This window comes from Poromitra crassiceps (assembly GCF_964638095.1).
Source record: "Poromitra crassiceps genome assembly, chromosome: 17".
NCBI classification, from domain to species: Eukaryota; Metazoa; Chordata; class Actinopteri; order Beryciformes; family Melamphaidae; genus Poromitra; species Poromitra crassiceps.
Window position 1 is genome coordinate 22147205 of NC_139635.1, and position 72089 is coordinate 22219293.

Here is a 72089-nt window from a genome sequence, read left to right on the forward strand (position 1 = left end):
GTTGATAAACATAGCTATCAGAATACCTCCCATTTCATGCACTGGTAAAACTTTTGACACAGCCAGTTCCGATTGAATTTGAAGTCATATTTACACGAGAAGTTTTTTTGTTTAATGAAAAGCTAGTGACATTTTCAAATGAAATTTGGTTTCGGAGAAAACCGACAATGATTCATTGAAAGTCAGATTTGAAGGATATACTTTCCAAGGATATGTTCACGTTCATTCATAGTCATGAAAGAAAATTGTCATTGTCACAATATCACCCACCCGAACTCATCCCACCCCACCGTCACAATTACTAGACATTGGTATTGGAGTTAAGAAGTCCCATCTTTGTCCACTAGCTGCAGAGTTCAATGGAGCAGAGAGAGTCTTAACATCAAGCTTTGATACTAAGATGCCTCGGAGAGGAAACACAGAAAGCAGTCAGAACATAAGAACGTGAGCAGGAGGAAAGAGCAGGAAGAAGGGAAGGATGAGGAGAACAACATCGCATGACTTTTCATTATGACCATTTTTTATATATAAATATTGACATTTTGAGCGGCTTTGAGAACTGTGGAGGGAAAGGTTAAGAGCGTTATGAAAGTCTAAAAAGGCAAAATTCGGGGTTCCCACAGGTCCTTGAAAGTTTGAATTTGGGGGGCGGGGGTGATCATGGCCTTGAAAGTTTTGAAAATAGACATGGATCATTGAAAGTGCTTGAATTTATATATTTTGTGCAAGAATAGAAATCGAAGTTCTTTTGATACATTTTTTTTTTACTTAAACTTATTGTGTAACAGCACAGTTGAGAAGTGTTCACACATTCAAGCCTCTCTTTTGAATTGTCTGTGAGCTTCTGTAAAGCTGCTAGTTCTCATTATCAAAATGCTCAGTGTTGTAACAGTAGGCTAATTAACTAGGCTGTGATGGGTCCTTGAATTTTAGGGGATTGGGCCTGTCATGAAAGTCATTGAAAAGTCCTTGCATGTGATGTTAAGAAGGTGTGGGAACCCTGTAATTTATAATGAGCAGAAATGTATGAAGGTTGATTAGTTTTACAGACAGATTAGGCCTGACTATAAGCCTAAAACACAATTTAGGGTTAATTTGTCACTGAAACACCGTCAACACCCTCTGAGAGTGAAATCGGAATGATGTGTTGCAGACGCTTATGTGATGATAATTATCCCTCTGCACAAACCGAAATAGCACGAACCGGACGCGCTATATTTTCACCTGTTCGTCGCGTGAAAACATTAGCTAATGTTTACGTTTAGGCTAGTAAAACAGCTTTGGTTAATGTAAGGCTTAAGGTTTTTGGTCATGGCTATGAGTTATAACGTGAAGATGATCTTCTCCTGCCACAAAACAGAACTGGACACAGCGTTTTTCATGTGTTCACTACGTGAAAAGATTAGCTAATGGTTACGTTTTGGCTAGTAAAACCGCTTTAGTTAAGGTTAAGAAAGTAAAACAATGTGGTTAAGGTAGGGGTTTAGGTTTATGTAAGGGGTACTTGCTGAAAATAGAACACTTTAGTCTACTCCCAGTAGGAAACTTGTCATGAGTGGGGAATTGAACCCGGGTTGTCAAGAGTTGAAGGTAAATGTATCCACACGCACCCCCACCCTTCTTCCACCATGCCATACTTCAATGTCAAACTACTGCCTGTGTCTAGCCTTGTCTCCTCCATGTAACCCCCTTAGCGAAACCTATTTCTCTCATATTTCGTGCGCAGATCACGTCATTTGGATTTTATTTCTTGGAATTTCATTGGACCATGCTGTCGGTGTACGACCAGGTTTAAGCGGAATCTGTGAAGCGAGCGTTGACATTTCTCTTTGCTGCAAGTCGAGGTGGAGGCCTTAAAGGAACCAGCGCCCATATTTATATTTATTTTATATTCAACTGTAAAGCCTTTTCTACTAATAATACCTAATGTGCCATCAATGTTTTTGCCCCCAAAACGACACGCTGTTGCTGGCAGAAAGAATAGTGACAATCTTTACCTTTTCTTTATCTTTTTTTGTGTGTATAGGATTTCTATGTCATTGTACATTGTGTATGGTTTTTAAAGCCTTTTCACGGAGCAAAAGTATTTTGAAGAGCATATTTTTCTAAAAAGGTTCACCAGTGGAAAGTTGGCTTGGTTGCTAAATTTCATTGATCATTTAGCCTCATAGCTGTTAGAATTTGGTAATGTTCCTTGACTGTTTCTGGTACTAACAATGCACACATTGTTTTCCTAATTATTTTATGTTCAGACCACAATGGCTGTTGTATATTTTTTATTTTTCTTGTTGTTTTTGGCAGTTGTTTCCATGGAGATCAATAAAAAAGTGGGTTTACATTAATCTCCTCTGTGTCTCATTTGTCCTCTGCCTTTTCGTTTCTCACGGCTTTCTTTTTTTAAACGAGACACTCGTTAACAATGAGTGCGAGCTAAACCCGCTATCCCTGTAGTACTAATTGCCATGCTAAAATGTTGATTTCCAACTCAATACATGTATCATTTTGCACTAGCAACCACATGTAACCCGTTGAGATCATCGTGTTACAGGTTGCGTTGGTCGGTGCAGGGAGCCAACGGCGGAGAGGAACGGAGGGGAATTCCCTGTTGCTTAAGTTGATCTGCCCCCACAGCGGCGGCCATACTATTCCATTAGAGACGCTGTAAGTCTGAAGTGTGAAAGTTGGCTGCAGGTCTCTGGGATAGCTGCAGTTATCCTACCACCAAAATAGTCCCAATGACCGACAGCTGCCGGGCCTGCCTGGAGACTGCGGCACAAGACTGAACCCTGAAGTTTGGGGGATGGGGGGGGGGACACGGGGGGGGGGGGGGGGGGGGGGGAGTGCTCTTCAGCACTGAAAGTTCACCTAAATTTATTTTGACGAGGGACATTGAAGGGGCGTGCCGTTGTATGAAGCGGGCTAGCCTTGTGATCTTTCTCATCCCTCACATCCACTTTTTAGGGAGTTCCTTCTTCCTCAGTAGTGAACAGTGTTGGGGGTAACTCATTACAAAAGTAACATATTACAGTACATGTAACATATTACTTTTAGCAGTAACTCAGTAATATAACTTATTACTTATAGGATTTCAGTAATATTATACCAGTTACTTTGTCAAGTAACTCAAGTTACAAATTGAGTTACTTTTTTTTTTTTTTATCAAAGCACATATTTAAAAAAGATATAATTTCCTATTCAAACTGTTTTTATGCAAATAACCACTATAGATGACAATAACAAAGGAAAATAATAACATTTAGAATTTTGGATTGTTTACACTGACTTCAAGGCGGTTGAAATTATTTTTCAGGATGGTTCCGGGGTGGCGATGTCATTCTGCTGCTGCTGTTGTTTTAGTGAAAGTAATGCAAAAGTAGTGTAATAAGTAATGAGTTACTCTACACAGACAGTTATATTGTAAAGTAACATATTACTTTCAAATGAAAGTAACTAGTAATATGTAGTATATTACATTTTGAAAGTAACTTGCCCAACACTGGTAGTGAAGTGTAGGAATCACCGACACTGAAACGTTTTTAATGTTTTTTTGTAAACAAAACAAGTTTGAGGTCTCACAGAAAGAGAGATCTTGAGTGTTTTTTTTGTTGAATTTTGCCAATCCCCTAAAAGCAAACCGTTCAAATTAACGAACCATCCAACCTTGGACCTGCTACAAGTTCCCATCTTCTCACATCAAAATAATGGTAGTTGGCAATGAATAATAATCACATATTAGTAAGGTGACCAATTATTGACATACATGCAGTCAGATGTGAATGTAAGAAATTGCATACAGTAAAGCTGAAAATGAAATGTTTTTTTTTTTGTTTTTTTTTAATATATAGTAACTAGTGCTATATGGTATTCATTTTCCTGTGGTATTTAGATTAATTATCCCCTGAAATAGCCAAAGACTGCTTGCCAGCCAGGTTATCACTAGCTCAATTCCTACATAGGGTTGGGTACCATTCACATTTGAACCAATACCGGTTCCGGGACCTGGAAATCGGTACCGGTAGGCTACCCAATGGTAGCTTATTTCGGTACTTTACTCTCTCCGTAATTACAAACATGTAATTTCTGTTGTATCGTTATTTATTTAGAACATTTTAACACACATATGCGCTCTCAGCAGGTACGGAATTGGGTACCGATAGATTTTACTTGAATCGGTACTCAGTAGTATACCAATGTAATTATCCGTTCGGTACCCTTAAAAGTACCCATTTCGGTACCTAACCCTATTGCTAACATTCGAGGCAGTTGAGGAAACATTCTCCAATTGTTTTGCAAAAGAGATATTCCTGACTGAAAAAATTATGACCTGACATCTTGAATGCAAGAGGGACACTTTGAGATATTGTGGAGGGTAAACCCACTACCCACCTTTTTCTGTAGAACACTTCACCTTTTTAGGCTGACATAAATCACGATAACATAAATTCATAGCATACAATATAGAATGTAGTATCATGTAAGTTATTATAGGAAGATAGCATCTTGAAAAACCATTTCAAACAGCTTTTCGTCTTGAGGCAGGAAGCTTCCTTTTTTTGGCTTTATTGTTTACTATAACAAGCAGCAATTTCCACCCAAATGTGCTTTAAAAAGAGCTTTTAGATGCAATCATACAGTTTATTGAGCTGGACCTCTGTAAGACACAAAGTTAAAAATAAAGAGAGAAAATAATCAGCACCATGAAGTAACTGGGGCCTGATGTAACAGGAGTTCCCCTCTGTAATAAACTGTACTCTGTACTGTTTATATTGGTGTGTATGTGGGGGGGGGGGGGGGGATTGTGTGTGTGTGTGGGGGGGGGGGAGGCAGTGTGTGTGTGTGAGACTGGAAAATATGGAAGGAAATGAATTGGGTTGAGAGATCCTTACAGGCAATAACAATTCAAATAGCAATGAGTCGACCAATGGACCTGGTACAATCTACCAAACAAGCGCAAATACCTTGAAACCCACGGCGCAACGGTGTGGCCGTTCAGCCTTATGGCACTTTCGGCAATGTTTTGGCGTACCTCAATAACACAGGTTATCATTTTCAACATGGAAATGGTCCTACCCAGAGCCGTATAGATAGAAGAGTCCCGACATCTCCATTCACTCCAATGGACCAGTTTTTTTACTCTCAAGAGTTCCACGAAGTAAGGTCCTGGATTAAGCAGCACTGTCGAGTTGCAGCAAAATGGACAGTTTGTGTTGTACTCTGAAAGGGTTTCCCCTGCCTTGAATCAAATTGTACATTATCAGCTTTATTTTAGCGTGCAAAAGTAGCGCGAGACCCATTCCTGGCTGTTCATTGGCTAATGAGTCTCGCATTTTGGTCCTCCGCTGACGCCACTCTCTCTCTAGAGGACACTAGAGGTATCCCTAGCTATGGCCTTTTTCTCCTAGCCTCGCCCCTTTCATTACCACGCCACCACCCACATACCCCTAGCCCAGGGGTTCCCAAATTTAAGAATGCCGTGGCCCAGTTTGAAATCTGAAAATCACATGACCCTTTGATAACAACTGAACCCAATTTCATTAGACATCTTGAAGGTGAAAGGTCAAGGGACCCCTTTGGAAAAAAAAAATCCTCACCATGGGCCGCGGCCCACACTTTAAGAATCACTGCCCAAGCCACTCCCCCCCTACACACCCCTTGAACCCCGACTCTCTATGACCTTCCTGTCCTTACCTAAGGCCCCTATTCTCTAGCCCTGCCCCCTTAACGAAACATCCATGAGTGAGTGACTGGTGAGTGAGTGTCCTGACTTTGGGATCTTCTGACCCTGGCCTGCTGCCAGCGCCGTGGGAAGAACTCACTGTATCGCTACATGCTGAGTGGTCAGAAAGATCAAATACCTGATACTACTGTAGCATTAAAAACCAACCAATCAAGGGGGGCATGGCGGTGCAGTGGTAAGCGCTGTCGCCTCACAGCTAGAAGGTCCTGGGTTCGATTCCCACCTGGGACGCTGTGGGCGCTGAAGGAGTGCGTGCCCGTCCGCATGTCCTCGAGTGCCCACCGCCTGGGTCGGGTCGTCAAAAGGGCCTTTCTGTGTGGTGTTTGCATGTTCTCCCCGTGCCCCCTGGGGGTTTCCTTCATATAGGAACCCCTTCACCAAAAACATGCAATATCCTGGTCGCTGATGTGGTGCCTCCTCTGGTTGTTAGGGGCGCCTGTTCGGAGGGAGGGGAACTCGTTGGAATAGCGTGATCCTCCCACGTGCTATGTCCTACCGGTGAAGCTTCCGCTGTCAGGTGAAAAGAAGCGGCTGGCTACTGCCCATGTCTCGGAGGAAGCATGGAGCCAGTTTTGGCTCTCCCCAGATTGGCAGAGGGTGGAGCAGCAACCAGGATAAATAAATAAATTAGAATTAGCACTAACGGGGGATAAAAATGGGATAAGAAATTGGGGGGGGAAACAACAACAACAACAACAAAACAACAACCACCAATCAGTTATGGCCTATTGACACAGTGCGGTGATTACAGTGCACACTAGTTTCATTGAGGCAATTTGGGATTAAGTGCCTTGCTCAATGGCACGTAGACATTCGAAGAGAGTATTACTCGATCACGTCCCACACCCAGACTTTCCTTGCTTTCTTGGCTCCCCCTCCTTCCTATACCATGATTCTCCTGGTTAGTCTGTCATGTCAGGAGGGGATTAGGGTAAACTTAGTCCACACTACACCGTTTGGGAGGTATTTCAGTGTGAGAATCGCCAAGGTCAAACGGCGTCGGTTTCAGGCTACTGCCGGCATGCGAACGAGAGACAGCGTCAAACCTCAAACATGTCCCGATCCACACACACACACACACACACACACACACACACACACACACACACACACACACACACTCTCCTATTTCACAGGTCATCACTTCTCCACCGTGGGATACCACACACGTTTCCGTTTGATTTGCTTTTCTCCAGGCAAAGTGCAAGTCGGCCAGCCTCCTATAGAGGACAGCTCAGCAGAGGAAGGTCTGATGTATAAGTCTGATGTATAAGTCTGATGTATAAGTCTGATGTATAAGCCTGATGTATAAGCCTGATGTATAAGTCTGATGTATAAGTCTGATGTATAAGCCTGATGTATAAGACTGATGTATAAGCCTGATGTATAAGTCTGATGTATAAGTCTGATGTATAAGCATGATGTATAAGTCTGATGTATAAGTCTGATGTATAAGCCTGATGTATAAGTCTGATATATAAGTCTGATGTATACGTCTGATGTATAAGCCTGATGTATAAGTCTGATATATAAGTCTGATGTATAAGCCTGATGTATAAGCCTGATGTATAAGTCTGATGTATACGTCTGATGTATAAGCCTGATGTATAAGTCTGATGTATAAGTCTGATGTATAAGCCTGATGTATAAGCCTGATGTATAAGTGATGTATAAGTGATGTATAAGCCTGATGCATAAGCCTGATGTATAAGCCTGATGTATAAGTCTGATGTATAAGCCTGATGTATAAGCCTGATGTATAAGTCTGATGTATAAGCCTGATGTATAAGTCTGATATATGAGCCTGATGTATAAGCCTGATTTATAAGTCTGATGTATAAGCCTGATGTATAAGTCTGATGTATGAGCCTGATGTATAAGCCTGATGTATAAGTCTGATGTATAAGCCTGATGTATAAGTCTGATGTATAAGCCTGATGTATAAGTCTGATGTATAAGCCTGATGTATAAGTCTGATGTATAAGCCTGATGTATAAGTCTGATGTATAAGCCTGATGTATAAGCATGTTGGGGGAGGGAGAGGGAACTCAGCTCATCCACCACTGATGTGTAGCACCCACCTGGGTGATGCACGGCAGCCAGTTTGGTTACAGGTACTAGGCAGCCATCTTGCCTGCTCAGAATGTTGTCCTCGAAATGAAGATTGATTGTCAGCTGTCATGTCGTGATATGATTGGTTGAAATGGGGTAGACATTTGATAGTACTGACTGACGTCAGCAAACTGTAGATTACAGTTATGAATGAAATCCAGAAAAATGAACACATGTAAAAATGTGTGAAAAACGTAAGCAATTCGATTTTTGTGATTTTTTTTGGGGCGGGGGGGGAGTAATTTTTCATTTCAGCTCAACTTTAAGTGTTTAACATGAAGCCTACCGGTAAAAAGTCTACCGCGAGGGAACACATGGATGTTTTTGGTATGTTCTCATCACTTGACTTGAAGGCCTATTGGATATTGCAGAAACACTATAATAGGCAGCTTCAATCAGTCAAACTCTAAATAATAGATCCATAAAAATGACCTGCGAAATTAGTTGATGACTCATTCCCGCAACACACAATGTTCCCTCGATATAAATAAAGGTTTAAAAAAAAAACAGAAAACAAAAAAAGAACAAATATACAAAAAGCACACACACACATAATGCTGACGCACACTTGCCATTAGAACTAGATGGATAGTTCCTCTGGGTCAGGGCTTTGAGGTCAATGCAACACGAGACACCTGCTGCCCTGCGTCACCAACGGCAACACACACACACGCGCGCACGCACGCACACACACACACACACACACACACACACACACACACACACACACACACACACACACACACACACACACACAGCAGACCAAACAATGTGGTAGAATTGGAGGGGGAAATCAGATAGTAGCCTATGTATGGAATTAGTTTGTTGCAGCAGCAAATATGATGTAGGGTATATATTATGTTAATATGGGGCCATGCATGCAAAATAACAGCAGCTGATGTTATTATAATGATTTATAATATTAAAATAAAAAAAGTGTGTTAAAACATGTTTTTGTTTAAATGTATATATGCAAATGAAACAAATGAGAGAAATGTGAGAATATGAAATAAAATTTGAATTTACAAAATAAACATTGTGCAAGATGTCTGTATATGTCACCAACACAACACACGCACGCACGCACGCGCACACACACACACACACACACACACACACACACACACACAATCTACCTGCCTACTACATTGAAGTTTTTTTCACGTTTTAACCTTCGCGCGGCCGACTCGGGGTCGAATCCGGCATGTCTTCTGTATAAGTCTGTTCAATTTTGTTTATTGGTTGTCTTTAGTTAGATCTAGCTAGACTCTGTCAAGTCCATTGAGACATACTTGTGAATTAGGGCTATATAAATAAACAAACTTGACTACCTTTGAGACACATACTGTACACACATGTAAAGGTTGACACCCACCCACCCACACACACCCCCCCCCCCCACACACACACACACACACACACATACACACACCCTCCCACCCACACACACACACCTCGTCTTGCTCCCTCTGAGAAGGGGAGTAATCAGATCTTGAGCTCAAGCGGCCCTTAATGAATGACAGCACTGAGCAGCTGATTATGTACCTCCACACCACCCATAATAACTTTATTTATATAGCGCTTTTCAAACAGAGAACACAGAGTGCTTCACCCATAATAACTTTATTTATATAGCGCTTTTCAAACAGAGAGCACAGAGTGCTTCACCAAAATAGATCAACCACCATCCCTTTATTCACCTATGTATTTCTCCAGCCATTCATCATTTAATAGCTAAGTCTGAATATCCGGAATGAACATGAAAGATATCAACAACATCATTGGGACTCGTCATAATTACATTGTGACTAGTCAGAACTTTTTCATTCAACATATCTTTAATGTCATTCTTCCTATAGGACAAATGACATCACTTTTGCCTCATCTATAGGCTTTCTCATTACAGATATAATTCAGTTGCAAATATATGGAATTCCAGTCAAGTCATTCTGACCATAATTTAAGATAGCTGTAATGAGAAATGCCATACACATGAATGGCAAAAGTGATGTCATTTGTCTTAGGAAGATTGTATTTGTGGATATCTGAAATTTTCTTTTTGACTAGGAAGAGTTGAATTACAGATATCTGCAATACATATCCAGTCTAGCTATCAAATATTTAATCTGAGCCCCCGGAGTCTGTTAATCTTGTTACAGTAGTTGTCAGACTGAGACAAGCGGCGCCCCAGGTGTCGCCATCGCCCAATCACAACACTGCATGAGCAGGCCCCAGGTGTCGCTGCTCGCCCAATCACAACACTGCATGAGCAGGCCTCAGGTGTCGCCACTCGCCCAATCACAACACTGCATGAGCAAGCCTCAGGTATCGCCGCAGTGTCAAACCTTATAACCCCCCCATGCCTAACCTTAAGGCCATGTTCACACTAGGAGGCCAAATCCCATTTGTGAACTTTAAGACCTATTAATGATTCTATCCAGATTGGTTTTATGAGTCTGGACGCTCCAAATCTGATTTGTGTCACTTGTCCCAAACCACATATGGAGGTAGTTTCAAATCTGCTTTCGACTGATGTGTCTTCAGTGTGGATGCGCTGATCACCCAAATCAGATTTGAGAGAGTCTTTTGCATGGGGCGGGGAATTGAAGAGCAGAGAGCAGACATGCAAACACTGCCAGAAACACATGTGCACCTAGCAAACTTCGTTCATAATGGAGCTACTTCATAGATAGAAACAAACATTTACTGAAAATAGTAAATAATGTGTACCTTCTTCTTTATCAACATTTATTTTTCACAACTACCTCTCACCTCGAGTAAGCGGTGTCAAACCACCCGGAGTTAAATACACCACTTCTGGTCATAAATTTCAAAATAAAATCCCTGTCTTTCCCAGGCTGCAGCTGCTGCACTGCCAAACGTCGAGGAGTTCAGCACTGTGATTTTTTTTAAACATTCATGTAAGCATTTTATGGAATTAATTGAGTTGCCTCGTGTCTGGAGGCTCTGCATGTTCAGTGTTACACAGTAACAATTACACAGGGTATTCTTTTATTTTGAAGACTATAAACGGAAGTAGTTGTGTTCAGTGCATACACTTGACGCTATGTGTGCCTCGGAGCAGAAAATAAACCTGGCACCTGCCTCGCTCGGTTACATTATACAGGGGGAGTCTCACTGAGAGCAATTCTGTCTTTTTCAGGAGCATGATTGTTTGGATGGTGAGAGATGATGGTAATTTCTTGTGCTTCTGCATTGGAAAGCACCTTCAGAGTTAGCCGTTTACTGACCCCTATGTCATTACCATAGCAAACCATGCAGATAGGCCTGTTGTGTCTGGACACACAGATCCGACTTGAACACTTGCCCAAATCAGATTTGTGGCAGTGCGGACACTCCAAAACCAATCAAGATAATGACTTTAGCAGCAAATCAGATTTGCCTGTAGTGTGAACATGGCCTAAGAGACACCCTACCCAATGCCTAAACCCAACCTGTGACCTTGACCTTTGTCTGACCCCACCAGGTGCAGGGTGCTTGTTTAATGGTCCACCTGTGGGCAAACATTATTTGCGCACAAGGGTACCGTGCTCGTTAACATCCAACGCACAAGCTGCATGACAGTGAGCGCCGATATGGGATCAGCCGATCAGCATTTTGGTAAACAAACGACTTTCAAAATATATCTATATATATATATGATTACTTACTTTATTGTGACACACAACTCACGTTAGCTCATAGCTAACAGCTAGCTATGTCCCACTCCCAGCACCTAGTGCAGGTGCATGTATTTATCAGGGTGGACGCGCATGTGTGGATTAAAGGAGCGTGACCCCCCCCCCCCCCCCCATTTTTTAAAAATGATGTTGATTTACCTGTCATACAGGTAGGTAAACTCCTTCATTTTGAGAGTTAGTTGCTAAGATACCAAAAAGACGCAGCCACCACTAGGAAAGTGATTAAAGAAAGTTGGTTTCAACCCGTTATTTAAATGTGCACTTGGTGAGATTTGTGTGCAAAAATACACATCAGAGACCAATTGAAAATTTAGGAGTGAAATAGTTTCTTTATTTCTGCACGAATGAAGTCTAACCTTAATCTATTCCCTGCTTTTTCTTTTCTTTACCATTGGAGATATCCCATACCAATATCTATCTATATGGAGCAAAAGGTTTGGATTGGCTCAGAGTGCCCTCTACTGGCAAAGACCTTTCAGAAATCCAACAGTTCAAAGTCCTCATCAGTCAACAGTTTTGGTAGATTGGATGATTAGGTGAATTGGTCCCATCTTGTGTAAAACAAGATTTCCTTGCTTCTTTGATAATAAAGGACTTGGGTTGGGCGTGCTATATAACATATTTAGAACACGGCTCTCTTGAATACTCGATTCTGATTGGTCAATCAACAATATTCACCGGTCATTATTTCTCGACAACCGACCGCTGCTCTGCCACACCTGGATTAATCAGTTGATAAGAGCTTTTTGTCAGCAAGACACTACTAATTAGGCCAACCAGTTGCAGCTGTGGTGTCTTGTGTGCCAATTACGAATGAAACCGCTTTGTCATTGAAAACGCTATTAAAAAATCTATTTGAATAATTATTTTTGTCAGATTATTGAATGATTTAGTTGTAGGCCGTGTTCTAAGCGGGATAATGTATATTGAGGCGGTGATTACTGGGAAATAATGACCTTCAGGTGAACGATTAAGCCCTCCGCTGGCGCGTCGGGCTCAATCCACCTGTCGGTCATTATTTCCCCCGTAATCACCGCCTCAATATACATTATCCCTTACTTAGAACACGGCTCTCTTGAATACTCGATTCTGATTGGTCAATCAACAAGATTCACCGGTCATTATTTCTCGACAACCGACCGCTGCTCTGCTGCTGGTTATACTGATTAATCCAGCTGTGTCAACACTCACACGTAGCCTACACTACTAATTAGGCCAACCAGTTGCAGCTGTGGTGTCTTGTGTGCCAATTACGAATTAAACCGCTTTGTCGTTGAAAACGCTATTAAAAAATCTATTTGAATAATTATTTTTGTCAGATTATTGAATGATTTAGTTGTAGGCCGTGTTCTAAGCGGGATAATGTATATTGAGGCGGTGATTACTGGAAATAATGACCTTCAGGTGAATCATTAAGCCCTCCGCTGCGCATCGGGCTCAATCATTCACCTGTCGATCATGATTTCCCCAGTAATCACCGGCTCACTATACATTATCCCTTACATATATATATATAAACATCATGAAGTCTCAAAATGCATGGTCTGAGAAAGCTACACCAGCCATATAAGGAAGAAATGCCTCCAAACGAGTCGTTTTGACTCCGTGATTTTGTGACATCACAAAGTAACTCATATCATTTGCCTGCTTACAGCACCGCCCCACCAACTGAATGTGGAAGAGCAAACGTTGTCTGTAGCAAAGCTGCTGTGCAGAACGGAAACATTTACAGAAAACAATCAACTGCACCAAAGATGGATCTATCCCAACAGATCATCTTATCTTATCTTATCAAAAGAGCACATAGTTAATGAGGTGAGAGACAGAGCACACAGAGGCTGGATTTGAGTTCGTTTTTTTTGCAACAGAATTCATAACCTTGTTTTAGACCCATGAGACATGTTTTATATTGTCACAAATAGCATGATATGGGACCTTTTACACAATTATAGAAGAATGTAGAAAGAAATATCATAGTTTCACCATCATCTATCTACCTCATGGAAATCTGGACAAAATCATATCTAGTAAGATTACAAATATTCTCATATTTGGATCCAAGAGAAAGCTGCAAAATGATTTTCCACCAGCAAGTACAGCCTGGTCACCTGAATAAAATGTTGGCAGTTTGTGAAGCAAAATATGTTGCGTATCAACATTTCTAGATACGTGTATATCAACGTCAAACACGTCATAGCTATTGAAATAACATGGTAGCCGGTAAGGGTGGTGTGGTCGGGGTGGATGAAGTGCGTAAACATCTGCCTTTCACACCGGAGAGCCGTGTTCGATCCCCAGCGTTTCAAGTCTACAGTACATTTCAACCATGAGTCACATTTTGATGTTATTTTATTTCACCTTCATTTATACAGAGGTAAGAGAGCACGCTCTCATTTTCAACGGAGCCCTATTACAAAATAAATAAATAAATAAAATAGAGCGGTTGCAGAATTACAAACAGATATAGACAAACAATTAAAACAAGAAGATACAAGGACATCAAGTAAAGCAAGAGCCTTCCTCATGCAGGGTACCCTCAAGGAGCACTCTAAAGAATCTAAAGAGACCAATCGCTCCAATTGTAAAGTGTTCTGGAGCCTATTCCATTTATCAGGGGCGTAAAATGAAAAAGCAGCAGTCTTTCCCAATTCAGTCTTCACACGTGGAATAAACAGTCTGATGTGTGACTGTGCGCGTCTTCGATAACTTAAACATTCAGAACATTTAATGTTTTAGTTTTTTAACACAAACCATAACCTAACCTTAACAAAGTTGTTTGTTGCCTAACTTTAACCAGGTTAGTGATGGTTAATTTGAAATGTGGATTATGCGATGTATTTGGTTCACAAATGCTGAATGGCACGTATCCGTGTGGTTACAGAAACGTATAAACTGCCAACAGTCTATTTTGGGCAACTGGGTTTGCAAGTACTACCTAAAAAACAATACACATATTGGGTTCCAAAGGAGGAAAAAAAGCAGGCAAATACAAATGATTTGTTCCTTAAAGCCAAGCTAACAAGGCAAAGATGACGCTTTCTTTTCTATCTTATTATAGCTGTGCCGTTCAGCTGAGCCTTTTCCTGCATGACGCTGTCCAAATTGATCACTTCCACGACGATTTCATAAACCCCCTGAAATGAAATAAACATATCTGGAAAAACTAAACGGTCAAACATGGAGAAATACACTGATAGTCAAAGGTTTTGACCCACCTGATTGTATGTATATACTGTATTGTACCTTCTCAACTACAGTACAACTAAACCGATAATGTCATCTATTTGCTGAGGTTTTCAAAGTGGGAGGCGGGCTCCAAACAGTTTCAGGGGAGGCTCAGTGAATGTGAGTGAAAACATTATTGCGTTAGTTATCAAAAGGAGATCACGCAGAATAGCCTAAATGTGTGTGATGTGCGTAGAGCTCAGAGATACAGTAGTTTTGGGGAATTTGACAAGTTTTCCCCACTTTTCCAGAGTCAGAATCAGAAACAAGTAAATGCCTTCCAGGCCTGTCTTATGTATTTGGTGTAGTCTGAAGTAGGGATGTTCATCAGTTATCGAAAATCAATAATTGATCGTTAAGGAATGGAATCGATCATGTGGAATTCTTATCGATTTTGTTATTATTTAAAAATAATAATAATAATAATAAAAATAAATTATTATTAATATGATCGATAATCGATAATTGATCGTTAATTTTCCCCGATTTTCGATTATAGAAATTTTTCAAAATGAACATCCCTAGTCTGAAGTATGTCAAATAGTAGTCTTGCCAGACTTCTGGCAAGCAAGTGTAGTGATATCAGGCTATCTTGATTCAATTGTTGAATGTCTGGGATCAAATAACATGAATCATGATCCAATAGGCCTCCAGGAATTGAACGAAACTAAGCAAGTAAACAAATGGGGTGGGTTGGTGGGGGGGGGGGGGGATTCGCGCCTTTTCCAAGCTTTGTCTCAACTGTGTGTATAGATATAAGTTAGCCGTGTGTATACAAATAAAATATAGGGCTGAACTCACTTTAATAAGAAGCTGTGAGGTGACGGAAAATGTGATGGTGTCATGGAGACTTTCTGAAACAAAACAGAAAGAATGTACTGTTATCACCACCAGACTGTAATGTGCTGTTATCACCACCAGAGACAAAATTAATAATAATAATAATAATAATAATAATAATAAAAAAGAATAACTGATGTTGCAGATTATGCTCACATAAACCTCCTTAGAGGATGTCACAGTTTGATATCAGGACAGTAGAAGTCAAACCTCCTTTGAGGACGTCACACAGTTTGATATCAGGACAGTAGAAGTCAAACCTCCTTTGAGGACGTCACACAGTTTGATATCAGGACAGTAGAAGTCATTCATGTTCTTTTCAAACCACAGGTTCTTGTTGTGCCAGAGGAATAACTTGACAGAAACGTGTCTGAACTGGAACACTGGACAAAGACAACAAAAATGACAACAGACAGAAATAAGTAGCACAGGGATGATGTATTTTTGTAGTAGGCCAATTCAGCTACAGTAGTCATGCTAAGTCTAAAAGTCAATGGGATTTTTGTATGGGGATCTCGGTTAAATGCATGAAATAAGGTCTGTGGTTAACAAAAGTTTATGAAACAGCAAACGTTGTGTTCAGCAAGATAATCTTCACAAATGAGGACCACTTTTATGATTTTCGAAGCGTAAATGCAGGTTTTTTAACGGAATTTTCAGAAAACGCTTCAACCTTATTTTGTGGGGTCTCGACCGAGGTTCAAGCATGAAGACCCAGTGATGTCACCCTACGTCTACGATATATCACCCCCATGCGTCCTCGCCCCCCTTCCTCCATATTCTCAATATCCAATCAGCCCATGACATCTGTCAAATATGACAGATAATGTCTGTCTGCAGAGCCAATCACCGGAGAGGACGGGCGTAGTATATATAGCCGAGGTTACCACGTCATCACTCTCTTCTGGGTTGATAATCTCTAGCTGGTGCATCTTGGGCTGATCGCCTTCACTGGAGCGTTGTTCGCCGCACCCACCTCCCCAGTCCGCCACCAACGGCTTGACTCCTGAAGAATTCCCTTCGGGGGGGGGGGGGGGGGGGGGGGATTCTCTATCCTAGTCTGCGACGATGCCCTCCTCTCTCACCACAAGAGGAGCGTCATCGTATCATGGAGTCATACACCAAACATAGTCGCCATGCCATTTGCTGAATAAAGCTTGCTTGTCAAATCTTACCCACTGGTCTCTCATGATTGAAATGCATTTAACCAAAATCCCCATGCAAAAATCCCATTGACTTTTGCGCGTAGGAACCGGAAGTGCTCACATCCAGGTCTTCCGGATCCAGACTCATTCCTGCGGTACTCTACGACAACCGTTCTCCAAACCCAATCGCCAGAATAAAATGTCGGAATTGTACGTTTCTGCAATCCACGGATAATCTCAATGTAAATTTGAAACCAAAACAGAGGTTAATTCGAAAACGTTGCTGCTTTTCCAGCATTAAAACGCAAATAAAAACAACTTTAACAACTTAAAAAAGTAAAACAACGTAAAAATAAATAAATACTCACGGTTGAAATGTAGACTTTGGAAACGCTGTGACCATGACTGAGAACTGAACACGGCCCTCCGGTGTGAAAGGCAGGTGTTTACGCCCTCCATCCACCCCGGCTATTTCAATAGCAGACTCTATGACGTGGATTATGTATACACATATCTAGAAATGTGATATGCAACATATTATTCTGGCGACCAGGCTGCATCTCCTGCTACAGCAAGCAACTCATGCAGCATGAGTATCAAGAAACTAAACATTGTGTCATTAGACTTTACATGATTTTATTTTATTTGACGGTTAGATCTTACAACTAAATCAAACTCAACCATTCCATCCCTTAGGTTGAGGATCATGGATTAGGCCTACCTTTCGTTCCACAGTCCCAGAATATTCGGGTTACTGTTATAAACAGACCTCTTTGTGATCAGCTATGAATCTAAATGATAAAGAGCTAATCAGAAAAGGATATGAACTGGGATATGAAATACAGTACAAGCAAACGAACTCTGTGCATAACACAATTGCAGTGTTTCTTCACCAACAAATACAGCATGTGTTGCATGTAGTTTCTCACATGGAATGATGGTGTAGGTGATGGTCAATGTCTTGACCCCATACCCGAAGAAACAGGGAGTAGAAACTGAGAGATAATAAACTCCTGTGAAAGACATTGAAAAAACATGTGATTATTATGAGATGGACAAATGCTGTTTTTTAGTAGAGGACAATGACTAGAAAATAGCACAACATATTTCCATCTGTTCCTGGTGAACATTTATTGTTTCTTTATTAAGCCTTGCTTCCTCCCACACACACTCACCACTGTAGCTGTACCATATTTCCATCTTTTCTGCGGCGCATAGAATGTTCTTCTGTCCAGAAGCGAACACTGGGCTCATCAGTATACCGGCAAACAGGAGCATTTTTAGAAACATCCTGGGTTAGTGAGATGGTCTGATTTAAAAAAAAAGTAACTTGACACATATCACACTGTGACACTAGTGACACTACAGTTCTTCACTGTATTCACACATCAGGATTAGGAACCATCTTTCAGGGCAAAACTTCCTCAAAATGTCCATGTACTTCTCATTTTGCCCAGTGAACTTCAGCAAGATGCTTTGGGAGGCATTGTATGCCAAAAGAACATAATGGGAAGTCACATAAATCACAACTTCTTGTGTCAAGTCAAACTGGGACGTAACTGTTTGTAATTGACTGTATGCACAGCTGATTTGTGTTAGCATGGGGAGGAATGAACAGTTAATATATGAGCAGTCTGTTCTCGGGCAAGCACAGAGAAGCTTGTCTGAGCCGTCTCATATTCTCCACGCTGAGTACGAGCTACCCTCTGGCAGACCATATAGAGCAGGGGTGGGCAACTGGCGGCCCCCGACCTCACTCAGTGTAACCCCTGGGTCAATTTCCAAAAATAAAATAAAAATGACAAGGCGGACGTTTTTGGTTAGGTTAGACCACCGAAATCAGTGTTTTTATTTTACTGTACAACCCAGAACCCAGAACATCCACATACTGTTTAAGGTTAGCATTTGAGCTAACACTATTGTAACAAACTATATCCAGGATGCATATTGCACATGCAACATTACTAATCTGATGAATATCACATAATTTGGGTGATGTACCCCATCAAATTGCTGTAGTGGGCAGTTTTAAAGCTAGAGCAAAGTTTCTGGTGTGTGAATGGAAGAATTACTAAATTTGAATATGAAAAATATAAATGTTGGTATAATAAACTTTGATTACCAGTCCAATTCATCAAATTAGTAGCTATAATTGGGTGTGATGGTGGAGGCTATGGTGGAGGTGCACGGTCACAATCTGGCCCTCTGGTAGCGAGGACATTTTTTGTGTGGCCCTCTCTATCATCAAAGTTGCCCATCCCTGATATAGAGTAGGCCTACCCCAATGTAAAAACTAATTTGTGCCTACCTCAATTAGAGCCTACCTTCTGGCAGACCATATAGACTCTATACAATGAGTGTATACTTTGGAGTACCCCAAAGTATAAACTCATTGTGGCTTGCTGTGGCTTAACATTTAAAATAATGTTGGCTGAGGCTGCAGGGGTTGTGCGATACCTTCATGGTGTAATAATATGTGCAATATGTCATGTATGGTTGTGATTTGCGACAGTATGTGCTGCTTTGTATATGTTGTTATGTGTTATGTTAAAGAGGGGGTTAGCCTACATGTGTGCAACGTTTGAATCCAACACAAATTTCCGGCACAGGGACAATAAAGTATATTGTATTATTGATATCAAAGGTCTAACGCTGGTGAATCCAGCTTTCTGGAGATTCCCTGCTGCACGACTACTACTACAGTACTTCCATACAGGCAGCAGAACTTAATTTACACAGACAGGCTGAATCTATAGTCTCTCAATTCATGGAATGGGTTTATTATTGAGGATATGCTAGTATGTGTGAGTATGTATGTGTGTGTGTGTGTGTGTGTGTGTGTGTGTGTGTGTGTGTGTGTGTGTGTGTGTGTGTTTAGTATGTGTGAGTATGAGTGTTGTGTTTGGGATGTGGGTGGGGGGTGGTGCATTTCATGTTTAGTTTGTTTTTCTCTTCTTTTTGGCTCTTTCGTTTTGTTGACGTGTTCCAACGTTTTCAGATCAGCTGACTTTGTGATTTGTTGTTATTTTATTTGTTTCTTCTTCTATTTTTTGTTATGGAAATTGTTGTTTTGTTGAATCGATTAATAAATAAAAAATTGATCGCAAAAAAATATTAGTGGAATGGGTTAATTTTTTCTGTTGTAGCCCCACTTCCTTTAATTTAGGCTGGATTTGTATCTAAAAAATCTTGCCTTGTGCATGCTTCAACACAGGGTGAGCAGGTCAGAGTCAAGCAGCCAAGGAAGGAGAACACATGTGGGCAGAAAGCTGGAGTGAAGCGGCCTCAAGCTAGTGAAAGAAGGGAAGAGGAATCTGTTAACGGCCATTTGAAAATAGCACTGGAGAGAATAAAAGGTATCGGCTACAGCTAAGAATGAGCTAGATGCAATGGAGGATGTTATATATATATACAATGTAGAAAGGTGTGGAGGCTGCGAGAGGAGGTGGAAGCAAAGAAAGAAAGTGAAGGACGGGTGCAGGAGAGGCAGCTCAAACAAATCGATGGAGGAAGACATGTGAGGGAGAAGAAAGAACACCAGCAGCACTCAACACCTCTTTAACATTGTCTTGGGGAATGAGGTCAGAAAGAAAGAAGCAGCAGAAGGTAGAACATCACCCACAAAAGTTCACAAATAGAGAGAGGTATATAGCTAGGCTTCTTCCAGACAGAATATTGGATATTTGTCGGTGTGGCGGTTGCTCCCTCTGGTGGTGTCGTGGGTCTAATTCAATCAGACATCTACATGTAGAATGGAAGAAGGGACTACAGCATTAGCTCAGTGTGGCCTTGTGGTTTGAGTGTCCGCCCTGAGACTGGGAGGTTGTGAGTTCGATCCCCGGCCGGGGTCACACCAAAGACTATAAAAATGGACCCATTGATGATTCCCGAGCGCGGCACTGCTGCTGCTCACCGCTCCCCCAGGGGATGGGGTCAAATGCGGAGAACAAATTTCACACACTCAGGTGTGTGACAATCGTTGGGACTTTACCTTTAGCTTGTTTTCGACCACGTGATTCGGATGTCGTCTGCGTGACGTCTGAGGGGCAGCTCTCCCAGAGCTACTGTGGAGCATGGAGGAAAGCAGGTATGCACGAGGGTTGGATGCCGCTCCACGCTGCAGGTATCACCAGAAGATTGCAAAACATATTCACCTCATGTAGAAGAGACAGTCTGGCTTGAGAGACTAACAGGAAGTGTAAACACAATCGCAAGTTCCGATTGTGTTTACACTTCCTGTGACTCATAAACCTAGTCTGACTCATAATGTGAGTCAAACTAGGTTTGACCAGGTGAGTCAGAGTAGTTTGAGCAGGTAAAAACGCTGGCCTTTTGAACAGGAAGTCGTGACACAATGGGTCAAGTGGGCGGGGCTACATAAGGTGAATAGGATATGATCCATATACAATGAAAATAAGCTTGATCACATGGTTTGCAAACAAACGGTCAATCGCCCCGGTCGCCATCTTGACGTGACGTGGAAAACCTCCAAAACAAGCGATAGGAACTATAAATTGTAAACTGTAATATAGAAACAAACTCTGGCCCCTCCCCTGTGATAATATCCTTTAGTATATTGAAATATATTGGTGGGGCAGCATTGCGACATTACAATTTGGACATCGCCCAAGCCTAGGAGGAGTAACCCACTTGACTCTGTGACAAATCTACATACAAGGCACAAGGCAGTTACCCACACAGAGAAACATTTGTAGCAGCCCACCACCATATCAGCAATGACCGCCACAATATACAGTATTCTTTATATTATATAATATATATATATATATTTTCCTACCTGTTGTGTGCCCGCTGCCTAGATGACCAAACATAAGCAGAATGTGTCAGTTAAGTTGAATAACTAAGCGATATGGAAATTGTTAGCCTTCGTATTGCACAACCAGTATTTTAATGATTACAGAGAGCAAGGGGAAAAAACAGTACTTGTCAATGTGAAAATGGCTGTTTATTTTCCTATTTTACCAGCTCGTCGTCACTTTTCCTCTCTATATAGACAAATTCATATGGTAAATTCTCATTAGCTCCTTAGAATCTATATTCCAAACTGGTGGGGTTCATTGAAAAGAGTCAAACAGCTCAGTCGCAGGGAAGAGGAGAATACTTGACTTTGAGCTGACTAGGTTTTGGGGTAACCATTTGGAAACCAACGAAGAATTCTCTGAGAGAATAATTTATGAAATTACACTTTGTTTATTGAGCAGTGAGGAAAGATTCATATCAATAGCAACTCATGTTCATGTCGGTTGAGAACGTCGTTGCTACAGCTGCTTAGTCAACAACAATACTGATGATGAGAATGAATGGTTTGTGCACACTGTATTCACTTTCTTAAATAAATAAAAACTAACAAAAATTGCTTAGGTTATGTTTAGGGTTAGGATTTGGCACAAGGCCTCTGGTGAGGTTAAGACCAGATTTATAATGAACTTTGAGGAAGATTACGAGTTTCCAGCCTTTATACACAGTCATGGGAAGAGTTTGTTGGCTGGTTGCATTTGGTCATGTTTTATGGGAAAACATTTTTCAAAATTGTATCTCACAGTCATAGTAGTTATTTGCTGTGGTGCGACCAAATAAATATTGATGGGCGATCATGCCATAAACAGCGGATAGATACAAAAAGACAAAGAAAACACACAGAAAACGACTTACATCAAGCTTACAGATAAATCTATTTCCAGTCAAGTCAGTTTTTCAGCTTTTATCGGGTCTCTCCAAATCGCCCGTGTCGAAGGCGAACGGCCGATCGTAGCCCATGAGGTGGTTGTAGTCGTGGGGGAAGGCAAACAGGTCCGGGTTGACGAGCAGCCCCGTGCGGCCGGCGTAGAAGGTGGTGAACATCTTGCTGACGTTGGGGATCCTCACCTGGCTCTGGTGGAACACGGTGCTCGTCTCCATCAGCAGAGCGCTGTAGGTGACGGCGGTGTAGGTGTCTCTGTCGGCGCGGTGGTACAGGCGCACCACGTAGCCCCTGGTGACCAGGTGGAGGAGGACGGGCGTGAGGAAGGTGAAGACGCCGATGATGCCGCAGAAGGCCACCTGCAGGGCGGCGCTCTGGATGCCCAGGCCCGTCTGGAAGAGCAGGTAGGGCATCAGGCACAGGCTGAAGCCGCTGCTGCTGTAGGAGAACATCTTCACGCCTGAGAGACGGAGGGAGAGACAGGGAGTGACGAAGAAAGATAAAACCCCAAATCTTTGTTTCTACATAACCAGGGATGTAGCGATATGCTTTTGAGGTATATCGCGATATCAAGCTAGCACGGTTATCATACCGTAACCTTTCCATGTCATAGTGTGCCCAGGATGTTTTGCACAATATGCACGCTGCCACATCCCACTACAGATAAGTTCATAATGGAGGATCCTCGTGTAAACGTTCTCAAATTAGTTTCAGTTTCAGTTCAACAAATCAATATATCTCTTCAAAGCACTTGCTAGTTTGTTTTTTCAATGGGTCATAGTACGTTTAATGAAAAGGGGGAGATGAATACCATGATATTTTGGTAAATACCGTACCGTACCATGACATTTCATATCGTTACATCCCTACTACATACACTGCCCGTCGTTTGGGGACACAACATATTTATTTATTTTAACTATTTTCCACATTTTAGAATAGTCGTAAAGACAGCAAAACTATGAAATAAACACAAAAATGTAATTAGCAAATGCAGTGACCAAGAAAGTGTTAAAAAAGTTTGCCTTGGAAATAAATTCATACATACAGTACATGTAGGCACCAACTTCACTATTTATATTTGTCTTAGATAAGAAAGAAAGAAAGAAAAAGAAAGAAAGAAAGAAAGAAAGAAAGAAAGAAAGAAAGAAAGAAAGAAAGAAAGAAAGAAAGAAAGAAAGAAAGAAAGAAAGAAATACGAGAGTTGGTGGGAAGGTGGTGACGCACCGCGGACGGCGTTGCCGATGTTGCCGGTGTAAACCAGCTCCCCCTTCTCCGCCTGGTTCGACGTGGAGACACAGCGAGAGGACGGACACCGGGAATCCGTCTGATCGGACAAATGGCACACACACACGCACACACACACACACACACACACACACACACACACACACACACACACACGCAGTTTTAGCATGTTACCACACATTAAGTCTTTGATAGTAACTAGATTATGTTACAGAGTAGCCTGTATTAGTGTCCAATCAAATCCCAAATCAAAATGTCGATTAATAAACATCAGGGACTTTTCAATGTAATATCGTTTTACTAGGGTAAAAACTTGGTAAAAAGATCTGGATCATCATGAGTTTGATTTCTACACTAAGTTTCAACTTCAATAAATGCAATCAATCCATACAAATTCAGAAAACAGAATTTAAATTCAGTAGTCTGCTGGAACAAATGTCATCACTTCAGGGTTTTTCCTGGCTCAAAATGAGGCAGAGGTGGAACTAGATACTAATATGTATTATATACATGTATTATATATGTACCGGTATATGTATTATTTTTTTGAGCAGCCTTCTGAGTACTTTTGCATCGTCATATTTCTGAATTTTCTGAATTTGTATATATATATATATATATATATATATATATATATATATATATATATATATATATATATATATATAAAAGATTAAAGAATATTTAACATTAAATTGTCAACACATCGGCGTAATGCTGCAATTAAAAATGACAGAAATCCACCGAGTGCAACGCTTGTTAGAAAATAGTGTTTTCCATGAAAACACCTGTCTAATTCTCTATGCAGGGAAACAAACTGCTTTCAATCTAGTTCAATCACACAAATGTCACAAGCGTCATGTGAGTGCATGGCGAGTGCAAGCTGGAACGGTATTACAAAACAATCCATTGCGAGGAGCGTGACTGACAGCCAGTCATCCAATCACGACAATGCCCTAAGGAGGAGCATAGAGACACTAGGCCACGCCCATCACAGGGGAAAGCTCTCTGTTCACTTCCATCCACACACCAGCGTCATATTCCTAGAATTAAACATAGCTAAAAGCTGTTGTGTGGTGGGCTGCGCAGACAACAAATGTAAAAAATCGCCAGTTAAAGTTTTTTTGTACCCCCGAGGAAAACAAGGAAGCCATTGAGAATTGGCAAGAAGAAAAATGTGGATGTTGCTGTCAATGAAGTAAGTTGGAGTGTTCATCTTCCATATATATGATCTTTGTGTGCAACATGCCGACCTGACCCCGATCTCGACCATGCACGTGACATAGGAGAACGCCAGGATTGGGGTGAGGAGTTTGTGTTTCCCCCTGTTTTGGGCGTGGTTTCTGAATGATGACGCGCTCCGCAGTGTCTCTATGACTGAGTCATCCAATGACAAGTTGTCATTCAGTCATGCTCCTCCTTATGGCATTGTCGTGATTGGATGACTGGCTGTCAATCACGTTCCTCTCACTGGATTTCAGGCGGCTGAGATATTCTGCAAACAGGCCGACGGGACAGGGGCGGAATCTAACAAAGTTTGATGTTGTAGTCTCGCTGTCAGTGTTTCACTAAGTGATTGAGAGGAAATATTTATTTACTATTTTTTATATTCATATGTTTTGATTGAGAAGAGTTAAATACTCTAATTTTAAGTAATTTGTTTTTGTTTGATTACATTGTAGTCTGGCTGTCAGTATGTCACTGCTTAAACTAAGATTTTTCTTTTATCACCATGAAGAGAATCCAAGGAAAAGAGAACTCCTGCACACTGTCTCCACTTGCAAAAAGGTTTATTAACAGAAAGAATAACGTTTCCGTCCAAAGACCTTCATATCTGTCTTCATATCCGAAACGTTATTATTTCTGTTAATAAACTTTTAATACCTTTAATAAACCTAAAGTTATCTTTTTCTTGGATTCAGTCGGGTTTTCCCTCCTCCAACGCACCTGTCGTTTTTAGGTGTGCAGAAGTTTTGCTCCTTCATTATCATGAAGAGATAAATACGTTTGATTACACTGTAGTCTGGCTGTCAGTATTTCACTGTTTAAAACTGACATGGAGGATTTCACTGAGAAGCAGTTAAGAAATAATAAGCGTTTTTTTAAGTTATTTCACTTTTTTTTTATTACATTTATTTAACTGAATATCAATGATTATAATACAAATTCAATTCAGTGTCATACATACAGGTTAGATATTGTAAATTGGCCAATAATATCACTATTAGACAGGTATTAATACCATGTCTTTTTTCTTTATAAAGCAAGGTAAGACTGCAGTATCTTGGGCGTGGGGGGAAAAAGTGACTTGACTTGCCTTAAAGGACTCGACTAGACTCAGCCCTAAGTCTTAATCCGTTTGACTACTCTACTGTACTGTACTGTACTGTACTGTACTGTACTTTGGTGGTTAGGTGGCGCTGTTGGCGCCGCTCACCAAACGTCTGGAAACCGAGACTAGACTCGACTTGACAAAACCTGTGACTTGACTTGCCTAAAACAAAATCACTTGGGACTTGCTTGAGACTTGGACCGAAGTGACTTGGTCCCATGTCTGCCAGCCTGACTCGAGTGACTCCAAGTCATGTGACTCACTCAATTATATGCGAGTCTCTGAACTTCTTCTACCAGACCTGAGGAGTACAGACCAGCAGGCAATACAGTCGATCCCAGAGAAATAGAACTTACCCAGGCTAAAGTTAGCTTAGCTACTAGGGACTACACGTTTACAGTCATTTAGCTTATATTCAATTGAGCGACACGAGGTCATCATGACATAAACAGCCTTTGTACGAGTAAGGAAAGAGAAGGTGTGGGTTCACAGTTAAATAGCGTTACCTTGCTCAGGTGGAGAAACGACCTTCTGACAGCATGCAGCCGGTGTTGGTTCACTGTTGCTGCTCTGAAACAAGCCGCGGAAAACGGCTTTCCGTGCCGCGCGGCTGTGATGTGGATGTGGGAGACAACGCACGGACGTATCCTGCTTATCATCTTTAGAGGAAACATCATGCTTATGTTAGTTAGTTAGTTAGTAGGGGAGCGATCTGATCCTGACAACCCAAACAACCACCACCACAAGCTCGAAAGCAATAACTTCCGCCTCCGTCTTCTTCGTCGTGTGAATTTACTGCGGGGAGTTACTTCTCATACGGTCTGCTGCCCTCCGCAGGTAAGGAAGAGCTAAAGCAACTCATATAATGGGATACTACTGTAACTTCTATATCGATTTTTTTCCAGCTACCGTACATTAGGCTTAACATTACATTACAATGCAGATTAGCCTCCCACATGCTACTGGATCTTATACTATAGTGAGTAAGGCATCAGTGGAATTATGCAAATGCTGCAGCTGTTTTGAGTGAAGATGATGGATCACAAAAAAATACATATATATATTTGAATGAACATGTGGATACTCTCACTAGAGCAAGGGCCCCGCCCATGGTCCCTGTCTGTGCGCCTTATATAGACTTAGCCTATATTTAGACGGGCCCTAAACAGGTTGCTGTTCCTATAACAGCCCTTCACATTTACCAGCAGAACCTGCGAACATGGCTGTACAAATATAATTAATCTATTAGTGACAAAGTGGAGGAATGACAGAATGAGGAGGAATGACAAAAACTGCAAGGACACATTTGTACTCACTTGGGCAAATTCATGAGGAGTGCACACAATAGCAGGGTCTTTACTTATCCAGCAGATGGCAGCACACCACTACAAAACAGGTGAATTGGAGTTCTTACCACTGATCCAGTGCAGTAGGCCTACTTAACCCAAACAATATAGATTGGCCTAGTAGTTGTTAGATGCTCAAAACTAAAAGCAACTAAATGTATTGTAATTCATTTATGTTTGAATTTGTCTTTGAATTTGTGTTTGAATTTGTGAGTGGTGCAGCTGGCTTTACACACACATGTGTTCACACACATGTACACACTATGAGATGACACATTTGTTGATGGGGGATTTGGCAATATGGATGATTTATTTATTTATTTATTTATGTAAGTGTCATGCACTCAAGGTGCCCAACCCCCATGGGTTTACAAGACACATGCACAATAAAACCCCACACATTTACAGCATTTAAAATGTCAAAGAAAACATTTTAAATACAAGTCACAAGACAGCAATGGGCAGGACAGTAATACAAAACAATACATCAGTTTCTAAATAAGAGGTTCTGTCTCTGCTCCCATGCTTGACATATACAATTTGCATTGAGGAAGATTCCTTTTTTGAAACATAGCTCAAGTTTCTCATACTCGTCCAACTCGAAGAAGTCACCATAACATAGAAAACATTTTATTAAAGAGTATAGAGTCCCTTGTGTCATCATAAGCAGTGCAGTTGAATAGGAAGTGAATCTCATTTTCAATTTCAGGTAACTCACAAAGTAAACGGAGTCTGTCTTCTTCAGGGGTAGTATTAAACCTACCAGTTTCAAGTGCTACGGGACGAGTTCCAGATCGTAACTGAGCACACAGATATGTCCTTTATAAGACAATACGTTCTTCGTTTTGGTTTATGCCATAGGTCAACAGACCATTTTTCTTTATACAGAGTAAACATATCACTCATAGACTCTCAGGTGTCACAAAGTAACCTGTTATGAAAGATAAATAATAACTCGTTCAGAACAAGAAGGGATTTCACTTCATTTGTCCAGGGGTGACCATGGGCGAGATCCCAATTCAATATATATTTTAGTGAGTCTCTGATCAGACATTGTCACCAATCTATTCCAGAGTCGCAGTATTTGACCTTTTGACCTTTTTCTGTTATTTGACCTTTGGTTTGTATAGTACTACTGGACCAAAATTAAATACAAAATAATTATTCTCCCTTGAAGTGTGTCTAAAATGTACGATTTGTGTTTTTGTCTTGATTCACCATAAGTCTCCATTTCCAGCACCAATCTGCAACAATGTTCAACATGATCTGCAGGTCATTTTCATGCTCAGCAAGTAAGACTAGGTCATCTGCGTACAATAATAAGCCCACAGTCTGGTCATCAACTTTGATTTCTTTGTTGGATGCCTTAATTTGAAGAGCTAAATCATTAACAAAAATGGAAAATAAAGTTGGAGACATGACATCTCCTTGATTCACGCCAAATTGTTGAGGGAACCATCCCGTGGAATATTCGTTAACCTGGACACAAGCTACAACAGGTGTTTGATAAAGAAACTTAATGGCATTTATCATGATACAGGTTGATGGTCTACCTGCCGGGCATTGCTGCCTGACGCACCTCCACCAGTGCCTTTTGTGCTGGTGTGCTCCTATGAACACCATAGCTCAAATAGAACATTAAACAGCCATGGTGACTTCAATACCTCATTACTGATACAAAAGGAGTCTCTTGCGCGTCAGCCCCTCCGCAAAAGGAGGTCGGTGCTCTCAGGACAGGACAGTATTATGACAAAAGTTCAATGGACAAACCAAAGAGGATCCTGGAGCACACGATTCACTGGAAAATTGCTTTATTCAATGACTAACGTTTCGACGCCTGCTGCGTCTTCATCAGAGTCAAACAGGGTGACAAGGAAAACAACTTGCTTTAAAAAGCCTCCCCAATACACATCGCAGTCCGTCATTGGCTGCTAAGGATGGGAGGTGCCCAAACCCAGTGAGCCAATAGCACTCAAACAGCACAGTTAAGTAGGCTATAATGGCCAGCCACATTTATAAATAACAATATAATATAAGCCATATAATAGAAATAGAATAGAAATACATAGGCACAAATAACAATTTCTCCCAAAGGAAAGGTACAGGTTATAAATAACAAGAGAGGCTTAGTTCCTCGTTTAGACCATTTGGTTCAACAGTATTTAGGCTGTGAATCCAAAATGCTTCTCTTCTTAACAGTTTATTGACAGTGTCGCCTCCTCTCTGTGAGGGAGACACATGCTCAATACCCCAGAATTTCAGTGTGGCAGCAGAGCCATGCTGGGCCTGAGCATAATGTCTCGCTATTGCATAGTCCATGTTGTGGTTGCGGATTGCAGCCTTGTGTTCAGCAATACGGGCTTTTAATGCCCGTTTGGTCTGTCCGACATAGACCATCCCGCACGGACACTTCAGAATATAAACCACATGTGTGGTGCTGCAGTTTATGAATGAGTTGATTTTATACTTTTTACCAGTCCGTGGGTGAGAAAATTGTTTGGTGTCGGCGGAGTTGGAACAGTGGGTACAGTGACCACATCTGTAAAAACCAGAGGGAGGGGCGGGTAACCACGTAGGCTTAGGGGGGGGTGTCATGGTACTGTGAACCAGTCTGTCTCTTATTGACCGAGATCTCCTGAAAGAAATTAACGGAGGCTCTAAACACAGTGACTTGAGTGCAGGGTCGCTCTGTAGAACGTGCCAGTGTTTGTTGATGGTGTGTTTGATCTCTCCACCGATTGGAGAGAACTCCGTGGAGAAACAGAGGCGTGGTGCGGACGAGCCAGAGCGCCTGGATTTCTCAAGGAGGCGGGCTCTCGGGGTGCGCACTGCCCTTTGATAGGCTGCCTCGATAACTGTCTCCGCGTAGCCCCTGTCCAGGAAGCGTTTCCTCATCTCAACTGTTTTGTCCATGAATTCTTGGTCTGTGCTGCAGTTTCTCTTCAGTCTGAGAAACTGGCCAGTGGGAATGTTGTTGATGAGTCGCCTGGGATGATGGCTGTCAGCTCTCAGTAGAGTGTTCCTACTAAGAGGTTTCCTGTAGATGGTAGTGTCTACACCCCCGTGTCCGTTTTTGTAAATGGTTAGATCCAGGAAATTTATATTTTTATTGGAGTGTTCCATTGTAAAACGAAAGTGTTGTGTGGTGGAGTTAATGTATTCCATGAAATCATTGAGTTCGCCAGTGGTACCAGTCCAAATAAACAAAATGTCATCAATGTACCTTTTCCAGAGTTTAATTTTAGGGAGAAATTGGTTATTGGCTGAATTGTGGATGAATATCTCCTCCCAGAACCCCATAGTCAGACAGGCATATGACGGCAAAACACCCTGTTTGACTCTGATGAAGACGCAGCAGGCGTCGAAACGTTAGTCATTGAATAAAGCAATTTTCCAGTGAATCGTGTGCTCCAGGATCCTCTTTGGTTTGTCCATTGAACTTTTGACCTCATTACTGATATCATCAATTCTGGTAGCTTTTTTCAATTTACATTTAACTATTGCGTTTCTTACCTCATCCATAGAGAAATTTGCATTTAAATACTTATATGGACTGGTTTACATGGTGATTCTTTGAGAGGCTAAGATAATAATACAAAGAAGACAAGGAAGAAAAATACACTTTGTATTGTGCTATTATTGAGTTGAGTTGAGTGCAAGTGTAACACCCAATTCGACACAGACAGCATACTTGGAAAATAAATGAAAGCAAGTAGGCCTAATAACAAGAAGACAGTATCAAAAGAATAGGGTGGGTAGGAAGGAACAAACAATAGGATAAAAGGGAATTCATAAAAGCAAGCTTAAAAAAAGAAGTTGAAGAAGTTATTTCAAAAATGATTGTGGTTTTTATCGATCTAAAACCAAGAAGCCCACTCATAGTCTTAAGGGGCTAGATTAAAAGGTGTGGAGCCAGACATAATAACCAGGATTTAATCATGATCAGCAACATCTTAAAATCAACTGTAAATCTAACAGGAAACCAGTGATAAGATGATAGAAAATCGTGTGGTTTGATTACTACAAAATGTGAGCGGGCACATTTTTGGAAATGGTTCTCAAGTGAAGGAAGCATGAGTGCAATGATTGGTTGTAAATCGTTCAGCAGCGTGGCTACTGTGTTACATCGCTGGCGTAACCCCGGTGACCTGGCTAAGTTCCCACACAGGCCTTCCTTCTGTCATGGCCACCTAATCATCCCTCATTAGTTAAATGACACATTCAGTCCTCAACTCTCCACCGTTATAGCTGATGAGTATTTTGGCACATACTGGCTGCCTGGCTGCATCACCCAGGTGGGTGCTTCTACAGAGCGCTTCATGGATGAGTTCAAATCACAGTGGGAGTGAGTCAGTGGTCTGGTGGGAACCAGAGCTATTTCTGTTTAACCCCTAGTAACCTCTCTGCTGCCTGAGGTCATCTCAGGTCACTGCCTGTGCTGCTTTATCTATGTTTGTCAGCTGTGAGTCTGTGAGTCAGTGTCCTATAGAAACCTTGTATCTCTGTTTGTCAGCTGTGATTCAGTGTCCTACCTTGTCCTCCCTAGAAGTTGCCCTTACACCTTTTCAGGAATTGAGAAAAACAATGTTGATAACATGGCTTTACTGTGATACAATGTAATGTATATTAAGCTGCATACAGTATATATATATATATATATATATATATATATATACATACATATATATCCCAAAAACCTACAATCCTCTGCAGAAAAATGATGAATATTAAGAATATTAATGTTTGTTTATTAACTCATTGAGTGCCAGCCACTTTTGGAAAACGGATGCTCCCAGTGCCAGCCCTTTCAGAGCGTTTTCAGTGATTTCTCGAGGCCCACAGAATATTGTGTGATATTACTATGTAAACACCGAACACGCACAAAGAACGATGAGACTCTATTGTATCATCAGCAAAAAAAAGTTTATTGATATCATTTTCCGTTCTTTAGTTATCAGCAGTAGAAGATAGGTTGTTTTCACCAAAAACAGACGTTTCGAACTAGAAGCTGAGATAATGAGCCTTTTGTGAAATGAAGCATTTCAAGCACATCACTGACTCTGAAGCTAATATTTTCTGATGTAGTGACGTGGTGTAGTTGTGTGGTGCCCTGCGTGCCCCACCCCCCTCAACTGCAAACTCCTCCTCCGTGGGAGTGTCTCTGGTGGCTCTGCTCGAATCTCTGCTACCTGCGTCAGGCGACGAATCTCTGCATGGAGCTGGGAGAAACTCACCCCCACACCAACACACATCCTGCATGCCGGCGGAGCTGGGAGAAACTCATCCCCACACTAACACACAGCCTAACACGCACCCAGCGTCTATTTTCGGAGCGCTCCGTTTTTGTGCGCCGGCTCCCAGCGCGACCCCCGAAAAGCCAAACCGGACTGCTGAGAATGGTTTGGCCCTTCGGCGTCGGGTGCTGCTTTTCTGGCAGCTAATCGTGTGGAGAAACTATGCAGCAGAGACAGAGGGGCTCAGTTGTGGGAGCGGATTGACTGCTGTTCGCAGCTAACGTTAGCTCCAGCCAGAGCAATCTATACGGCTCTGGCTCCAGCATCGGTTTCCGTTTCATCACGGGGCTTCTTCTGCTGTTTTTCCTCACCTTTCTCTAATCTGGAGAGCACTGTCGCCACCTAATGGGTCCGTAAAATAGCTTGTACACCTTCAACATCCACCATATTTTTACAGGAGATGCATCAGGCTTTGATCCACGTCCCACCGTCAAAAAACGCAATTGACGTCTTTAGACGTCATTGGCACTCTACATTACTATTTGAATTGACGTCTTTAGACGTCATTGGCAATCAATGAGTTAACTGGCCCCTGGCCCCTGTCATTTTGCAAAAGTGGCCACCGGGCAAAGCGTGTCCTGTAGAAACCTTGTCCTCCCTAGAAGTTGCCCTGACACCTTTTCAGGAATTGAGAAAAACAATTTTGATAACGTGGCTTTAGTGTCATACAATGTAATGTATATTAGGCTGCATACAGTATATATGCATATATATATATATATATATATATATATATATATATATATATATATATATATATATATATATATATATATATATATATATATATTGTTACTTTGATGAAATTCTACTCAAGTAGAAGTAAAATTAGTAGCTCATTTTAAATGTACTCAGAGTTAAATTTACTTAGTTACTTTTTTGTGGGCGGCGACAGGGGGGTTATGTAATCTCAAACTAGGTTCTTTTTCTCATTTTCTTCAAGTTCATCCTCAAATTCAACCAAATCCCATGTTTTATTTCTGCTCGGGTTCCCAAACTTTTCAGACGAAGTACCGCTACCAAAGCAAATTTCCCAGGGACCACTTCCACTGCGGATACCATTGCCCCCCCGGCCTATAAAAATAAGATTTGCTGATTTAACCATGCAATAGCATTAGAAAGGCTAAGTAACAGCATAAGGCTACACACACATTGAAAATGTTTTCTTTCACTCGCCCAAATGTAGCCTAACTCTGGAGTGTTGTTTAGCCACCTTCCTGATGTTGTGTTATCACTCGGGTCCCAGACAACTGAGCTCCCACAGGCCACGCCCACAGGCCACGCCCACAGGCATTCTGTGGTGAGACTTCAAAGTAAAGCAGCTCTGCATATAAAACGGAACACAAAACAGCCCAGAGGCGTATCATTTCCATTGCTGTGTGTGTGTGTGTGTGTGCGTGCGCGCGTGCGTGCGTGCGTGCGTGCGTGCGTGTGTGTGTGGGCATGTCTGTGTGTGTGTTTTAATGTGCAGTTTCAATGTAATTAAACTGTTTGCAAGAACCTCATGGTAGATTGAAGAAAAGGAAGAAGGAAAGAATGCAACATGAAAACGAAGCCACCCAGGATGCTTTATTGTGTTAAAAGCAGGGTGTGTTGTTGATGTCATGTGGAGGCACACCTGTCTGGAGTGTTGGCAGGTATGTGTGGAGGTTGGGGCATTAGGTCAGAGGTCAGACTCAGTTCAGGGCGCATATTGCTTTTATCTTCCTATTTCTTCCTTTTCTAACCTCGTAACTACTTTAAGACATTTGGGTCAGATTTAGAGGCATTCACTCATCTCTTTATTTTAATCATAAAATAAAAACATTTTGATTTGGTTTGCTGACAAAGAATGAACACTTGAAAAGTACATCGTTTGGAAGATAATCTGAATGGGAGATGAGTGTATTAGCATTGTTTCCTTAGCCATATTTATTTATTTGGTTAGTTGCTGTCTGGTGATTGGTTGATTGATTGATTGATTGATTGATTGATTGATTGATTGATTGATTGATTTGGATATTTGGTCATTTGTCTACCTGTTTCTCTTTGCTTGCTTGCTTGTTTTTGCTTATGTTTGTTTGCCTATTTCTTCACTCGTAGTCTGTTCGCAGGATATCCCAAAAAGTTGACAACAGATTTGCACAAAACTTGGTATGAAGGATGGTTATGGGCCCAGGATGAACAGATTCATTTCTCATGTTGTTTGGCCAAAACCAAAAGAGGGTGTGGTCATAGTGCTGGGCGTGGCATATCACCAAAACGTGGTTGTTACACATGGCAGAAGTGAAGTCTGCTCTCTGAGCACATTTTGGTCATTGTTACACATTGGGACACTGCTAGTCCCTACACAAGAGGTCGTGTCTCATTCCTGTAAAACACAGAAGAAACGCAACATGAATTATCAACAAACAACAGAAACCGTGTGCTTGAAGTCACTGAGTAGAATGGTGTGGTGTGCGGGTGAGAGGGTATTGGGGCTCACGCGCTCCCAATACAATTCTAACGCCATCTTCTTCTTCTTCTTCTTCCTTGGGGTTTTATTATGGTGGTTGGCATGCATTACCGCCACCTAATGAATTTCTACATAGCACAAATTATTACGTCAATAAAAATGATCCCACTGATGACATCATCAGTGATGCCATAAATCCCACTGATGACATCATCGGTGATGTCATGAATTCACTCACACACACACACACACACACACACACACAAATTCACGAGGGAGAGGGAGAGAGACTGAGGAGAGGAGGAGGAGAGGGAGGGAGAGAGAGGGAGGCGAGACTGATAGAGAGAGAGAGAGGGGGAGAGAGACTGAGGGAGAGAGAGGGAGACATTTTGTGTGCGTGCCAATAGGGCAGGCAAGGAGCAGCCGAACTGCGGGCAAGGCAGAGCAGTGGCCGTTTCTGTCTGTCCCAGTGATGTCATAAATCCCACTGATGACATCATCAGGGATGTCATAAATCCCAGTGATGACATCATCAGTGATACCATAAATCCCACTGATGACATAATCAGTGATGTCATAAATCCCACTGATGACATCAGTGATGTCATAAATCCCACTGATGACATCATCAATGATGTCATACATTCACACACACACACACACACACACACACACACACACACACACACACACACACACACACAAAGTCACGAGAGAGACTGAGGGAGAGAGGAGAGGGAGAGGAGGAGAGGAAGGGAGAGAGAGAGAGGGGGAGAGAGACTGAGGGAGAGAGAGAGGGAGACATTGTGCCACACAGCAGCCGAGCTGTGAATGCGAGCTGCTGGACAGGCGAGCCCGTGCAGCGGGCGAGCCTAGGAATCGAGTGCGCATAGCCTGGTTGCCTAGTTCACCAAATTATCCATACTGTGACCCAAGCCAATGATCTAGGTCGGTGGAACGCCTCATTCAGTGTTTTAGTTACAGTAGGTCGTCTCCTGAAATGTCCCCAATGTTCAACAACTTCCTGGCAGTGTCTTGATCCTCTCCGACTTGCTTTCTATCTCCAGAGCAGTTTATCACCATCGCCATGAAAGCCAAAAAGGCTTTCTTGTCGACACAGAACTTGTCTTCAGATTCATCGCTCTTCTTCTTTTTCTGGGTTCCTTTTGTACTTTAACCATCTCTCGTTTCCCCTCCATACTTTTTAACGACCTCAGCAAGATAAGATATGACTTTCTTTTCTCTGATTTTACTCACTTTTACCTGTCCAATCCTTTTTGGGCACTGTGCTGATCCTGCATGACGCATCATGCAGCCCCTCACAATGCAGCTATTTAACCTGCTCTTTACAATCCTCCATTCCACAATCATCTCTCCCACACCAACAACATATTTGATCTCCTCTGCACACTGCAGCTACATGCCCATGTTGTTGACAATAAAAAACACCTGAGAGGCGCCCTCTCAAACGGCCTCACCCTGTCGCTCACACCATCAAGGAGCACTCGTTCAGGAACCCCTGCTTTCAAAGTCAAACACACAGACACACGATTCTCCTTCTTACCTTCTCTAAATCTTCTCATCCTTCTTGCCTCAGACACACCTACATCCTCTAATGTCTCCGCATCAACATCAAGTGGCACACCACTTACAACTCCTTTTTTCATCGGCTCTCTTCCAAGTGCGAAACACTCCACCCTACAATAATTATACTTTCGATGACTTTCATGGGCTTACATATATATATATATATATATATATATATATATATATATATATATATATATATATATATATATATATATATATATATATCCTACAATCCGCTACAGAAAAATGAATATGATTAATGTTTGTTTATTATTATTATTATGAAAAACTTGAGTTGTGTTTTAAGAAAGGCACTTTCTTTATTGGAAACTTTATTTCCCAGGCATGGGAGCTAAGGCAGAATGTTCTGTTCAGAAAGTGATGTAATGATTTTTTTTGCTGCCGTGGTGTTATGGTGTGATTTAGTTGTATTACTGCGGCGTCGGCGTATGTTGTACTGTATAATGTATACTTTGTGTGTCAAAAATCAATCAATCAATCAATCAATCAATCAAATATATATAATATTCATTACAATATGTCACTGGATAGAACTGTGGAGTCTGTAGTGAAAGTGAACCTGTCATTACTGAAGCCACATCTGGTTTGACCCTTAGTAACCTCCACAGTTGTAGGTAACCTCAGGTCAGGCTCTGCATGTCATTACCGTCTGTTGACAGCAGAGGCAGACACACATCGAGGGGTGACGACCAGAGAGTGACATTTGACCAACTTTATTCAATGTTTAATATGAAGACTTATAACCATGTGGATGAGAATATGACAAATATTTTGACATTCATTGGAAACATATTTTTCTATCTCTTTTATGCGGAAGGAAGTCATCAAGGTCAAAAGGGGCTTAAGTGCACATACGCCCTTTTGGCCCCAAATAGGCTACTGTAGTTCACTGTGTTCAGGGTTAGGTCTTTTGGTTTTGGATTCATAACTCTGGATTAGAATTCACATGTGCCTGCTTGACAGTAGAAAGAGCTTGTCAAGAGCGTTTATTTGATATATAATATATATATATTTGGTATATATCGCCCAAATGTCACTTACGCCTGGTTCTCACCCCTTGGTAGATACAAGATACAGTATACACGTTTTCTGTCAATCTACAAATTAAATGGCTTGGATGGGAAATTATGAGTTTGTACTCTATTAGCATGCTATTTCTAGTTTTTCACCCCCAACCTCTGGGTATGCTGTCCAGACTTACAATCTAATTTAGACAGAAATCAATGACAACTCTCAAACAATAATTCATAACATTCATTGTTATTGATTTGACATAAAATAAAACTAGGACACAGAACACTTCTATTTGGAGGGACTCTCTCTCTCTCTCTCTCTCTCTCTCTCTATCTATCTAATATTTCCTGTGTTATGAGTCACCTCTCTGTCTAACGCCACAGTCTGAATTAGAAGAATGAATGTAGTTTTGTGCAAGCCAGTCCCCGGATCAGCTGCCCATGTGATCAGTTGCCTTTGTCTGGAATGGGACAGGATCAGCGGCCTCTGTGATCAGCTGCCTCGGTCTGGACTGGAGGTAACTGGAGGTCACTGTGGGTTATTGCTGGTCACTGAGGGCACTGTGGGTTGTTGGTCACTGAGCGCAATATATCATATCACACAAATGCCAAGTATCGCAATATTTTATTATATAAATTGTCAAATGCAAGCAACATTTATGATCAGTCTGTCCGCTTCATAATCCAATTTTGCTGCAATGAAAATGATGGAAGTCAGATTAACAGACTGGGAAACTTTATCTCATTCGATAAAACAGATGTTGACAAAGTTTTTCCCTTTGACATACTTTGCAGTTGGAAAAAAAATGCAATAAATCACTATTTCTTATCATAAATATTTTTTTATTCGCAATAATATTGTATCGTGACTTAATTAAGTACCATTATGGTAGTGTGAGGACTGTGATGTGATTCCCAAGATTATTGCTCTCATAGAATAAATTAAGGCAGCTACAATCAGCATCCAGAGAGCTCAGGTCACATTCATTGAGACAACATACTATATTCTTTAATAAATTAAAGTTTGCTAGTAGTCAATTGCATTGTTGTTACTTCCTATGTAATTAATGTATGTATGTAGCATGTTTGCTAATGTCGCCATATGGCTATTTGAAAACAGCCAATCAACCTGGGAGCCACACAGCTGAAATCACCTTCAAAACTGATCATTTTGGTATTTACAGAATCTCCAGGCTGTTTGATCTTCAACAGACATTCTCCACAATGTGTGGTGTCGCGAGCTACAAAGTAACCACTATTAATGTCCTCTGGTTACAGAGAGAAGCTCAAGTGCAGTTCATTTCAGTTCACTCCGGGTGAGTTGGCATTAGGCTACATTCCCTCTCTCCTTTTCTTCAGGTCTCCAAATCTCACTATCTGTCTGTCTGTCTGTCTGTCTGTCTGTCTGTCTGTCTGTCTGTCTGTCTGTCTGTCTGTCTGTCTGTCTGTCTGTTTCTACCCCCTTAAAACAGCAAACACATGCACCCACTCTCAAGTTGATTTATCTGTGCTGGGCTTCACACAGCTGTGCCTCTACAGGATAACTGTTATCAGATTCAATATACTGTATATCAGTGAGTGTACATGTTCAGAAACTGGATGTGTTAAATATGGTATCATATAGCAAACAGTATAGTACAATGGTTTTCAAAGTGGTGGTCGGGGCCCCATGGGGGGCAATCAGTGGGCACTAGGGGACCCCTCAACAAATTAATGGAAATGCGGACAAAACTTTATTTGTTAATACTACAGTATAATAAATAAAGACTATAGTGTTTTTTTATTATATTTTATAATTATATTTCGTGTAGTGTTAACAAATATAATTGAATCCTTTCCTTCCACATAAAAATCATATTTGCCATGCCCATCTGGCTAATTGCTTGCTAGTCGTCATCACATTCGTTGTCATTTCCCTCTGGTGTGGGTAATACAGTATTAGTGACTCTGGAACAATATGATTATAATCGAAAACAGAAAAGAAAACATTTGAGATACAAATGTATTTATTAGGTTGATTATGTTAATAAAAGTCAGGAAATATATTCTGAGGTTGTATGGAAGTGATTTCTGACATTTTAAATAGTATTGTCAATGGGTGTTTAAAGACCGTGGGCAAAGGCTAATGCTATTTTGGCCAGCCTTGGCATGGACAAGTTAGGGGAACCCCTGGGATAGTACACTCACTGCTGCATTTTTATATCATAAAAGTGTTGTGAAAAGAATGACACATGCTAGCTTCAGGAACATACAGTATAAATGGGCGTCACGCGTCAGATGCCCCAATCTTCAAAAACAGCAGTAGTCATATTATTTTTCTAAAGTGCACTGACGTTCTTATTGACTATCATTAACCTGGGCCCCTGTATTGGCCCCTGTGTATTTGTGCATGTGCCAGTGTTTGTGTGTCTATGGACACTTTGCACTAGAGCGAGCGATTGCGTCAGATCACACAGAGAGTACAAATGAATTGATTTATTATCCATCTGTGGACATAACATGCATGTACGTCGTCAATCACATTAAAATCACATTGGAAAAACAAAACAAAAAAAACAACATTGGAAAAGCACACAGAGCATGGATTGCTTAGCTGCTAGGAGTGAAATAAACGTAAATCTCTCATGTATTTTTTTTACAATCATTCCGTAACTTATGTTAAAAGTGCTGTTTTTTGCATGCTGTCTATCTTCAGGAGAATCAGGTAGTCGGCCGCGGTAGCCTATTCCTACTTTTCAAATGACTTAATATTTTAATTCTATACAGAACAAGCAGTGAAAATGAGGACCACGTAGTTTACTCAGCGGAAATATCACATTGACGTGTGCCAAATGATGTCAAATGGTGCCAGTCTCTCCCTTCTAAATTGCTTCAGAAACATGCCAAGGCACAGTCTTCCCATTTAGGGAGATACAACTTATCTCCCTGGCATGCAAGGCAGCAATGATAGATAGTGAGGGGAGTTGCTCACCGATATTTGAAGGTAGGGACTATCACAGTTCAATGACAACGACCTGTTGAGAGAGAGAGAGAGAGGGCAAACTACAAGGCCGTTGTCTGTAGATTAAGCTCCAATTGGAAGCTGTATCTTCCACTACAAGGTGAAGCCAATAAAACCGTCCTGATTACAATCATACATCCACAACAATTGATAAAGACTTTCACAGGCCTCCACACTTCTGCCTCACAAAATAATCAGCCTGCAGGTAATGGCGCACGCGACACAATGGGTGAGCCGAGGTGGTGGTTATGCAGAATTTCTGTTGGATTGTCCTACGTAGCCTACATGTAGTGTGCATTATGGGACGAGAACATACAGGATGCGTGTAAACATCAACACCTTCCGTGCATCCCTGGTAGATAAACGCCGTTAGCATTAGCATTAGCAAATGACAAATTGTCTCAGCTCTAAAGCAGCTGTGGTTCTCAACCCTTTTCCGACGCGTGGCCCACTTGAAAATCTCAAAAATGACCGTAAACAGTACCGAGGCCAAATAATGCGTCCTCAAAGGAGCTGTCCATTAGCACCACACAGAAATCAGAAACCCAAAGTGAGTGGCTGTCTGCAATAGACTAATTAATGAATGACTGATTACAAATTAAATAACTGTATCATTCAACAATGTTTTGCCAATGATTTGGCGGGCCACTTGCAGTACCTTTGTAGACCACAGGTTGGGAATGACTGCTAAAGTTAAATTAGGGCTATATTGGACCCAAAGGCGAGCATGGAGATTAATTTCACATGTTCAAATGCTTCATCAGACACAGTCGCCACAAAATGTTCCTTGTTGCACCTTTTAATAAAGCATCTGAAATGAATCTGAGTGTTGAAGTCCTACAGTGAAGTTATAGCATAGGACACTGTGCAACAAATATTATATACAGCTCATTCTATTTACATTATGCAAGTGCAACACAAATATACAGCTCAGTCTATTTACATATGCAAGTGCAACACAAATATACAGGTCAGTCTATTTACATATGCAAGTGCAACACAAATATACAGCTTAGTCTATTTACATATGCAAGTGCAACACAAATATACAGCTCAGTCTATTTACATTATGCAAGTGCAACACAAATATACAGCTCAGTCTATTTACATATTGTATAATACAGCAAGGCATCATCATTTAGCATGTTATGTGTTAAATATACACTAGCTACACTACTGTATGTACAAGCAGGGACCACTGTAAAGAAACCGGCTCAGGTCAGTATCCTTCGGAGAAGAACGATTGAGGTCCTTTGCTCCACTAAGAGCTAAGAGCAAAAAACAAAAAACAAAAAAAACGTGTGAAATGTCCTATGGTCTCTTGTGATTCTGAATATAGCTGAATCGCTTCTTTTTTTTTACAACTTTTTTGTACGTTTTTATCTTACACGGACTTTAAGGGAAAATGAATGAATGAAATCCCTCAGGCCCCATGCCGAACCCGGAAGAGGGACTCTGGCACTCTACTTTGGGCATCAGATTGCTGTCTTCTCTCTAGAACAACTCAGGAGCTCCGAATCACAAAGCTCCGAGTCACCTTTCACCGCTCGGAGTGGTCAATTCTACGGTCTAGAACCGTGTCCATCTTAAAGCACTCCGTCTTTCCCAGTCCAAACGAAGCACCGTACGCTGCTCTCCTATTGGCTCGATTTCAGCTTGTACCTGAAATCCACATCGTAGGTCGGCTGCAGGATTCCCAGGCCGGCGCGGGATTGGTCAAGGGGCGGGACTTTGACAGCATGGTCCAACAGCTCCATCTCAAAGTACGACAGCACCAGAGTCAGAAACTGCTTGATCTCGTGAATGGCGAAAAATCTGCCCGGGCATTTTGTGACGCCGGAACCAAAGGGCATGTGGAAGTAGCGCAGCCGACGGCCACCGCGGTAAAATGTGGTTTTCTCCTGCCCGTTTTCGTCCAGGAATCGGTCAAACTTGTACTCCTGTCGGGGTGGGAGGGACAGAGAGAGCTATTAGTAACCCGGTTTCTGTGACAATTTACTTCATACTATTTACTACTTTGCTATGTAATGCTGATTTATGAAGGGATCGTTCTTCTTACGTAGGGGTCTTCATATATTTCAGGATCGAAGTGCAGCATGGGCGGATACAGGGCGATGACATCATCCTTCCTTATACGGTAAGCCTCCTGGTTGTCGAGGTGAAGCAGGAAGTCCTCCTTGGCAACGCGTACGTTCATGGAGGCGCTGGAGAGACGCATGGCCTCCTTTATGATGCTGTCTGTGATGGGAGCGGAAAGAATGAAATATAATTAGGCTTACCATGTTTCTTTTCTGCACTGGCAATCTTAGGACATGAACATGTTATACTATATTGCCATATTTATGTTTTTAATTTTTCACTCATACTGCATTATGTTTCCATATACATAAATATACCATATCCTTGGTATATTTCAGATTGTATTTTCTTTGAGTCTGTCCTAATAAAGGAAAGGCACAACTTCACATACTTAAAGTGGCAGCTATCTGCTTATCTTATACAGTATGATTATCTGGTGATCATACCCAGAACAGGCATATTGTCCAGCTCTTCCCTGGTCAGGGTCAGTCTAGGGTTGCTGGGGTCGGCCGCCTGACCCGAACTCTCTATAACTTTCTGTACTTCTTCACGGGCTGCTTTCATAGCATCTGGACTCCTGCACACAGATACAGTACACTGTTAGTATGCCATGCATCTATATATACACATGCAGACAGAGATAGCCTATACAGTCTGGCTCCAGCACTTCACTTTCATTCATGTACTATGTTCATGTTGCTGCTGTCTATTTTTGATGGATGCAATAGTGATCCAACCTATTCACCTTATTCACCACGCCCACTTTTTCTCTCTTCCGCGTTCAACACAAACGTATTTGTTCTTCCGGTTCAGCGCTAGTTGCCTACTGTGGCTAATATTAGCCGCTAGTTAGTTATGTTATATGGCAATAAAATGCCACTGAATGACCAAATTGATATAACTTTTAACCATTTCAAGTAACACTGTTTCCATATGGATCACCAGCGTTAGTTTGTTGTTTATAACGTGGCTTTCATAACGTTTTCTATCTCGGATGCGTTATTTCGAATCGCACATAGGTTACGCCTGGCGCAACCTATGTGGGTTTCAGGACGAAAAAGTAACGTCATCTTTAGATCACAATATTCCTGGAATGCAAGTTTAACTAAGCAGTTAGATGTCCTCTGCATTCTACATAAAATTAAGATATCACGGGTTGTTTTATTTTGTATGTTACATACGTATTGGCCAAGATATGTTAGTTTATGACGGAGTAATTCTGCCAGTTTAGATGCGGAGTGTGCGCGGCCATCTTGCCTGCGCAGTTTTTGGCAAGTCAAAACGGAAATACTATTACGAAATGACGTAATGCGGAAGCGTCCATGTGTGGGCAAAGAATAAGGTGAATATCGAGTGCATGGAATCTTTTACATTTCCTGTCTGTGTCCGGTGTAGCTCTTTCCTGGAAACAATCATTGCACACGAATGGTGACTATCACCAGGTGAGCTTATTGCTACATCCCTGTATGTTCTACCCCAGGGGTGTCCAAACTTTTTTGAATGGGGGCCAGATTAGATCATGTGAAAATAACGGGGGGCCAGCTGCTTCTCGCATCATATGGGGTAGGTTATAAAAAATATACAAAAAATCACAAACAATAGAATTTTGTTTACCATCTGAAAACAGTTCTTCTGGCTGTGTTGTTCCTACTCGCTGCTTGTCTACAAACTGTATGATAGTGCTCTCATCGTTAGGTGAAAGTAAAACAAAATGCAAATTAAACTTGCTTGATTAACCAATACTGTGTGGAGGGCTACATATAGTATATTTTGAGAGACAAGCCGAGGGCCACTTAAAACCGGTCCACGGGCCGCAATTGGCCCCCGGGCCGGACTTTGGACATGCCTGCTCTTCTCAGTCACACAGAGTAGCTTAGAATCCTACCTGTGTTCAGACTTGTTATAAAACCATGATACAAGACTGCTTATCTGCTCCACACTGAACCCAACATAGCTCTCTATCTCAACTGTATCCTCTGTATCAGCAGAGGACCTGCAATCAGCTGTTTGAGTGCTCATTCAATGATGTAACAAATCAAAACCATTACCGAAATACAATTCTGTTGAAAGGCCTTTTATTTTTATTTTAGAAATGCAATCAACTGTTCACAGCCACTGTTGCCAAAACATCAGTGGACCTGGCAGACCTCCAATATGGCTGCCAGCGTGTGTGTGTGGGTGTGTGTGTGAGATGATCGCCCCATAGCCACCATAGAGAAACAGAAATATTGCAGTACCTGATCATGTAGAACAGACTCCAGAAGGTAGCAGGTAAGGTGTTGGCCTGGGAGGCCCAGAGCAGCGCCACGTGGGTCCTGGCCTTGCTCAGGTCGTTGAAGGTAGATAAGGAATCGTTCAGTAGCATTCTCATGGAGATGAGGTCAGAGACGTTCTCCCTCTTGGACAGGTTCTCAGCATGCATGGTCTTAGCTAGGTTCTGAAAGATAAAACGATATGCTGATATCATTTTCTTCTGTGTGATGCTACATTGTGTGTGGTCTCAGTTGAGGGTACAGCGCCTTGGCATATTGACAGTGGTTGCTTTTCTTTTTCTCATTTGATCTAGACTCTAGTCTAGACTAGACTGATCTAGACTGATCTAGTCTAGACTGATCTAGACTCTAGTCACAGAGGCGAAGCTGTGGCGGATTTGTTCTATAATTGTAGTCCCTGATACAAGCGTCAGTAGGGGAAGTCTACTAACCTCTCTGGCGCTGTAGCCACTCTTGAAGACGTGGATGGGCAGGCCGGCCACCAGGGCCGGGAAGATCTTGTCAAACTCCTTGAAGTTCGCTAGAGCATTGAGCACCAAGGCCTTCTCGGCTGCCTGCCGAGCCTGGGACTTTTCTCCGAGCTCCTTACCAAAGAGGGTCAGGTAGCCAGACTCAAACATCACCTAGAGGACGGCATAGGAGATGTGCTGTTAGGAGGGTTGGGTATACCTTACTTTTGATCTCTCATCAAACTGCAGGGGGTTTGTTTCGGCCCTGCAATCACACCCGAGCCCCTTATCCAGGATACACCTCAAATGACTGGAGAAGAACCCATGAAGTCAGACTGTTCTCACTGTGCATTGCAGAGTACCTGGGCACAGTAGGGCAGTGGTTCTCAAATGGGGGTCGTGGCACTTTGCCAGGGGGTCCGTGAAAAGTTTTCAGGAAAATAAAAATACAAACTTTTTTTGTGTGCAAAATTGCTTCATAGTTCTACGGAAATATTTGAAATCTAAAATGGTTCATGGATTACATTCTAATCTAACAAACCTATCAATTTAAATGTCGAGCACGTTACCGTGGAAACAATTAAGCTTAGTCCAAAATCACAGATCAGAATGAGGGGGTCCCCGGTATATTTTCTATCTTGTAAGGGGTCCTTGGCTGAAAAACATTTGAGAACCTCTGCAGTAGGGAACTATGGCTTCTCCCATGTCAATTTCATTTTGGCACGCTTCCACCATTAGCTCACCTTGTAGCAGAAGGCGAAGATGCCGTCCACTTCCCAGCGGTCAGTGCTGAGTGTGTCCGACCTCAGCATGATTTCCTGGAGATGGCCCATCATGGTTTCTATCAGGGAGGGCAGAGCCTCACCCTGCAGCGTCTTCAGAAAGGTCTGGTGGAGGTTCTCCGTGGTGTGGCCGTGGCGTGGGTCAAAACTGTCATGGCCGAACGCCTGTTGAGGGAAAGGAAGAGATCGTTTACAATGATCCTTTTGTCGGATTTGTTGATCATTATGAAAAGGTTCAAACATGCTCCTCGATGGAATACAAAATAGCAGTAACTTAAAAAAAAAAACGAAATCACACGCACGCTCACCTTGACAGATGTAGCGAAGTGGAATTTCCTCCAGTCCAGGTGTCTGCCCTGTCGGATGACCGAGTGGTAGGAGAACGGGTCACACAGGAAGTGGATGTACTGTCCGGCGATCTTGCAGGTGAAAATATGGCCGAACATCTTCTGGCGGCTACGGAGGAACTGGAGAGGGTTGGCCCCGAACTGCAGGGCACAACCCAGGTACGGGATGAAGCCATTTTCAACTGCAGGCTCACCAGGTTGCCTATGGAAAGGGTTCATATTTAGTATAGGCTACTGACAATGTTTTGTGGTTGAACTGAAAACGTGTGATTCCTCACAGCACATGATTGCCAACCCCTAATATAACACAGTGGTGATCCAACCTGTAGTCTGCAATTGTGGATAGACACTCACACACTGAGGTAAGACCAGTGTGGGGTAGGCCTACTAATAAACCTACCCATTTTAAAGTATTATAGTCTACGCCCTCATAGGCCTATATTTTTAAATAGTGTACAGTGTTGCAACATTGAAAGATGGCAAAATTCCAGGCAAAATTTTCCACTGATTTTGATGATTGATGCTTGGTAACTGATCCAATAATTGTTTTAAATGCTTTATTGCATGTATTAACACTAATTTAATCAATGTTTTAGCTAGCCACTTGAATTGGTGTATTGCTTGACATGTTGATTATTATAGATATAAACACGCATACTAAAGCATACAATATATATATATTAAAAAACAAGGCTGGGCAGCCTTAAAGAAGAAAATAGATACAAGTACAACCATGCAAGCCAGCAACAAAAATGTTGTTTCATATTGACAACCAAAATCAAATACAGTCAAACATTGTCAAGGAGCTGTGTTGTTCTAACATTATGAGGTTAACGTCACCCTCCCAACAACGATAACATCATCCAAAAACAATACAGCCCAGATACCAATGTTGTTCTAGATCTATAGCAACCATGTCACACCTGCAATCTAATCTGAGTATCATTGTCATATTTATATTATAAAACATGTGTCATTTTATCATTCACTAATTACTGCAAATAGCCAAACATCCAACACATAGTCAGCTACATCGTCATCCTATAAGTACACATGGCCAATCCTAAAAACCTGTAACAATCTGCTGAAACCAGTACAGTCTAGCACAGTGGTTAGACACACAGACACACACCCTAGACACACAGACCCCATAGAGACATCCGGAGCTCCGAACCCCCCTCGAGCACCCCAAGGTGTCCCCGGACCCCACTTTGAGATCCACCGGTCTAGTAAAAGCCTGTCTGGGCTAAGGGCTTTGCGCCAAAGTAGTTGCCGGTGTGCGGACTCTATTTTGTTGTTCTCTGTTGCACTTCGGTCCTGCAGTTTTTTTTTTTTTTAGCCTTTGGATGTGCGTTAACCTGCAGGAGAAGCAACGTGCAGAATGGTTTCGACAGTAGACGATTGCTCCGTCCATGCATGTTAGATGCCTCACATCCTCTTGCATAATAACAAACTCTCTGTCAATCAACGTTGTTGGAAACGCGCCCACCCAAATCAATTTGTCTCACCTGTGTCGTATTCCCACAGCAAGCCACAGAAGACAGCACAACCCCACCACCACCGCCCAGATCAGAGCGATGCTCAGTATCATGGTGATGATGAGAATGGAGGATCCAGAAAAGCAGAGGGTCCAACACCACAGATCGTGACTGACCTGTGCACTGACTGGCTGGATAACTCACTGACCTGTGCACTGACTGGCTGGATAACTCACTGACCTGTGCACTGACTGGCTGGATAACTCACTGACCTGTGCACTGACTGGCTGGATAACTCACTGACCTGTGCACTGACTGGACTGGATAACTCACTGATGTCTGAGGTCTCAGACGGTGAAATGTACCTAAAGGATTCTAGCTCGGATGCCTAGAGTGTATCTCTGTGTGGGTTTCCGAGAGTGTATCTCTGTGTGGGTTTCCGAGAGTGTATGTCTGTGTGGGTTCCAGTAGCCGAGGCTGTGTGTCTAAAAGCTGCAGTCTTCCAGCCCACACAAGCGGACGGCGCTAACCAAGCGATTGTGTAAGCCACTGTGTGTGTGTGTGTGAGAGTGAGTGTGTGTTCAAGTTAGCGACTGTGTCTGACTGTGTGTGTGTGTGTGAGGTTTTTATTCTTTGGTGCATCAGGCTATATAGGTGCTGGCTGGGCAGAGGGCTGGGAACGGGTGGTGATGTCATCTCTGGAGGAGTGATTGATGTTGGATGAGAGATCAGGGGGAGGGACTTATTATCTCCTGTTGTTATATCTGATGCGACAGTAGCCTGTTGTGGTATCTCACTGGAATGTCTCTAGGAAATTGGATTCTATGCATGTGCGTGTGGGCGCGCACACACACACACACACACACACACACACACACACACACACACACACACACACACACACACGTACGTGCATGTGCGTGCCTCTGTGTGTGTGTGTGTGTGCGTGTGTGTGTGTGTGTGTGTGTGAGTGTGTGTGTGTGTGTGATGGCCTTGACTGTAGTCCATGGACAACTTTACCTGAAGGACAGGAGACCTTGACAACAGTACCTTGATAGCACTGCTAGGTTGGCAAATAGATTCAAGGTCCCCGCTTTGCTTTGTGTCCAGCGCGTGCTCACGTGTGTGTGTGTGTGGGTGTGTGTGAGAGAGAGAGAGAGAATGTGAATGAGAGATACTGAGAGAGAGTGTGTGTGTGTGTGTGTGTGTGTGTGCGTGCGTGTGTGTGTGTGTGTGTGTGTGTGTGTGTGTGTGTGTGTGTGTGTGTGTGTGTGTGTGTGTGTGTGTGTGTGTGTGTAGGTGGGAGTCTCACTGAGGTTTGCCATAATACTGCTGGTGAAAAGAGAACTGCAGCGTTCCCACGGGGTCCTGGGTTCCTTGCAGGTTTCTGAATGGAGTGCCGCAGGGAGGACGTCTTTTTACTAGGCTTACGCCCGAAATCACCGCCATGCTGGTTCGTAAGGGGAAAAGGCAATGGGATTTTAGAATGGGGATTTGGGTTGAATGCATGAAATGAAGTTCCGCCCACTCCACAGAGTTGTGGAGATGAGTGTACGAGTTGACAATTCAGTCTGAATATCAGGCTATGAGATAAGTTCTGTGGTTAACAAAAGTTTATGAAACAGCGTTTCAGTTTGTGATCAGCAAGATATAATCTTCACAAATGAGGACCGCACTTTTATGACTTTTGAAGCGTTTTCTGAAAATTGTGCAAAAAATTTACGCTTCAAAAGTCATCAAAGTGCGGTCCTCATTTGTGAAGATTATCTCGCTGAACACAAACGTCGCTGTTTTGTAAACTTGTGTTACAGTAACCACCTTATTTCATGCATTTAATCGAAATCCCCATGCAAAAATCTCATTGCCTTTTCTCCCTACGAACTTTCCTGCAGTACTTGAGGGGGGGGGGGGGTGATCAGGCCTTGGAAGTTTTTGAAAATAGAGATAAATAAACATGGGTTGAATTTAGATATTTTGTGCAAGATTATAAATTGAAGTTCATCACCCGGCACAGAGACGTGCTCACACGTTCAAACCTCTCTTTTCACTCCTTGTCTGAGCTTCTGTAAAGCCTGCTTGTTCTCATTATAAAAATGATCAGTGTTGTATTTAACCTTGATCCATGTCTCAAACAATGCTGTGTGTTGCGTCCTTGAATTGGGCCTGGGCAAATCATTGACAAGTCCTTGAATTTGACCTTGAAGAAGGGGTGGGAACCCTGGAGAAGAGCCCATCTCAATAGTATGTTAACCCAGTGTCAACATCAACACTAGAAAAGATTGAGAGACCCTAGTGGTAATATGTAGGCCCTACAGGATGAGAGGCTGAAGAGGTAATATTGTACAGGATGAGAGGTTAAAGAGGTAATATTGTACAGGATGAGAGGCTAAAGAGGTAATATTGTACAGGATGAGAGGTTAAAGAGGTAATATTGTACAGGATGAGAGGTTAAAGAGGTAATATTGTACAGGATGAGAGGTTAAAGAGGTAATATTGTACAGGATGAGAGGTTAAAGAGGTAATATTGTACAGGATGAGAGGTTAAAGAGGTAATATTGTACAGGATGAGAGGCTAAAGAGGTAATATTGTACAGGATGAGAGGTTGAAGAGGTAATATTGTACAGGATGAGAGGTTGAAGAGGTAATATTGTACAGGATGAGAGGTTAAAGAGGTAATATTGTACAGGATGAGAGGCTAAAGAGGTAATATTGTACAGGATGAGAGGTTAAAGAGGTAATATTGTACAGGATGAGAGGTTAAAGAGGTATTGTACAGGATGAGAGGTTAAAGAGGTAATATTGTACAGGATGAGAGGCTAAAGAGGTAATATTGTACAGGATGAGAGGTTAAAGAGGTAATATTGTACAGGATGAGAGGCTAAAGAGGTAATATTGTACAGGATGAGAGGTTAAAGAGGTAATATTGTACAGGATGAGAGGCTAAAGAGGTAATATTGTACAGGATGAGAGGTTAAAGAGGTAATATTGTACAGGATGAGAGGTTAAAGAGGTAATATTGTACAGGATGAGAGGTTAAAGAGGTAATATTGTACAGGATGAGAGGTTAAAGAGGTAATATTGTACAGGATGAGAGGTTAAAGAGGTAATATTGTACAGGATGAGAGGTTAAAGAGGTAATATTGTACAGGATGAGAGGTTAAAGAGGTAATATTGTACAGGATGAGAGGCTAAAGAGGTAATATTGTACAGGATGAGAGGTTAAAGAGGTAATATTGTACAGGATGAGAGGCTAAAGAGGTAATATTGTACAGGATGAGAGGTTAAAGAGGTAATATTGTACAGGATGAGAGGCTAAAGAGGTAATATTGTACAGGATGAGAGGTTGAAGAGGTAATATTGTACAGGATGAGAGGTTAAAGAGGTAATATTGTACAGGATGAGAGGCTAAAGAGGTAATATTGTACAGGATGAGAGGTTAAAGAGGTAATATTGTACAGGATGAGAGGTTAAAGAGGTATTGTACAGGATGAGAGGCTAAAGAGGTAATATTGTACAGGATGAGAGGCTAAAGAGGTAATATTGTACAGGATGAGAGGTTAAAGAGGTAATATTGTACAGGATGAGAGGTTAAAGAGGTAATATTGTACAGGATGAGAGGTTAAAGAGGTAATATTGTACAGGATGAGAGGTTAAAGAGGTAATATTGTACAGGATGAGAGGTTAAAGAGGTAATATTGTACAGGATGAGAGGTTAAAGAGGTAATATTGTACAGGATGAGAGGTTAAAGAGGTAATATTGTACAGGATGAGAGGTTAAAGAGGTAATATTGTACAGGATGAGAGGCTAAAGAGGTAATATTGTACAGGATGAGAGGTTAAAGAGGTATTGTACAGGATGAGAGGCTAAAGAGGTAATATTGTACAGGATGAGAGGTTAAAGAGGTAATATTGTACAGGATGAGAGGTTAAAGAGGTAATATTGTACAGGATGAGAGGTTAAAGAGGTAATATTGTACAGGATGAGAGGTTAAAGAGGTAATATTGTACAGGATGAGAGGTTAAAGAGGTAATATTGTACAGGATGAGAGGCTAAAGAGGTAATATTGTACAGGATGAGAGGTTAAAGAGGTAATATTGTACAGGATGAGAGGTTAAAGAGGTAATATTGTACAGGATGAGAGGCTAAAGAGGTAATATTGTACAGGATGAGAGGTTAAAGAGGTAATATTGTACAGGATGAGAGGTTAAAGAGGTAATATTGTACAGGATGAGAGGTTAAAGAGGTAATATTGTACAGGATGAGAGGTTAAAGAGGTAATATTGTACAGGATGAGAGGTTAAAGAGGTAATATTGTACAGGATGAGAGGTTAAAGAGGTAATATTGTACAGGGTGAGAGGCTAAAGAGGTAATATTGTACAGGATGAGAGGTTAAAGAGGTAATATTGTACAGGATGAGAGGTTAAAGAGGTAATATTGTACAGGATGAGAGGCTAAAGAGGTAATATTGTACAGGATGAGAGGTTAAAGAGGTAATATTGTACAGGATGAGAGGCTAAAGAGGTAATATTGTACAGGATGAGAGGTTAAAGAGGTAATATTGTACAGGATGAGAGGTTAAAGAGGTAATATTGTACAGGATGAGAGGTTAAAGAGGTAATATTGTACAGGATGAGAGGTTAAAGAGGTAATATTGTACAGGATGAGAGGTTAAAGAGGTAATATTGTACAGGATGAGAGGCTAAAGAGGTAATATTGTACAGGATGAGAGGTTGAAGAGGTAATATTGTACAGGATGAGAGGCTAAAGAGGTAATATTGTACAGGATGAGAGGTTAAAGAGGTAATATTGTACAGGATGAGAGGCTAAAGAGGTAATATTGTACAGGATGAGAGGCTAAAGAGGTAATATTGTACAGGATGAGAGGCTAAAGAGGTAATATTGTACAGGATGAGAGGTTAAAGAGGTATTGTACAGGATGAGAGGCTAAAGAGGTAATATTGTACAGGATGAGAGGCTAAAGAGGTAATATTGTACAGGATGAGAGGCTAAAGAGGTAATATTGTACAGGATGAGAGGCTAAAGAGGTAATATTGTACAGGATGAGAGGTTAAAGAGGTAATATTGTACAGGATGAGAGGCTAAAGAGGTAATATTGTACAGGATGAGAGGTTAAAGAGGTAATATTGTACAGGATGAGAGGCTAAAGAGGTAATATTGTACAGGATGAGAGGCTAAAGAGGTAATATTGTACAGGATGAGAGGCTAAAGAGGTAATATTGTACAGGATGAGAGGTTAAAGAGGTAATATTGTACAGGATGAGAGGTTAAAGAGGTAATATTGTACAGGATGAGAGGTTAAAGAGGTATTGTACAGGATGAGAGGTTAAAGAGGTAATATTGTACAGGATGAGAGGTTAAAGAGGTAATATTGTACAGGATGAGAGGTTAAAGAGGTAATATTGTACAGGATGAGAGGTTAAAGAGGTAATATTGTACAGGATGAGAGGTTAAAGAGGTAATATTGTACAGGATGAGAGGTTAAAGAGGTAATATTGTACAGGATGAGAGGTTAAAGAGGTAATATTGTACAGGATGAGAGGTTAAAGAGGTAATATTGTACAGGATGAGAGGTTAAAGAGGTAATATTGTACAGGATGAGAGGTTAAAGAGGTAATATTGTACAGGATGAGAGGCTAAAGAGGTAATATTGTACAGGATGAGAGGTTAAAGAGGTAATATTGTACAGGATGAGAGGTTAAAGAGGTAATATTGTACAGGATGAGAGGTTAAAGAGGTATTGTACAGGATGAGAGGCTAAAGAGGTAATATTGTACAGGATGAGAGGCTAAAGAGGTAATATTGTACAGGATGAGAGGTTGAAGAGGTAATATTGTACAGGATGAGAGGCTAAAGAGGTAATATTGTACAGGATGAGAGGTTGAAGAGGTAATATTGTACAGGATGAGAGGTTAAAGAGGTAATATTGTACAGGATGAGAGGTTAAAGAGGTAATATTGTACAGGATGAGAGGTTAAAGAGGTAATATTGTACAGGATGAGAGGTTAAAGGGGTATTGTACAGGATGAGAGGTTAAAGAGGTAATATTGTACAGGATGAGAGGTTAAAGGGGTATTGTACAGGATGAGAGGTTAAAGAGGTATTGTACAGGATGAGAGGTTAAAGAGGTAATATTGTACAGGATGAGAGGTTAAAGGGGTATTGTACAGGATGAGAGGCTAAAGAGGTAATATTGTACAGGATGAGAGGTTAAAGGGGTATTGTACAGGATGAGAGGCTAAAGAGGTAATATTGTACAGGATGAGAGGTTAAAGAGGTAATATTGTACAGGATGAGAGGTTAAAGAGGTAATATTGTACAGGATGAGAGGTTAAAGAGGTAATATTGTACAGGATGAGAGGTTAAAGAGGTAATATTGTACAGGATGAGAGGCTAAAGAGGTAATATTGTACAGGATGAGAGGTTAAAGAGGTAATATTGTACAGGATGAGAGGTTAAAGAGGTAATATTGTACAGGATGAGAGGTTAAAGAGGTAATATTGTACAGGATGAGAGGCTAAAGAGGTAATATTGTACAGGATGAGAGGCTAAAGAGGTAATATTGTACAGGATGAGAGGTTAAAGAGGTAATATTGTACAGGATGAGAGGTTAAAGAGGTAATATTGTACAGGATGAGAGGTTAAAGAGGTAATATTGTACAGGATGAGAGGTTAAAGAGGTAATATTGTACAGGATGAGAGGCTAAAGAGGTAATATTGTACAGGATGAGAGGCTAAAGAGGTAATATTGTACAGGATGAGAGGTTAAAGAGGTAATATTGTACAGGATGAGAGGCTAAAGAGGTAATATTGTACAGGATGAGAGGTTAAAGAGGTAATATTGTACAGGATGAGAGGTTAAAGAGGTAATATTGTACAGGATGAGAGGTTAAAGAGGTAATATTGTACAGGATGAGAGGTTAAAGAGGTAATATTGTACAGGATGAGAGGCTAAAGAGGTAATATTGTACAGGATGAGAGGTTAAAGAGGTAATATTGTACAGGATGAGAGGCTAAAGAGGTAATATTGTACAGGATGAGAGGTTAAAGAGGTAATATTGTACAGGATGAGAGGTTAAAGAGGTAATATTGTACAGGATGAGAGGTTAAAGAGGTATTGTACAGGATGAGAGGTTAAAGAGGTAATATTGTACAGGATGAGAGGCTAAAGAGGTAATATTGTACAGGATGAGAGGTTGAAGAGGTAATATTGTACAGGATGAGAGGCTAAAGAGGTAATATTGTACAGGATGAGAGGTTGAAGAGGTAATATTGTACAGGATGAGAGGTTGAAGAGGTAATATTGTACAGGATGAGAGGTTAAAGAGGTAATATTGTACAGGATGAGAGGTTAAAGAGGTAATATTGTACAGGATGAGAGGTTAAAGAGGTAATATTGTACAGGATGAGAGGTTAAAGAGGTAATATTGTACAGGATGAGAGGCTAAAGAGGTAATATTGTACAGGATGAGAGGTTGAAGAGGTAATATTGTACAGGATGAGAGGCTAAAGAGGTAATATTGTACAGGATGAGAGGCTAAAGAGGTAATATTGTACAGGATGAGAGGCTAAAGAGGTAATATTGTACAGGATGAGAGGTTAAAGAGGTAATATTGTACAGGATGAGAGGTTAAAGAGGTAATATTGTACAGGATGAGAGGCTAAAGAGGTAATATTGTACAGGATGAGAGGTTAAAGAGGTAATATTGTACAGGATGAGAGGCTAAAGAGGTAATATTGTACAGGATGAGAGGTTAAAGAGGTAATATTGTACAGGATGAGAGGTTAAAGAGGTAATATTGTACAGGATGAGAGGTTAAAGAGGTATTGTACAGGATGAGAGGTTAAAGAGGTATTGTACAGGATGAGAGGCTAAAGAGGTAATATTGTACAGGATGAGAGGTTAAAGAGGTAATATTGTACAGGATGAGAGGCTAAAGAGGTAATATTGTACAGGATGAGAGGTTAAAGAGGTAATATTGTACAGGATGAGAGGCTAAAGAGGTAATATTGTACAGGATGAGAGGTTAAAGAGGTAATATTGTACAGGATGAGAGGTTAAAGAGGTAATATTGTACAGGATGAGAGGTTAAAGAGGTATTGTACAGGATGAGAGGTTAAAGAGGTAATATTGTACAGGATGAGAGGCTAAAGAGGTAATATTGTACAGGATGAGAGGTTGAAGAGGTAATATTGTACAGGATGAGAGGCTAAAGAGGTAATATTGTACAGGATGAGAGGTTGAAGAGGTAATATTGTACAGGATGAGAGGTTGAAGAGGTAATATTGTACAGGATGAGAGGTTAAAGAGGTAATATTGTACAGGATGAGAGGTTAAAGAGGTAATATTGTACAGGATGAGAGGTTAAAGAGGTAATATTGTACAGGATGAGAGGTTAAAGAGGTAATATTGTACAGGATGAGAGGCTAAAGAGGTAATATTGTACAGGATGAGAGGTTGAAGAGGTAATATTGTACAGGATGAGAGGCTAAAGAGGTAATATTGTACAGGATGAGAGGCTAAAGAGGTAATATTGTACAGGATGAGAGGCTAAAGAGGTAATATTGTACAGGATGAGAGGCTAAAGAGGTAATATTGTACAGGATGAGAGGTTAAAGAGGTAATATTGTACAGGATGAGAGGTTAAAGAGGTAATATTGTACAGGATGAGAGGTTAAAGAGGTAATATTGTACAGGATGAGAGGCTAAAGAGGTAATATTGTACAGGATGAGAGGTTGAAGAGGTAATATTGTACAGGATGAGAGGTTAAAGAGGTAATATTGTACAGGATGAGAGGTTAAAGAGGTAATATTGTACAGGATGAGAGGCTAAAGAGGTAATATTGTACAGGATGAGAGGTTGAAGAGGTAATATTGTACAGGATGAGAGGTTGAAGAGGTAATATTGTACAGGATGAGAGGTTAAAGAGGTATTGTACAGGATGAGAGGTTGAAGAGGTAATATTGTACAGGATGAGAGGTTAAAGAGGTAATATTGTACAGGATGAGAGGCTAAAGAGGTAATATTGTACAGGATGAGAGGTTAAAGAGGTAATATTGTACAGGATGAGAGGCTAAAGAGGTAATATTGTACAGGATGAGAGGCTAAAGAGGTAATATTGTACAGGATGAGAGGTTAAAGAGGTAATATTGTACAGGATGAGAGGTTAAAGAGGTAATATTGTACAGGATGAGAGGTTAAAGAGGTAATATTGTACAGGATGAGAGGCTAAAGAGGTAATATTGTACAGGATGAGAGGTTAAAGAGGTAATATTGTACAGGATGAGAGGCTAAAGAGGTAATATTGTACAGGATGAGAGGTTGAAGAGGTAATATTGTACAGGATGAGAGGTTAAAGAGGTAATATTGTACAGGATGAGAGGTTAAAGAGGTAATATTGTACAGGATGAGAGGTTGAAGAGGTAATATTGTACAGGATGAGAGGTTGAAGAGGTAATATTGTACAGGATGAGAGGCTAAAGAGGTAATATTGTACAGTACAGGATGAGAGGCTAAAGAGGTAATATTGTACAGGATGAGAGGCTAAAGAGGTAATATTGTACAGGATGAGAGGCTAAGGCCTTGGCCACACTGATCCGTCAGAAAATGGACAGAATTATTGAACGGACAGATGTCTGTCCGATGAGAACTGAGTACGTCAAACCCCTCGCCGAAAGCGCCGGGGCTGCTCCGCGGCCGGCGAGCCTGCCTGCGCAGCCTGCGTGCAGCTCCTTGGAAATGTGACTCGATGCAAATGACATGAACAGCGCGAGTATAATATAATGTAGATCATGTGCAGATAACTGGAGAGAAGTATATGCACTACATTCTCCCCTTGGACTAACTTCTAGTCACTCAAATCCTAGTGAAATCACACAATTTTCATTTTGCTGGGGAATCCCTTATAGCCTCGTTCACCGCCTCGGCCATCTTCTTTGAAAAGTTGAAACAAATCTCGGAACGCCTCCTCTCGAGACCTCGACTCTGATTGGCTAAACGGACAGTGACTATCCGACCATCCGACCATCTGATACGTCCATCCAGAAAAAGTTCATCCCTCTTCAACTTTCTGTCCATCAAAACGTATGCAAATTTTCTGGATACGTACGCTTCTGAGTGCTCCACGGACAGTCGGACAGTTGTCATTGAAAATGAATGGAAGTGAACAGAGAAATGAACGCACACGGACAGACACCACGGATCAGTGTGGCCAAGGCCTTAAGAGGTAATATTGTACAGGATGAGAGGCTAAAGAGGCAATATTGTACAGGCAGAGGCGGTTCTTGAACCAGGCAGAACAGGCAGTCGCTTGGAGCCCCGTCCACTAGAGGGCCTCGCAGACCAGAGCATTTATTTTTTAGTATCTCCCGACTCCCGAGTCCGTCCCTACCACCGGCCTCCCGCCCCCCCCCCCCCCCCCCCAACCCCCCGCCCCCACTGAAACACTTCCCCGTTTCTTCTGGACTGGTCACTCCAAAACGAATATAAAAAATAAACCTGACTATCATCATGTGTTGTATCACCCACATTTCACACTCTCACTCACAAAGTAATAATGGACGATCTATTTCATTTGATTTCCACCACTTGGGATCGATCGAGTTAGCGTTGTCATTTGCGTGATGAGCAGTCGGTACTGTGACACTGTAACAGCACCACTTGGCGCATTATCACGTTCAGTTCAAGTGTGTTTACTTGTCAGTCAGTATCAGAGGCTTTATATCAGCAGCATCTAGCTAGCCGCAGTAGAAGTTGTAGAACACAATGAAGCGTTTTCAGAGTGGAGCACAGAAGAAAAAGAGGAAGTTGGAACAGGGGAAGTTTAATGAAAGTTTGCCCAAGATGACAAAATTCTTGACAAAAAAAAAATGCCGACTTGACGATAATCCCGATGATGATGATGATGATGATGATGATGATGACAGAGGGCAGAGAGGACGTGCAGCAGGCTGAGGCTGATGTTACTATGTTAACGTGGGAGTTGGACTTGGACGAGGAGGAGGATGAAGGTGTCAGAGCTGCTGACTCTGAGTCAGCCACGGATGATGATGACAGTGGTGTCCAGGGCCGTAACCAGGGTTCCGAAATAGGGGAGGTCCAGCAAGGGGAGGCGGATTCGGTGAAAAAATTTGAGTTTCCCCCCCCCTTTTTTTAGCCATATTTAGAGTAATATATCATTTTAAATCAACATTAGGATTATACTGTTGTGATGTCATTATTCAGTATATTCTCTTTCATGTCACCACCTGCTCAGCTCTCCTGTCAACATAATTGTAACTAACAAACACAAACTGTTTTAGCCAAATTCATATCAAAATGACACCTACAAACACAGGTACACAACCCAAGCCGTACACAACACACAAAGTCATCATCGATAATAAAAAAAACATACAGAGGGACATTTATTTATTCCTGATAGGAACGATTGAAAAATAAAATAAAATATATTATGTTGTTTTTAACTTTACACCACCTCTTTTTGTTACTTATTGGGTCATGAAACTGAAACCATGCATATAGCCACCTGCATACCTGACTTCGGGAGCTTGGCAATTGGCATCATGCATGATTAGCCAGTAGCATCCCAACGTGTCACACAGGTAACATTACTTAAGAGACAGACTAGACACTTACTTTCTTGGTTGTTGCTAAAAAATCTGTCAGTGTCACTCACTGTCTGTCGTTCACTTCGCTCACTGTCTCGCAGCTCGCTCACCTTCAATTATCTCGCCAGGCAGACAGACAGTCATCACTCACCACCATGCTGCTGCTCTCTCGGAATCAAGTTACCGCGGACGCGGCGTCAGATGACTTCCTGCCTGACCTACCTTTCGTTTCAAAATAAAAGCGATCCCGTGTTTTTCATGCTTTTCCATGCAGATTGTTTTATATATATAAAAAAAAAAAAAAAAAATTATCTGAAATATTAGGGGAGGTCCGGACCTCCCCGTCCTCATAGCTAGTTACGGCCATGGTGGTGTCAGTGACACAGAGCAGCAGCAACCCAGTGAGCCCACCACAAATCAGACACCCGATCTAGCTCGCCTTGATCCAGCAACAGCAGTGATTATTGCACCATCATCACAGAGTGACGGTGAGAGCAGTACATCTTTAAGTGACAGTGAGTTGTTGATTATTAGTGAAGACCCTGCATTATGGCCAGCTAAATTGACAGATAAAGAGAGAGTTGAAATAATAAAAAAAAAAGGCCCCATACAAATAAAAAATATTAAGTTTCCCATAAATACAGACAAACAACCAAGAAGGTTTACAGAAGAAAATTACAACATAACAATGAAAAACGGGGAGAAAATAACAAGGACGTGGCTACAGTATTCAGTCAGTGCAGATGCTGTGTTTTGTTTTAGCTGTCGTGTCTTCGGAAAAAGAGACATACTGCTGGGCAGCAAGGGCTTTCAGGATTGGAGAAATATCAATGCCCATCTGAAAAGTCACGAGCACAACAAGGATCACATAGAAAATATGGAGAAGTGGCATCAGCTTACAGAGAGATTAAAATCAAATACCACCATCGACTCAGTTAACCAAGAGTTATTAAATGAGGAGATCAACCGCTGGAAATTGGTCCTCAGGAGACTGTTAGCCATTGTGTGCCATTTGGCAGAACGGAACCTAGCCTTTCGAGGTCACTCAGAGAACCTATTTGAGCCCAGAAATGGCAACTTTCTGGGTCAGGTAGAACTAATGGCCCAGTTTGATCATGTAATGAGCGAGCATTTGAGAAAGATTAAAAACCAGGAGTGCAAGAACCATTATTTGAGCAAAATAATCCAAAATGAACTCATATCACTGGATGCACAGAAAACAACAGATGCTATTGCTGATCACATCAAGAGAGCTAAGTACTTTGCTGTCATCATGGACTGTACACCTGACAACAGCCACACTGAGCAGTTGTCCATTGTCATGCGGATAGTAAACTGTAAAACAAATGCTGGCGTTTGCATTGAGGAGCATTTTGTGGGTTTTGTTGATGTCCATGACACAACTGGAAAGGGACTGTATGATACTTTCATTAAACACCTAGAAAAACTAAAAGTAAACATCTCTGACTGTCGTGGCCAGTCATATGATAATGGAAGCAACATGCAGGGGAAACACCAGGGTGTACAGAAGAGAATGTTGGACACAAACAAGAAGGCTCTGTGTGTGCCCTGTGGGAGCCACACCCTAAACCTGGTGATTGGTGATGCAGCAAAGTCCTCTGTACGGTCAGTGAGCTTCTTTGGACTACTCCAGAGAATATACACCTTGTTCAGCTCCTCTGTGCAACGGTGGGAGATTATGCAGGAGCATGTAGAGTTGACCGCCAAGAATCTGTCTACAACCAGATGGGAGTGCAGAATAGACAGTGTCAAGGCCCTCCGCTACCAAATGCCTCAATTTGTGGAAGCCTTGGCTGCACTGAACACGCATGCCCTGGCGAAAAAGGATGCTGAGACCGTGTCCACATCTCAGGGCATTCTCAAAGAAATTAACACATGGGGGTTCATATTGTCTGTTATTATTTGGTATAACATATTATATCAAGTAAACCGTGTCAGCAAACTCCTCCAGAGTCCCACCGTCTCTATAGAAGCACTGAAACGTGAAACTGATGGAGTCATAAACTTTCTACAAGAATACAGGGAGACAGGACTCAAAGCAGCACACACAGATGCAAGAGAGATCGCAGAGGAGCTGCAGGTTGAGATGAAACTGCCAGAAGAGAGAAAACGGAAAACAACTCGCCAGTTCGATTATGAAGGAAGACAAGAAACACAGTCCACCCCAGAACAACGATTCAACCGGGAGTTCTTCTTACCACTTGTTGATACAGCACTTAGGAGCCTCAATGATCGATTCACACAGACAGAAAGTTTCTTCGCTCTGTATGGGTTCTTGTATTCACTAAATAACATGAAAAAAGCAGTGCAGGATGCGACACTGGGCCGTAGCTGCAGGGAAATGGAGATCAAAACAGAAGATGTTGATGGAAAGGACTTGGAAAGGGAGATAAGGGCTGCAGTGAAAGCCTTCCCAGACCGTATCTCTACCCCAACGGAAATGCTGGACTATATATACAAGGAAAACCTTCTTGATTCAAGATTCAAGATTCAAGATTCAAGATTCAAGATTCAAGATTCAAGATTCCAACCTGATGTATATTCCAACCTGAGTATCGCACTACGTCTGCTTCTCACCCTCCCTGTTACTGTTGCCTCTGGGGAAAGGAGTTTCTCAACTCTAAAACTCATCAAGGCTTACCTCAGGTCTACAATGTGTCAGGAGAGAGGCTGTCAGATCTTGGCATTATATCAATCGAGCAAAAAGTGAGAAGAACGCTGGACATGGAGGACCTGATATCGGCATTCGCAAATGCAAAAGCCCGGAAGGTGAACTTTAACATCTAAACACCAGCACACGCACAGTAAGTAATAGTTTTGAATTTCAAATGTTTCTAGTTATTCAATGAGATATTTTTCAGTGGAAGTGATCTCTCACTCACATGTTAAACCTGCACATGCCTCTTTTTTTTTTCTCTCTTCCAATCTCTCTCTCCAACATAGAATGATGTCAGCATCCAGACCAGACCTCCATGACCATGTGCATGACCCTGCTCACTCACCTGCTGCCTGGCTGTGACCTGCTCTCACATTATGCTCTCCTACTGCCTGTGAAGCTGTAACCTGCTCTCCCTGTGATCTACTGACCGGCTGCCTGGCTGTGAAGCTGTAACCTGCTCTCCCTGTGATCTACTGACCTGCTGCCTGGCTGTGAAGCTGTAACCTGCTCAGATCTCCTACTGCCTGTGAGGATGTGACCTGCTCTCCCTGTGATCTACCAAAGAACAAAGGCTTAAAATCACTGTACGCCTTGAGTCTCTATCCCTGAAGCCTCAAAAATCAAGTCAAAAATCTTGGAGTTATTATTGATTCCGATCTCAACTTTAACTCCCACATTAAGTCAATTAGAAAATCTGCTTTTTATCATCTTAAAAATATAGCAAGAATTAGGGGATACATGTCCAGACAGGATCTAGAAAAACTAATTCACGCCTTCATTTATAGTAGGTTAGACTACTGCAATAGCCTTTTTTCTGGTCTCTCCAAAAAAGAACTTAGGCAACTTCAACTCATTCAGAATGCTGCTGCTAGAGTTCTAACGAAGACTAAGAAAGCTGATCATATCACTCCAGTTCTTAAGTCCTTACACTGCTTGCCAGTGTGTCAGAGAATAGATTTTAAAATACTGTTATTAGTCTATAAATCACTTAATGGCCTAGGCCCAAAATACATAGCTGAATTGCTCCCACGATACGAACCGTCTAGAACTCTTAGGTCAACAGGGTCCAGCTTATTAACTGTCCCTAGGATCAAATCAAATCACGGGAAGGCTGCATTTACCCACTATGCTTCTGCTAGCTGGAACAAATTGCCTGAAGACCTCAGATCTGCCCCAACCTTACTTACTTTTAAAAATAGACTAAAGACTTTTATGTTTACCGTCGCTTTTAACTGCTGACAGCTACTATGCAAACCCAATGAGTCCTCTTTCTGCAACTGCTGCGCCTGTTGCTTATTGCACTTTTTATACTCTTTTTTTAAAGTTTTGTTAAATGTCCATTTTATTTCTTCTTTTCGTTTATTCTAATGCACTTTTTATACTCTTTTTTTTAAGGTTTTGCTGTGATGCTTTTAAATGTCCATCTTACTCTCTTCTTTTCTTTTCTTTTCCTGTCAACCATTTTATGTGAAGCACTTTGAATTGCCTCTGTGTATGAAATGTGCTATACAAATAAACTTGACTTGACTTGACTACTGTACTGCTGCCTGGCTGTGACTGTTAACAGCTAAACTCCAGCACACACACACACACACACACACACACACACACACACACACACACACACACACACACACACACACACACACACACACACACACACACACACACACACACACACACACACACACACACACACACACACAGTAAGTTAAGTATACAGTTGTACACTAATCTTTCCATCTTATAGACAAGACAAGAGTTTACATTGCAAATGTTTCTAGTTATTCAATTAGATCTTTTTCAGTGGAAGTCATCTCTCTCCTCCTTAAGTTATTTACTTGTCCCCTTCTCTTCTTCTCTCTTCCAATGTCTCTCTCCAGGTTGTTCCAACATCCCAACATCATCATGATGACCTGACTGCCTGTGGCTGTGATGTGGTGATCATCTGAGTGTGTGGTGTCACTGGTGTGATCTGAGCATTTTATATTAATTAAAGGCTATATACTTATATTACTATTGCCACATTGTCTTCTTCTAACTGACTGGTTATTCTGGTGACTATTCTGGTCAAGTTCTTCAGGTAGAACAGTAAGAGTTCTTATTTATGTGTCCTCTAGTTTTGGGGCTTTAACTGAAAAGAGCTGCCTTCAAATAGATTTTGTTCACGAGCTTTAAGCAACAAACAAAAATAGGGGGGGGGGGGGCCTCACACATTGATCTTTGCCTGGAGCCTCCAGATGCCTAGATCCGCCACTGTGTACAGGATGAGAGGCTAAAGAGGTAAGAGTTTGTTCATGTTTGTGGTGGAGACAAACACTTATATAGCTATACTATACTATACTATACTATACTATACTATACTATACTATACTATACTATAGCACTGGCTATAGGCTGAATCACTATTGTGTTCTAGTACTCAGCAATACAGAGGCACACCAGCCAGTGTGGTGCCTGTTGTCTAGCTCTATTAAACATTTCAATTCACTTCAGTTGTACATTTCTTTTGTGTTCATTGTGAATTTTGCTGCATTTTAAAATTGAGAAACATTCTCTTCAAGTTGCGTCTTGCTTGACATAGTTCACCGCGTGGTGAAATGCATGAGTGTGTCGGCACTGTGACAAAAAACACAAACTATAAAAGTCAGTCAAATCCAAAGAAAAACAAACTGAACGATTAGTCATACTGTCCAGGTTTGTGTTATTCAGATTCATTCTGCCCTCTGGCTTAACTTTCCTATTGACTAGCCTACATTATTTTGCAACAGAAACAACCAGTATGATCCTAACGGATGTGCCAGTAATGAGTTCAAATATTGTAATGTTTTACTCCGTTCACTCACAAAATCAAAATGATTTCTCACTCGCAGCATGTGAAAGATTCATTTTTCATATTTACAGAACCCAGCAATGGAAACAAGCCTATTACAATGCCTTTTTACTGGCCCTGTTGTTGTCACAAAGGTTATATTTAAAAATAAATCACCAGGTAGACAGGTAGAAAGCTAATGGTGTTTATTAATTTTAATTATTTATTAATTTAACTGTTTCTGCAAAGGAATTTGAATGAATTTGCCAATGCATGCTGTATCTCCATCGCATCATATACCAATAACCAAACAAAAAAAAAAAATATATATACTCTGGTTATCTATTTTGTTAACCTTTTATCCTTTCAAAATCATAAGTGTTTGCCCATAACTGTCACGCTCTGCTCCTTTCCACTCTGCTGTGGCTATCATCTTTGCTCTTGCTCTAGGCTAAAGCATCCCATGTTGTGCCTAATATTATGTCCTCATTCTAAGCGCGTGCTTACTGTAATTAGATGTTTCCTTCATCATAGACTTCAGTATTAATATAAACATTGTATCAAAAATGAATATCTGTAATGTCTGTAATAGCTTCTATTTTAATTTTGAAATGTCTCTTTAAAACAAAATATCAAAATAATAGCCTACTTGCACAACTCCACTACTTCCTGAAATGAGTAGGGCATCTTGGTTTCCTGTCCTACACTATAGACGGGTTTCTGTGCAACGTCATCACATAAATGCGCGCGCATCGCTGCTTTTCTTATTCTACAGTTTTGTTTAACAGCGGTTTGTAAACAAATTAAAACATGCATAGCGCCCCCCACACAAACTGCTCAAATGACCCAGCCCTTCAGATTACTTATTTTATTGTTAATGTAGGTAGGTAATGTAGGTATTTCTGTAAAATGTAGAGTGACAGCTTGGAATAGATATAAAATTTAAGTTTCTGCACTTTACTGTGGGTTTGTGATGCACCTGTGTTGAACCAATGGGCGATCAGCTCGGTGTGTTTCCCATCATCCTCTGTCACTGCGCGATGTGTTTCTCTACATCCTCTGTCCCTGCGCGATGCGTTTCTCTACATCCTCTGTCCCTGCGCGATGTGTTTCTCTACATCCTCTGTCACTGCGCGATGTGTTTCTCTACATCCTCTGTCCCTGCGCGATGCGTTTCTCTACATCCTCTGTCCCTGCGCGATGTGTTTCTCTACATCCTCTGTCACTGCGCGATGCGTTTCTCTACATCCTCTGTCCCTGCGCGATGTGTTTCTCTACATCCTCTGTCACTGCGCGATGCGTTTCTCTACATCCTCTGTCCCTGCGCGCACACACACCCACCAATGTTTGCATACAAGAAACCCGTCTATTGGATAAACTGATTAATGTCAGGTGTGCCTGACTGCTGCAGTCACAACAACAGTGATCAGGCACACCTGACATTAATCAGTTCATCCAATAGTGTAGGACAGGAAACCAAGATGCCCTACTCATTTCAGGAAGTATTGGAGTTGTGCAAGTAGTCACATTCAATATAAAATAACATTCACACTCTAGAAAAATAATACAAAAAGTGCAGCAATCCTGTCATCCCAACTAAACCCATATGCATCCGTCAACAACAGTAACTTTTGATAAAAGTACGGAATGCTCCTTTAATGAGCAAAGTCTCAAAGTGCGCACTTCAGGCAATGGTGCCATGTGAAACTTAACAGCTAGCATCTAGCATGTAGCTTAGCACTAACTCCCCAGGTCCGCTTAGCTTAGCACATTAGCATGCAGCTCCTGACCAGACAACACAACACAGTCCCCACTACCACTACTTCGACTGGAACTGACACACTACCAAGACAAGCAACATGCTTAGCTACCAAATCCGTTGTGCTTTACATTTATGGATTACCTCTCAAGCACTAGGTGCCCTCTAGTGACCTAATGAGTTACTTAAGCTAGATGACAGAAAGTACAATGAAATGACATTTCCTATCAAACCAAAAAAATTAAGGGGTGTCTGTTTTTATCTTTTTAACTTCACATTCTAATAATGCAGATAACATTAACTTTATACTCTATGAATTGTTTAATGCAGATAACATTAACTTTATACTATATGGCCTCTATCTTCCCAAAAGCCTAATTTAGCGTTTGCGCTCGTTCAACGCCGTGCTCAATGCAAATTGGGGGTGGACACAAGCGCATGCCTGTGATAATTGTACTGGGCATTGGCTGCCACAAGCCAAAGCAGGCGTTTCAGCGCTAAAATGTGGTGATAGATGGCATTATGCTATCATCAGCAGCGTGCAATTACTTTGCGCTAAGAGCTTTGAAAAGGACCTCTTACGCGCAAATACCTCTCTGCGCTGGGTTGCGCACCATAATCTCCGTGCAGCGGAGCGCAGTGCCAGGAAAATCCCGTTTGGATATGTCATTACGCACCGCCTTGCCATGCCAGGACATCAAATTATGCTGCTAAAATTGGGTATTAGCAGATAATTCAGTGAGGCAATCAACTAACTCACTGAGAAACTTTTATCACATCGCAAAGAGGGAAATTAATTGAGAAAACTTGTTGGACAATCATGGACATAGGCTATTTACGGTCATAACCCGGAGGGTCGTTGGCAAGATAGAACTCAAAGGCATCTATAACATTCTACTTTTACTAATCGGCATTATGGCAAATAGGTGAATCTCCAAAAAATGTTGGCGAATCCCATTAATATGACGTGAGTTTCACTTAGGTGCCCTGTGGGTGTAACCCTGGTACCCTGGCTAAATCTCCACACAATCATCCCTCAATATCTATTGGCACATTCAGTCCTCAACTCTCCACCGTGATAGTTGATAGTGGTGAGCGTTCTGATGGAAACTGGCTGCAGTGCATCATTGGTGGATGAGTTGAGTTCCCCCCCCCCACCCCCCACCCCCCACCACCACACACACACACACACACACACACACACACACACACACACACACACACACACACACACACACACACACACACATACACACACACACACACACACACACACACACACACACACACACACACACACTTTGGGTGCATTGAAGAGCACTATATAAAGAATACATTTTTAATTATTATTAGAATTCACTTAGCTGTGGCCCAAGTTTGGCTCACGAGCTTGCATTTAGCTATTCTATTCTATTCTATTCTATTCTATTCTATTCTATTCTATTTACTACTGCTAGTTGCTACTACTATTACTAAGTAATACAACACTACCACTACTACTACTATTATTGCTACTACTACTACTACTACTACTACTGCTGCTGCTATCTGCTACCCATCGCAGAATGCAGTTGGATGCAGTTGTGTCCTGTTGGCCAGTATGAACTGCCACTGCTTTCTGTACTCTGCCCTGTGCAATGCACCTCCTACGTATCTCTATTCATAAAATGAATGAGCTACTATCATTAAGCCATAAGGAAGCACACTATAATAACTGTATCATTGGCTGATATCAAGGTATACTATAATTATAATATACTAGAATTGCCAACCAGCCAGACCAATTGAGAGATATACGTTGACGTAGTGTCTGTCAGAATGGCTGCTGTCCTTGGACATCAAACCCATGCACTGCTTTAGTCAGGGTTCCCACGGGTCCTTGAAATCCTTGAGGTCATTGAAAGTGCTTAGAGTTATATATTTTGTGCATGAGTAGAAATGGACTCGTCTGCCTTTGATATAGTCTGCCATCACTGTAACACAGCAGCACCATTGAGAAGTGTTCACACATTCAATTTAATTTAATTAATTTAATTTAATTTTAATTAATTAATTAATTTGTTCGATAGGGGACAGGTTAATGAACATTTAAAAAAAATGTAAATGCACGACAATTGCAGTCACAAGACTGATTTCCATTGTTAGTCCCCCTGCCAGATGATACAGGCTTAGAGTCCTGATAGGGGTAAAAAAAAAAAACATAGTGCAACAAATACATATTTTTCTCTCTTTATAATTGTTGTCTGTGAGCTTCTGTAAAGCTAGTTCTCATTATCAAAATGATCAGTGTTGTAAATACAAGTCATTAACCTTGATCCCTGTCTCCAACTGTGACCTGTTGTGTCCTTGAATTTGAGCGAACATGTGCCCGGAAAGTCCTTGAAAAGTCCTTGTATTGGATGTGGGGGAACCCTGCATTACATGGCTGTATAGAATGAACTGGAAATAATGTTTCATTTTGGAAGAACTGTTTCAAATTAGTCACTTTTTAATGCACAAACCTCTGTCTGGGTATCAGTGCTCAAGCCACTGTTGACACTATAGTATTCATTCACATGCATTTGTTTTGAAAACCTAATCTAAAAAGTATCTGTAAAATCTGTATTATGTCAATCTTGAGAGAGAGAGAGAAAAAACATTGATGTAATTTGTAACATGGTTGAGTTTGCGAATATGGTTGTTATACATAGAATGTGTAGAATGATGCTGTGTGATGATGTTTTCGTAACTTATTATTTATTTCTTTATTGGGCTTGATGCACTTTGCCATGGTGTTTGCACTGTACGTTTTTGCGCTGGCTCGTTGTTGGAGAAATTTGACAATGACAATAAATATACTTTATATACTAACTTGAATAACTGCAAAGCAAGGCATGGATGTGTCTGGTCAATTTCCATATTCATGACATTTTTGTTTTGTTGTTTGTTTAAAGGGCCCATATTTTGCTAATATAATGTATTATTATTTAATTGTTGGCCTCCACTAGAGTAGCTATAGCTTTTAACCAGGACTTCTATCAGGAACTGCTAGATACTCACATAAACACAAATAAAGTGAAAGGCAGATATGGCCGAGACGAGTGGAAACTAGCAGGGTTACTGTCGGCATTGTCTGGAGCAATGTCAGAACGGGGAAGGGCGGGGCGGACGCGTGAAGGCTAGGGTGCGCGCACGCTGCCGCCCGGGGCTATGCTTGGCATCACCAGGATAACAAGTCCTAGCTGACGTCACCTAGGACCAGTGTTGGGCAAGTTACTTTCAAAATGTAATATACTACATATTACTAGTTACTTCCATTTGAAAGTAATAAGTCACTTTACAATATTACTTTCTGTGTAGAGTAACTCGTTACTTATTACACTACTTTTGCATTACTTTTACCAAAACAACAGCAGCAGCAGCAGCCGAAGGACATTGCCGCCCCGGAACAGTTTGATTAGGAATGGATTGTATCTTGTTTAAATATGTGCTTTGATTTAATAAAATGTAACTCAATTTGGAACTTGAGTTACTTGACATAGTAACTGGTATAATATTACTGAAATCCTATAAGTAATAAGTTATATTATTGAGTTACTGTATATTACCTAAAAGTAATATATTACATATATTACCCCAACACTGCCTAGGACTATGGCTCTCACACAAATCCCGTACCATCTCGTCTACGAGACTTCATGGGGGGAGGGGGGATTCATGGGGGTAACATTCAAACACTTTCACCTATTTATTTTAAGCTTAGCCCACGTTTAATATGACCATCCAAGATTGTAACAACATATGATACAAAATTAAGAAGGCATAATATGGCCCCTTTAAGAGTAACTTCGCCCCACCTCTGGTGAAGCCTGACACCTAAGTGGCCGTTCAAACTATACGCCGAAGCAACGCCATGCCGAAGCCACACTGAAGCCGCGCTGAAGTGATCATTCAGGATTCAAGATTCAAGATTTTTATTGTCACTCCATAGTACACGTGATACCAAGTATCACGTGTGAAATTCTTTTGCTGTAGACTCCGTTACAACATAGTGCAAAATAACAGGGCATATAGGTGCAGGAAAACAAGATAAACAACAAGCAATAACAGTAAAGCAATAAAAACAAGCCAGAAACAGTGACATTCACTGCACATAGGTGCAAATAGCATAGACATAATTTAAACATAATTGAACATTCTGTTTGCACAGTACCGCTACTACATGATTGTTGGGAGTTTATTTGTGTATGTTAAGGAGTCTCGTGGCCTGCGGGAAGAAACTGTCCCTCAAGCGATTTGTGTGTGCTTTTGGGACCCTGTATCTCCTCCCTGAGGGTAACAGGGAGAACAGGCTGTTGTGGGGGTGGTTTTTGTCCTTGGTGATCTTCAGGGACCTCCTGAGGCACCGCTGGTTGTACAGTTCCTGCAGTTCTGGCAGCTCACATCCTGTTACTGTACGTGCTGGGCCATGCGCCTCACTCTTCTTAGCGCCTGCGGTCCATGGTGGTACAGTTCCCATACCAGGTGGTGAAGCAGCCAGTCAGCAGGCTTTCAATGGTGCCTCTGTAGAAGTCCCTGAGGATTTTTGGCCTTAGCCCAAATTTCTTCAGGCGCCTGAGTCCGTGTAGTCGCTTTTGGGCCTTTTTGACAACAGTGGCGGTGTGGCTGGCCCATGTCAGGTCCTGGTGGATGTTGACTCCCAGGTACTTGAAGCTGTCCACCCTTTCCACCACTGTGCCGTTGATGGTGATTGGGGGGTGAGCCCCCCCCCCCCTTCCCCTCCTGTAGTCTACAATGATCTCCTTGGTCTTGGAGACGTTTAGAGAGAGGTGGTTGTCCTGGCACCATTGTTCCAGGGCCTCCACCTCCTCTCTGTAGGCCGCCTCGTCGCTCCTGGAGATCAGCCCCACGACTGCTGTGTCGTCTGCAAACTTCACGATGGTGTTCGAGGTTTGAGTCGCCACGCAGTCATGGGTGTAGAGGTCGTACCAGAAGGGACTGGAGATGCATCCCTGGGGCGCTCCTATGCTGATGGTCAGTGGGGAGGAGGTGAGGTTGCCCACTCTCACCACCTGGCGG

General features: G+C 41.6%; 2 protein-coding genes across 2 annotated transcripts; both read right to left on the minus strand.

Annotated features, from left to right (window-relative positions):
- Window positions 1-21872: 21872 nt before the first annotated feature.
- tmem70 (transmembrane protein 70) lies at window positions 21873-26758 on the minus strand. Its single transcript, XM_083653601.1, has 3 exons — window positions 26548-26758; window positions 23689-23788; window positions 21873-22921 (listed from the first exon to the last, which is right to left on the minus strand). Exons 1-3 carry the CDS (start codon window positions 26716-26718, stop codon window positions 22476-22478), a joined length of 717 nt encoding a protein of 238 aa, XP_083509727.1. The 5' UTR covers window positions 26719-26758; the 3' UTR covers window positions 21873-22475.
- A 15619-nt stretch (window positions 26759-42377) lies between these two features.
- On the minus strand, window positions 42378-48261 carry cyp7a1 (cytochrome P450, family 7, subfamily A, polypeptide 1; the record flags this gene model as incomplete). Its single annotated transcript, XM_083653519.1, has 8 exons — window positions 42378-42680; window positions 42800-42978; window positions 43266-43396; window positions 45057-45256; window positions 45524-45715; window positions 46285-46488; window positions 46632-46872; window positions 48179-48261. 8 exons carry the CDS (start codon window positions 48259-48261, stop codon window positions 42378-42380), a joined length of 1533 nt encoding a protein of 510 aa, XP_083509645.1.
- Window positions 48262-72089: the final 23828 nt, after the last annotated feature.

Coding starts and splice junctions, on each gene's coding strand:
- tmem70 (XM_083653601.1), bottom strand. CDS start 26,718: ATGATGTTTCCTCTAAAGATGATAAGCAGGATACGTCCGTGCGTTGTC. Junction 23,789..26,547: donor CGTTTCTCCACCTGAGCAAG/GTAACGCTATTT, acceptor TTGTCCGATCAG/ACGGATTCCCGGTGTCCGTC. Junction 22,922..23,688: donor CATCGGCAACGCCGTCCGCG/GTGCGTCACCAC, acceptor TCCGTCTCTCAG/GCGTGAAGATGTTCTCCTAC.